This window comes from Rana temporaria, chromosome 4, assembly GCF_905171775.1.
Source record: "Rana temporaria chromosome 4, aRanTem1.1, whole genome shotgun sequence".
NCBI classification, from domain to species: domain Eukaryota; kingdom Metazoa; phylum Chordata; class Amphibia; order Anura; family Ranidae; genus Rana; species Rana temporaria.
The window spans coordinates 398,124,067-398,196,155 of record NC_053492.1 but is presented as its reverse complement, the minus strand read 5'-3'; the positions used below and the strand labels follow the sequence as shown (position 1 = coordinate 398,196,155).

General features: G+C 42.5%; 1 protein-coding gene across 1 annotated transcript; it reads left to right on the top strand.

Moving 5' to 3' along the window:
• The first annotated feature begins 15,694 nt into the window (after nucleotides 1-15,694).
• On the top strand, nucleotides 15,695-68,839 carry XRN2 (5'-3' exoribonuclease 2). The gene is made up of 30 exons (XM_040351174.1): nucleotides 15,695-15,844; nucleotides 23,111-23,238; nucleotides 23,324-23,435; nucleotides 24,819-24,930; nucleotides 25,478-25,536; nucleotides 26,282-26,371; nucleotides 28,495-28,567; nucleotides 28,649-28,699; nucleotides 29,608-29,765; nucleotides 30,248-30,322; nucleotides 30,419-30,552; nucleotides 30,630-30,687; nucleotides 32,442-32,549; nucleotides 36,282-36,326; nucleotides 36,414-36,545; nucleotides 41,382-41,467; nucleotides 44,230-44,365; nucleotides 45,684-45,791; nucleotides 47,886-47,975; nucleotides 48,085-48,157; nucleotides 49,947-50,030; nucleotides 50,574-50,671; nucleotides 52,634-52,713; nucleotides 53,959-54,015; nucleotides 55,301-55,369; nucleotides 55,458-55,592; nucleotides 56,949-57,085; nucleotides 65,711-65,771; nucleotides 67,789-67,885; nucleotides 68,290-68,839. Exons 1-30 carry the CDS (start codon nucleotides 15,770-15,772, stop codon nucleotides 68,353-68,355), a joined length of 2,787 nt encoding a protein of 928 aa, XP_040207108.1. The 5' UTR covers nucleotides 15,695-15,769; the 3' UTR covers nucleotides 68,356-68,839.
• The last annotated feature ends 3,250 nt before the right edge of the window (nucleotides 68,840-72,089 follow it).

The window sequence follows — 72,089 nt, the reverse complement described above, 5'->3', positions numbered from 1 at the left end:
CATGCACACAAGTTGACATAAAGGGATTTGAATGGCTATTAAAGGTAACCATCCTCACCTGTGATCTGTTTGCTTTTAATTAGTGTGTGTGTATAAAAGGTCAATGAGTTTCTGGACTCCTGACAGACCCTTGCATCTTTCATCTAGTGCTGCACTGATGTTTCTGGATTCTGAGTTATAGAGAAAGCAAAAGAATTGTCAAAGGATCTGTAGGAAAAGGTAGTTAAAACTGTATAAAACAGGAAAGGGATATAAAAAGATATCCAAGGCATTGAGAATGCCAATCAGCAGTGTTCAAACTCTAATCAAGAAGTGGAAAATTAGGGGTTCTGTTGAAACCAAACACCGGTCAGGTAGACCAACTAGAATTTCAGCCAGGAAAATTGTTTGGGATGCAAAGAAAAACCCACAAATAACTTCAGATGAAATACAGGACTCTGAAAACATGTGGTGTGGCTGTTTCAAGATGCATAGTAAGGAGGCACTTGAAGAAAGAAGGGATGCATGGTCGAGTCGCCAGAAGAAAGCCATTACTATGCAAATGCCGCAAAGTATCCCTCTTACAATACGTCAAACAGCACAGAGACAAGCCTCAAACCTGGCACAGAGTCATTTGGAGTAATGAGACCAAAATATAGCTTTTTTGGCCACAACCATAAACACTACATTAGAAGAGGAGTCAACAAGGCCTATGATGAAAGGTAAACCATTGCTACTGTGAAACATGGAGGTGGATCGCTGATGTTTTGGGGACGTGTGAGCTTCAAAGGCACAGGAAATTTGGTCAAAATTGATGGCAAGATGAATGCAGAATGTTATCAAAAAATACTGGAGGAACATTTGCATTCATCAGCCAGAAAGCTGCGCATGGGACGTACTTGGACATTCCAACATGACAATGATCCAAAACACCAGGCCAAGGTCATTGGCTACAGTAGAATAAAGTAAAGGTTCTGGAGTGGCCATCTCAGTCTTCTGAGATGCATTAAGGTGAAAGAACACAAAACTTTACAACCCCTTTAAAGAGGACAGAGGTCTAGGCATTCCTGATATTAATTTGGAAGGCAATTTTGCCATGGATTCAAAAGACCATTCTTAAAGCGGAGTTCCACCAATATAAAAGTCAGCAGCTACAAAATGTGTAGCTGTTGACTTTTATTAATTGGACACTCACCTGTTTTGGTTCCAGCGATGCAAGCGTACAAAAGCCCCGCTCGTCTCTCCCTCCTCTCTGCGGTGCCTGCATCTTGGCTGTGGGCGCCTGGCTGTGCCTTCACAGCCAGGCACACACTGCGCATGCGCAAGCCACGCTACACACCGAAATTGGCCAGGCACCATCACTTGAAGCGGAAGTTAAATTTTTAGGTGGAACTCCACTTTAACCACTTAACGACCGCCGCATGTACATATATGTTCACAGAATGGCACGTACAGGCAGATGGGAGTACATGTACGTCCCTGCCTTTCCACGGGTCAGGGGTCCGATCGGGCCCCCCCCCCTGGTAAATGCGGCGGTCGGAAATCGCGTGGGAGCGATCCGGGATGAGAGGGCGGCTATTTGTTTCTAGCCGCCCCCTCGCAATCGCTCCCCGGAGCTGAAGAACAGGGAGAGCCGTATGTAAACACGGCTTCCTCGTGCTTCACTGTGGCGGCTGTATCGATCGTGTGATCCCTTTTATAGAGAGACACAATCGATGACGTCAGACCTACAGCCACACCCCCCTACAGTTGTGAATACACACTAGGTGAAACAAAACTCCTTCAGCGCCCCTTGTGGTTAACTTCCAAACTGCAACTGTCATTTTCACAATAAACAATGCAATTTAAATGCATTTTTTGCTGTGAAAATGACAATGGTCCCAAAAATGTGTCAAAATTGTCCGAAGTGTCCGCCATAATGTCGCAGTCACAAAAAAAATTGCTGATCGCCGCCATTAGTAGTAAAAAAAAAATTTTTATAAAAATGCAATAAAACTATCCCCTATTTTGTAAACGCTATAAATTTTGCGCAAACCAATCGATAAACGCTTATTGCGATTTTTTTTACCAAAAATAGGTAGAAGAATACGTATAGGCCTAAACTGAGGAAATTTTTTTTTTATAAATGTTTTTGGGGGATATTTATTATAGCAAAAAGTAAAAAATATTGCATTTTTTTCAAAACTGTCGCTCTATTTTTGTTTATAGCGCAAAAACTAAAAACCGCAGAGGTGATCAAATACCACCAAAAGAAAGCTCTATTTGTGGGAAAAAAAGGACCCCAATTTTGTTTGGGAGCCACGTCGCACGATCGCGCAATTGTCTGTTAAAGCGACGCAGTGCCGAATCGCAAAACCTGGCCTGGGCCTTTAGCTGCATTTTGGTCCGGGGCTTAAGTGGTTAAACCTATCCAATACACCCCTCTACTCCCTTAAACCTGGGTACGCACTACAGTTTTTTTTTGGGAAACCTGCATTCAATTCGCAATAGTGTGAACCTGACCTCAGAGGAGTTTGGAGGCATTAGCGTTTAGGGGCAGTAAAAAATAAAAAAGACTGCCTGTACATCCAGCAGCAGAGGCTGTTGGCTGCAAAGATGCAAAACGTGTCTTAAAGGCACTAAACGCGCCTTAATGCTGTAACAAACTTTTAGCCGCATTTAGCCCCGTTCAGCATTTTTAGGCATTTTTACACTATAGGGAGTGTTTTTACGGTAAAAAGGGCGAAAACACTAAGGCCCCGTACACACGAGGATACATGTCCGATGAAAAAGGTCCGCGGACCGTTTTCATCGACATGTCTCCTGGGAGCTTTTGGTCTGATGTGTGTACACACCATCAGACCAAAATCCCCGCGGACAGAGAACGCGGTGATGTAGAAGACACCGATGTTCTCAAACACGGAAGTGCAATGCTTCCACGCATGCGTCGAATCAATTCGACGCATGCGCGGGATTTCGGGACGCTGGTTACACGTCATAACCAGCGGACATGTCCGATTAGGTGTACTAACCATCGGACATGTTTCCAGCGGACAAGTTTCTTAGCTTGCTAAGAAACTTTTGTCTGCTGGAAACCTGTCCGCTAGGCCGTACACACGGTCGGACATGTCCGCGGAAACTGGTCCGCGGACCAGTTTCAGCGGACATGTTCGACCGTGTGTACGCGGCCTAATGCCGTGTACACACGGTCGGAATTTACGACAACAAATGTTCGATGGGAGCTTTTTGTTGGAAATTCCGACCGTGTGTAGGCTTCATCTGACATTTGCTGTCGGAATTTCCGACAACAAAAATTTGAGAGCTTGTTCTCAAATATTCCGACAACAAAATCCGTTCTCATAAATTCCGATCGTGTGTGGACAATTTCGATGCACAAAATTTCACGCATGTTCTGAATCAAGTACGAGACGGAAACGCTCGGTCTGGAAAAACTAGCGTTTGTAATGGAGATAGCACATTCATGCCTTTTTTTCATTTGGAAATCATCAGTCCTTTCTTCAAAATAGTGGATCAGTGGGAGCCTTAAAAAGATGACTACAGTGTTGCACATGCTAATTGACAAGATTAATTTACACTTGGGGTAGACCTCTGAAAAGCAATCCAAGATTGACTTGTGTTGCCTACTCACCACCTGTTTTTATCCCTAAAAGCCCGCACCACCTCACCACAACCACATACACGACACACAGTTTTGGGGCGGTTGCAGCCCCAGTACCTTGAATAGTTTGCAGTACTGCCTGCAATGTGACACGTTGGGGGGAATTATATTTGTCACACAGGATGCAGGGGCACCCCTAATCCAGGCGTCCGGCCCCTAATCTACATGCCAGACGCATTGGATTCCAACGATTTTTTTTTTTAAAGCACATGATTAGAGCCTGAGGCTCTAATTGGCTTCAAAAAAGGGTAGGCTCGGGGAGCATAGCACTGTGCCCTGAGCCCACCAAGCTGTGTGACATTAGCAAATTAATATTCACTATTGTCTCCCTGATTCTCCCTTCCGGCCAATCAGGAAGTCGGTCCTGAGACCCGTCACCCCCGATTGACCGAGAGAAGAAGCTATTCTATTGGCTGCCAAGGTGGAGGAGAGAGAAGACTCAGGAGAAGCCGCCTTAAAGCCAAGGAGGAGACGCTTGGGTGAAGCTGCCACCCGCCACCCATAGGAAGCGCTGCCTGAAATCTAGATGGGTTAATGTGGAGCTGGTGACCACAAAAATATACCACCAGCCGCGACTGGTCACAACACATATATACTCCTGTACAGCCTTTGCAGCATAAGGTGGTAGTTGGGAGGTCCAAAAAATGCTGCTCAACCGCCCTTTTTTAACACCAATCCCCTCCCCCCCCCACCCCAACCTCACCTGGTATTTACACCTGACTAAACAGTGTAGCAAATGCAGAATTGCTTAACAGAGGTGTAGCACCATCTAGTGTTGCTGCTAAAATTTACAGTAGATAAAAGCCTATTTCTGGCCATGAATAAACCTAAGTCACTGAATCTGGGTCAGGGTTACTAGAGACCCTGACCCTGGTGCCTCCCCTGGTATCTGGAAGGGATGAGACCCTTCTAGAACTAGAGGGCGGGGTTAGAAGGGGCTGCCTTTAATATTCATGGGCTCGCAGCCAATCCCTAGCAGTGGGCTGGTAGGGAACTGGGACAACCCATAAATAGACCTGGGCCATGCCAGCAAGGGGAGTCTGGTGGAAGATGGAGAGGCAATACTGAGGAGAGGCTGTCAGTGGCTCTTGAGAGATGTCATGCGGTTCACTCTAATTATGCTACTTTTGTTAAGGGACTGAGAGTTCCTGCCTGTAATGGGCCTTTGCTGAACTAGCAATATCCTGCTAGTTCCAACAGGAGTGAGGTGATGTACATTGGAAACCAAGTTTGTGCAGGTGGAAGGAAGAAGAGGACTTTTGTAAATAGGGAGGACGTTGTCCCTGGTTCTAAGAAAAACAAGAAAACTGCGCTACAACACAATAAACACCAAGGCAGCAGCTATCGTGCGAAGTACACAAATAAACATAAAAAACAAAAAGCTGCGCCAAGATAAATAATTAGACGGGTCCCCTACTCAAGGTAGAAGTAATAACAATGGAAAACGTCTGTGAGCTCTTATACAGAGGCTAGGAATGCACTTTGTAGTACAAGGACACAAGTTCCATATAGTGTGGCACAGTATTGAAACGATGGATGTAAAATTCTCCAACACCCGGTGACATGCATGCAGTTTGTGAAGTTCCTCCACCTGGAAATTAAAGCCTCTTACCAGAAGGTAAGGAATCAAAGCGGATGGCTATAACCCAGCCTCGGCCTTTTGTTTCCCCAGGGATCTCAGATCCGGAGTCCACAGCATCACGATCAATAAACCTCAGTCGCTCCAATAGAGGGAGTGTATGAAAAAAGAGGACGCATATAGCGTAATAACGTACGGTAACAAAATTTATTAAAAAAATATTCTACTTACAGCAGAAACTATAAAAACAGCCAGTGTTTTTAAAATGTGAAATATGCCGGCCGGCATGCAGGAGCCCTTCCTCCCGAGCGTGGTGACGTCACTGGGAGGCTGCGTCAGTGATCAAAATGGTCAGAAGAGGGGAGGAGGAGTACTTTAAGTGGAACTTCCCCTTTTAGATGGAGCTCCGCTTTAATCAGAACACTTTTCAAGGATGGGGTGGCACACCAAACACAAATAGCGGGGCTAAGTACAGAGGGGCAGATTCACAAAAGACATACGACGGTGTATCTCCTGATACGCCGTCGTATCTCTGAGATACGAAGGTCGTATCTATGCGCCTGATTCATAGAATCAGGTTACGCATAGATCTCCCTAAGATCCGACAGGTGTAAGTGACTTACACCGTCGGATCTTAGGCTGCAATTCTAGGCCGGCCGCTAGGTGGCGATTCCATAGCGGTCGGCGTAGAATATGAAAATGACTAATTACGCCGATTTACGAACGTACGCTTTGCCCGTCGCTCTAAATTTACGTTGTTTCCTACGAGATACGCGGCGTAAAGATAGGCATGCCCCTTAGATGGTCTAGCCAATGTTAAGTATGGCCGTTGTTCCCGCGTCGAAATTTGAAATTTCGCGTCATTTGCGTAAGTCGTCCGTGAATGGCGCTGGACGCCATTTACGCTAACGTCAAAACCAATGACGTCCTTGCGACGTCATTTAGCGCAATGCACGTCGGGTAATTTTAGGGACGGAGCATGCGCAGTACGTTCGGCGCGGGAACGCGCCTAATTTAAATGGTGCCCGCCCCATTTGAATTAGGCGGGCTTGTGCTGGGCGGATTTACGCTACGCGCCGCAAGTTTACAGGCAAGTGCTTTGTGAATCAAGCACTTACGCTGTAAACTTGCGGCGGTGTAACGTAAATGGGATATGTTACGCCGCCGCAGCGTAGCCGGACTCTATGTGAATCTGGCCCAGAGTACCCTTTGACATATTTCATTATCTTACCAAATGTCATGACACAGAAAGGACTGTTCGTTATTGGATCAACTAGAACCTAAGGCCCAGATTTTCAAAGGAGATACGACGGCGTATCTCCAGATACGCCGTCGTATCTCTGAGTCTGAGCCGTCGTATCTATGCGCCTGATTCTTAGAATCAGTTACGCATTGATTTGTATTAGATCCGACCGGCGTAAGTCTCTTACGCCGTCAGATCTTAACTGCATATTTACGCTGGCCGCTAGGGGGGTGTACGCTGATTTACGCCTAGAAATATGTAAATCAGCTAGATACGCGAATTCACGAACATACGCCCGGACGACGCAGTACAGATACGCCGTTTATGTTAGGCTTTTCCCGGCGTAAAGTTACCCCTGCTATATGAGGCGTACATGCGGCGTACCAATGTTAAGTATGGACGTCGTTCCCGCGTCGAATTTTGAAAATTTTACGTTGTTTGCGTAAGTCGTCTGTGAATAGGGCTGGACGTGATTTACGTTCACGTCAAAACCAATACGTTCTTGCGGCGTATTTGGAGCAATGCACACTGGGATATGTCCACGGACGGCACATGCGCCGTTCGTTAAAAACTTCAATCACGTCAGGTCACATAACATTTACATAAAACACGCCCCCCTGTTCCACATTTGAATTAGGCGGGCTTACGCCGGCCTATTTACGCTACGCCGCCGCAACTTACGGAGCAAGTGCTTTGAGAATACTGCACTTGCCCGTCTAAGTTGCGGAGGCGTAACGTAAATAGGATACATTACGCCCGCTCAAAGATGCGCCGATCTACGTGAATCTGGGCCTAAATATGCACCTTCATTCAACATTTAGATTTGTTAAAAGAGAAGTTCAGGATTTATTTTATTTTCAAGAATGATACTTACCTAGGTGGATGCAGCATCGGTCCCCCGCCGGCTCTAATGTCGTGTACACACAACCGTTTTTAATGGTCTAGAAAAAACGATGTTTTTTTTTCAACGTGATTCTTGTCAAGCCTGCCTTGCCTACACACAATCGTGAAAAAAAATGCTCAAGCAAAGCGCGGTGACGTACAACACGTACGACGGCACTATAGATGGGAAGTTCCATTCGGATGGCGGCACCCTTGGGGCTGCTTTTGTGTTAGTAAAAGTTTGGTGAGAGACGATTCGCGCTTTTCAGTCTGTTACAGCGTGATGAATGTGCTATCTCCATTACAAACGCTAGTTTTACCAGAACGAGTGCTCCCGTCTCATAACTTGCTTCTGAGCATGCGCGTTTTTTTCACGTCGTTAAAGCCTACACACGTCATTAAAAATGCTCTGGAGTCTACACACGATCGTTTTTAATGACCATTTAAAAACGGTTGTGTGTACGCGGCATAAAACAGAGAACCAAGCGATCAAACATTGCTGATCGCTCACTTCTCAGAGCTCCATGAGCAGAGAGCTGGTGATGGTCAGCCACCGCTGTCTGCTCTGCCCCCCCAGCACTCACTGGAGCGCTGAGCTGTGGAGGGCGCAGGTGGGTCATGTAGGTCAGATTTTAGTGGTCAGCATTGATGGACACTTGTAAGCCAGGCAGCAACCAACAGGTAAGCTGCCCAGCCACACAACACATGTCGGGCTCGGACTTTGGGGCTGAAGCCCCGGGTCTTTTTCCCACCTAGCAATGCCCCTGGATTCAGTTATGATTAAACACAGTGAGTGGGTGTTTTTACTGTGTTTATTTAGAAAAGGAAGGGGCTGTAAAATGACATATTAATTAGCCCCTTCACCCGCTCTCCATCCTGAAACATTCCCCGCACCATCCAGGGGAGAGGAGGGAAGCCAGCAGCACTGCAGTGGGGGGCGAGCAATACGGGGGGGGGAGCCCAGGCACAAGGGGGAATCGGCACCTCACAGAGTGATTAGGGTGTGCCCAGGCACACTTGGCACACCCCCTGTGTACGCCTATGCTTGCCAGTGTCATTAGTACAGTGATAGTGCATATTTTTAGCACTGATCACTGGAATAATGTCACTGGTGCCCAAAAAAGTGTCAGTTAGATTTCCGATTTGTCTGCCGCAATATTGCAGTCCCGCTATAAGCCAATGATCACCACGATTACTAGTAAAATAAATAAATAAAGATATCCCATAGTTTGTAGACGTTAAAACGTTAGCGCAAACCAATCAATATATACTTATTTGGATTTTTTTACCAAAAATACATAGCAGAATACATATTGGCCTCAATTAATGAAAAAAAAATACTTTTTACAATTTTTTATTGGATGTGTTTTAGAGCGGAAAGTAAAAAATATTGTTTTTTTTTTTGTTTGTTTTTTTCAAAATTCTTGGTCGTACTTTGTTTATAGCACAAAAAAAAATGCAGAGGTGATCAAATTCCACCAAAAGAAATATCTATTTGTGGGGAAAAAGGACAAATATTTTATTTGGGTACAGCATTAAATAACGCATTGCGCATCGCAAAAAAAATGGCCTGGTCAGGAAGGGGGGGGGGGTAAATCTTCTGGAGGTGAAGTGGATAAGCAGCAATTTTCATCCCCAGTGTGCATGAGGCCTTAGAATACCGAACAAAAGAAGTAGGCATGTGCAAAAGGGAAAAATTTGTTTTGTTTCGTTTTAATTTGTTATTTAATTAATTTCGTTAAGTTCGATGTGTTACATGTGTTAAATTTGTTTTCGGAATTCGTTCGTTTTTGACCAGATTCGGAAAACCCGGTCGAATTCGACCGGATTCGATAATATTTCAATCGGATTCGAAAACAAATTCTATTCGAATCGAATTCGAAAACAATTCGATTCGAAAACAAATTCAAATGAAAATTGAAAGCAAATTTGAATCAAAATCTAGAAAATATAAATCGATTTCTCAAAAAGAATACAATAAAATAGAATATAAAATAATAAAACAATAGAATGAAAATCAAAGAATAGTAAAGAACAGAATGGAATTTAATAGAATGTAAACAAATACAATAGAATATGACCTGGCTTCTTCTATCTATCTTCCATTTTCTGAAATTCGAAATTCATATAGAATGAACTCAAATTCGAATAGAAAAATATTAGAAGAGTAGAATAATAAAAAAAAAATATATATATATATATATATATATATATATATATATATATATATATATATATATATATATATATATATATATATATATATATATATTTTTTATTATTCTACTCTTCTAATATTTTTCTATTCGAATTTGAGTTCATTCTATATGAATTTCGAATTTCAGAAAATGGAAGATAGATAGAAGAAGTCAGGTCATATTCTATTGTATTTGATTACATTCTATTCAATTCTATTCTGTTCTTTACTATTCTTTGATTTTCATTCTATTGTTGTATTATTTTATATTCTATTTTATTGTATTCTTTTTTAGAAATCGATTTATATTTTTTAGATTTTGATTCAAATTTGCTTTAAATTTTCATTTGAATTTGTTTTCGAATCGAATTGTTTTCGAATTCGATTCGAATAGAATTTGTTTTTGAATTCAATTGAATTTCGTCCGCGGGTTTTCGATACGAAAACGTTCGTTCGGATTCGGTTAAATTTGTTAATATTACAATTCGGGAATTCGTATGCCTCCGAATGTCCGAATAATGAAAAATTAGTTTGAATTTCGATTCGGAACGAAACGAAATGCACATGCCTAAAAAGAAAAGCTACTGAGCAGTGTCCTTACATAAAGAATACAAACAGATACTGAAACTAACCATCAGAATATTGAACAAAAGAAAAGCTACTAATAAGTGTCCTTACATACAGAATGTAAATGGAGATGGAATGACAATCAGAATACAGAACAGGAGAAGCACTACTTAGCAATGTCCTTACATACAGAATACAAAGAGATACTAAAAAATGAAAATTCCAATACAGAAGAAACGTATTATTGTATTGAGCAATGTCCTTACTCACAGAATATTAACAGATTCTAACAATGACAATTGGAATACAGAACAAGAGAAGTACTACCGGGCAATGTCTTTACTCACAGAATAAGAGCAAACACTCACTGAGAATTACATTCACTATACACATAGTGATTTTTAATTGACTTACAGTGGAACTTTGGTTTACGAGTAACGCGGTTAACAAGCTTTTTAAATAACAAGCAACTTTGCGAAAGGTTTGTGAATGGTGTTGCCTCGCAAAACAAGCAGAATTCAAGCTAATGAGGTGTGCAGTACCGTATTTGGCCAAAGGTGTGGGGGCGCCGGTGACACTTGGAACGGTTCAGAGCTGTTCGGAAATACTCTGAATCACTCGGAAATATTCAGTTCCCGAGTGTTTCCGAACCTTTCCGAGATCAGCCGAGCTGTCCCTGAGTATTTCCGAGGCTCTCCGGCGCCCCTCCAACTCTGGCCACACGCGGTATTGCATGCCATAGAAGTCAATACGGAACAAATTACTGAATCTTAATTTCCATTGACTTCTATGGGGAAACTCGCTTTGATATGCAAGTGCTTTGGATTACAAGCAATCTCCTGGAACGGATTATGCTCGCAATCTGTATGTCAAAGAAGCCAGTTCCTCTGACATTTCTCTGTCAATGCTGCTTAGCATTAATAGGGAATTGATGGATAGCTCAGGTATGATTAAAGTGCTCCTGGGAACTGGATACCCCCAGCTTGTTGGTAAGCATTGGACGCAAGTTTCACAACTCGCATTCGGCGCTCTATAAGCATTTATTCCAATCCAATCCAAAGTGGAAGTTTACTTAAAGAGGAGTTCCAGCCCCCCAAACCCCCCCCCCCACGAAAATGTTTAATTCAGCAGCTACAAATACTGCATCTGCTGACTTTTAATATATGGACACTTACCTGTCCAAGGAGGCCGCAATGTTGGTACCCCAGCTGATCTTCGGGCGCAGCCGCTGCCATTCCTGGGAAGGGTATCTGGCAGTAAAGCCTTTTCGGCTTCATAGCCAGTTCCCTACTGCGCATGCGTGAAGTACTGCGCTTTCTAATTGGCCCAGCGGCGGAGGAAGGTGGCGCTGCTGTGCCGTCTTCGAAAGTGGGGAACGGTACCTGTCAAAAACAGGTACCCGTTCCCCCCCTCCCCCCCTGAAAGGTGCCAAATGTGGCACTGGAGGGGGGAGGAGACAGATATGTGGATCTTCCACTTTTTGAGTGGAACTCTGCTTTAACCACTTGACCCCCGGAAGATTTTACCCCTTGCAGGACCGAGCCATTTCTTGGTATTTAGCACTGCACTACCTTAACTGGTAATTGCGTGGTCGTGCAATGCTGTACCCAAACAAAAATGTATAGCAATTTTTTTGGTGGTATTTGACCACCACTGGGTGATACATGAATAAATATATATATATATATTTTTTACATTCTACTACAAAACATATCCAATAAAGAAATGTTGGCCATGATGTATTCTGCTACATGTCTTGGTAAAAAAAAATCCCAACAAGTATATAGTGTATCCCGTGATCAAGTCTCTTTCAAACGAAACGTCGGGAGGCGACGTTCTGACGTCACCGCACGCTGAGGACGAATCCTCGTTCTGCTACGCCGACCGGCTGTATTTGTTTTATGCTGTATATTGTCTACATGAATGTAAGTGCATCCGTTCATCTTTTTATTAAATCTATTGCGGTTTTACACTATGTGAGTTTTTTCCTTGCTTTATGGACACTCTAAAGGAGAAAAAAAGAGAGCGGAGGGCGCACCGACCTAGTGTGATACTGATAAAATAAATTTATTCAAATATTAAAATCAATAGTTACAGTAGTTCAGAGCTTAGTGGCACTGCAGACCACTAAGCTCTGAAGAAAGGGGTACGCCCCTGAAACGCGTCAGCTGTAATATTGACTATTGGTTCAAACGATTATTCGTGTTCCACTGATGTTGCTGGACATCTGCTGCACTAATTTTAAAGCCTGATTTTAACTCCAATTTTGTGAGTATAACTATTGATTTTAATATTTGAATACATTTATTTTATCAGTATCACACTAGGTCGGTGCGCCCTCCGCTCTCTTTTTTTCTCCTTTATAGTTCTATGAATTCCCACGATTCTGAGGAGGGCTGCAAGACTCTAGAGCAGTGGTTCTCAACCTGGGGGTCGGGACCCCCTTGGGGGTCAAATGATGATTTGCCAGGGGTCACCATATCCTGGGCTGTTCCTGAAGCCCACACTGCTCTCCCAGCCTTTTTGCAGCCACCCAGAAGGGCTGTCCCTGGAGCCCACAGCCACCCACTCAGCCTCTTTGCAGCCGCCCATTCAGTTCACAGCATGGCTTGGGGGCAGAGACTAGAGGTCAGCTGACTGGTGAGGAATGTGAAGTGGGAGGGGCTGGAAGAGACCCTTTCTCTTGATTTCGGCATAGGTGTCACTTCTACGAAACACCACAAAGTCGGAGACACAGTGAGTAACACTACCTGTGATTATAGTTGCCATTAAAAGTCCCCACTACAGTTCTCAGATCAGCAGGTGACCTTGATCAAAAGATGCCCCCAACATTGCCACTAACCCCAACTCCCCGCCAGCACTGCCCCTCATCCCATTCCCCCCACCCTCCACCAAGGAGTAAGAGAAGGAATAATGTAAGGGAGAGGAAAAGAGGGGGAGCAACAAAGAAAAAGGGAGAGAAAGAACAAGAAATACGGTTAGAGAGAGGGGGAGAAAAAAATAATAATAATTAGCATAGACAGAGATAAAAGGGAAAGTAAGGAGAACAAAGAGAGAGTGGTACATCCTAAAATGTACAATAAGGGGTTTTAATACTGTACAAGTGGAAGGGACTCAGGGAGCACTAAATGTCTGTGGGTTGGGGGCGCAAATTCCTTTTCTTGCCTTGGGTGCTGACAAACCACGCTACGATAATTTTACTGTTAAGGGTCCCTGCAACTTGGAAAATGTTATCAAGGGGTCACGGCACTAGAAAGGTTGAGAACCACTGCTCTAGAGGATAACTTTTAATTGAACTGCACCACCTCATAGCACTTCCCGAAAATACCAGAGCGCAGGAGATTTGTTTTTGTATATCTGCTATTTATGGACACTCTGCCATTCCATTGGTGACCCTCGAGGACCATAAGATCAAAGACGCTCTGGTTTTCTGTGCTGGACTACATCATTCCCCGTACTGTCTGATCCCCATTTGGGATCATAGGCTCTGGTAAGGGTCAGTGTGTACGTTGGTGGTGGCTATCTTTCTATTTACCACGACTGTCCGTCAACCAATCACTGGGTGTTGCTCTTTATTTTATTTTTGGATTGTTTATCACGGATTTACACTATGTTAGTTTACTTTTTTTCTTTGGATGTTCCGTATTATTATCGGTGATTACTGAGGACACCGTTTACATCAGGAAGGACGCTCTGATATAGCCATTGGATTGTGATACTCTCTGCATTATCTGATCCTTATAGGGATCGCAGACTCTGGTAAGGGTCAGTATTTTTGTTTGGTGGTGGCTTCATCTTTATTCATCTATTGCAGTTGTGTGTCATCCCAAACATAGTAAAGACTGAATACGTTTACATCACATATTTTGGACTTTTTTTCACTTTATTTATCAAAGACTTTGTAAGAAAGTTTTTCTTTATTCATTTGGACATTATTGACATAATTCTTCCATCTTATTTTTCACAGATATTTAACTCTTGCTTTTATATATCTAATTTTTTCTCACATGTTTTATCACTAAGACTCATTCAATCCCCTTTTTTTTAACGCGACTCCATCTTTTTGTTTTGAAGTGTATATTAATTGGTTTGCATGAAAGTTAGCACCTACAAACTATGGTATCTATTCTCATTTTAGCGGCGCTTTACCGTAATTTTATCTGTGATTTTTGGCCACTAGCGGGCCGCTTTCAACCCACACTAGTGGGCAAAGAAGGGGTTAAAACTGCCCATGTTGTGGCTCTTTGGAAGCATTGCCCATGCATTCCAATGGGCAGGGGCGGTGTAGGAGCGCTGTATACACCGCCCCAAAGATGCTGCTTGCAGGACTTTTTTTCCTGTCCCTCAAGCGCACAGCGATTTTCAGGCACTTTACAGGCGCTATTTTTATCGCTCAAAAACATATGAAAAACACCTTTAGGCCCCGTACACACGAGGAGACATGTCCGATGAAAACGGTCCGCGGACCGTTTTCATCGGACATGTCTCCTGGGAGCTTTTGGTCTGATGTGTGTACACACCATCAGACCAAAATCCCAGCTGACAGAGAACGCGGTGACGTAGAAGACACCGACGTTCTCAAACACGGAAGTGCAATGCTTCCACGCATGCGTCTAATCAATTTGACGCATGCGCAGGATTTCGGGACGCTGGTTACACGTCATAACCAGCGGACATGTCCGATTAGGTGTACTAACCATCGGACATGTCCGACGGACATGTTTCCAGCGGACAAGTTTCTTAGCTTGCTAAGAAACTTTTGTCCGCTGGAAACCTGTCCGCTAGGCCGTACAAACGGTCGGACCAGTTTCAGCGGACATGTTTGACCGTGTGTACGCGGCCTTAGTGTGAAAGGGGTCTTACGATAAACATTTTCTAGCCAGCACCATCAGTTTTTGTCATCCGAAAAGTCAGAATCGGCTGTTGAAAGCACAATACTAATGATCAGATAATCGGCCGATTGTGCGTCGTACGAAATTTTACTGCTGATTTTCTTCCCCTTTAGGCTGGCTACACACTTGTAGATTTTTGTCTGACATTTTTTGTTTTAGGAACATTCGTCTGATTTTCTAATAATCATTAGTGGGGTCAAATCAACATTAATTTTCAACAACAGTAAAAAGCAGTGGGATTTTTTCTTCAACGAATGAATTTCTAACAGTGTTTGTGTTTTTTATTCAGCAAAGTCCAATTACTCCAAATGGGTTGTTAAAGTAAAAAAAAAATGTAACTGCTTTCCATGAAATTTGTCAAGTTATCGAAGAGAAGATTTTGTAGGAATGTTCATAGGAGTGTTTGGTGTAAAATACGGTATATATCCAGCTTATGGGAATTTTTCTCTACCACAGGTTGCCAGTTATATACTGCAGGTTAATCTTGTTTTTACACATTTCCATTAAAGCTGCTTTGTCTCTTGAACAAAATATGGAGAATAAAACTGACGAAGGCAGCTGTACATAGCACAGGTAGAATCTGTGTACACAAAGAACAGGCCGCATTAGAAATGCCATCTTCAAACATGGCGCCGCCAGCCTCAGTCTCCGCCCCCTGTGCTGACGTCAGGACGCCGGAGAACGAGTATTCTCGTGATATTGTGTAGGCGGTTTCCGGTTTCTAGTGCGTACACTCTGCGGCCTTCTTCTGTTCAGGCTGCAAGTGTAAGTCATGGGAGTCCCGGCCTTCTTTCGCTGGCTGAGCCGCAAGTATCCATCTATCGTCGTACACTCGGTGGAGGAAAAGGTGAGCGCCCCGCGGCCATGCCCGCTTTGTTACTGCCGTGTGCGTCCGGGGGGAAGGAAGGAAGAAAGGCCCGGCTGTTATCACTTGGGTCACATGGCTCCTGTGTGCGCAGCGGGCCTGGATTTCCTGTTTTGTATTGTAAATGGAATGAGGCGGAATTACTGTATAGAGGGGGAGCTCTGTTCATAGAGGAGAGAGAGCGGGCCGTCCTCTGTGGGGATCCTCCATAGAGGAGAGAGAGCGGGCCGTCCTCTGTGGGGATCTTCCATAGAGGAGAGAGAGAGAGAGAGAGAGCGGGCCGTCCTCTGTGGGGATCTTCCATAGAGGAGAGAGAGCGGGCCGTCCTCTGTGGGGATCTTCCATAGAGGAGAGAGAGAGCGGGCCGTCCTCTGTGGGGATCTTCCATAGAGGAGAGAGAGAGCGGGCCGTCCTCTGTGGGGATCCTCTATAGAGAGAGAGAGAGCGGGCCGTCCTCTGTGGGGATCCTCCCATAGAGAGAGAGAGCGGGCCGTCCTCTGTGGGGATCTTCCATAGAGGAGAGAGAGAGCGGGCCGTCCTCTGTGGGGATCTTCCATAGAGGAGAGAGAGAGAGAGCGGGCCGTCCTCTGTGGGGATCTTCCATAGAGGAGAGAGAGAGAGCGGGCCGTCCTCTGTGGGGATCTTCCATAGAGGAGAGAGAGCGGGCCGTCCTCTGTGGGGATCTTCCATAGAGGAGAGAGAGAGAGCGGGCCGTCCTCTGTGGGGATCTTCCATAGAGGAGAGAGCGGGCCGTCCTCTGTGGGGATCTTCCATAGAGGAGAGAGCGGGCCGTCCTCTGTGGGGATCTTCCATAGAGGAGAGAGCGGGCCGGCCTCTGTGGGGATCTTCCATAGAGGAGAGAGAGAGCGGGCCGGCCTCTGTGGGGATCTTCCATAGAGGAGAGAGAGAGCGGGCCGGCCTCTGTGGGGATCTTCCATAGAGGAGAGAGAGAGAGCGGGCCGGCCTCTGTGGGGATCTTCCATAGAGGAGAGAGAGAGAGCGGGCCGGCCTCTGTGGGGATCTTCCATAGAGGAGAGAGAGAGAGCGGGCCGTCCTCTGTGGGGATCTTCCATAGAGGAGAGAGAGAGAGCGGGCCGTCCTCTGTGCGGGATCCTCCATAGAGGGGGAGAGAAAGAGAGCGGGCCAGCCTCTGTGCGGCATCCTCCATAGGGGGGGGGGGAAGAGAGCCGTCCTCAGTGTGGGGATCCTCCATAGAGGGGGGAGAGAGAGCTGTCATCTGTGGGGGATCATCCATAGAGGGGGGGGGGGGGGAGAAAGCCGTCCTCTGCCTTGGATCCTCCATAGAGGGGAGAGAGCGGGTCGTCCTCTGTGCAGGATCCTCCATAGAGAGAGCGGGTCGTCCTCTGTGCGGGGTCCTCCATGGAGGGGAGAGAGAGCGGGCCGTCCTCTGTGCGGGGTCCTCCATGGGGGGGAGAGAGAGCGGGCCGTCCTCTGTGCGGGGTCCTCCATGGGGGGGAGAGAGAGCGGGTCGTCCTCTGTGCGGGGTCTTCCATGGGGGGGAGAGAGAGCGGGTCGTCCTCTGTGCGGGGTCCTCCATGGAGGGGAGAGAGAGCGGGTCGTCCTCTGTGCGGGGTCCTCCATGGAGGGGAGAGAGAGCGGGCCGTCCTCTGTGGGGGCGGGGGTCCTCCATAAAGGGGAGAGAGCGGGCCGCGGGGGGTGCACGGAGACACAGGATCCTGTGTCTTCCTTCGCCCCCGCCACGCCAGCCGGTAATTGAGGCTGCGGCTTTGCGTCCTAAGCTTCCTTCTGTGAAGGCCGCAAAGCCACGGCCTCAATTACTGGCGGGCGCCAGGTCACAATTTCTTGTCTCAATTGGGACCGGGCACCTGGATTTTGTCGAGCCCTGGCCTATGGAGATTTTAAAGGGTAAAAGTTTGTATCCATTCCACAAATGGACGCAATTTTGAAGCGTGACATGTTGCGTATCAATTTACTCAGCGTAACATTATCTTTCACAATATAAAAAAAAAAATTGGGCTAACTTTACTGTTGTCTTATTTTTTTATTAAAAAAGTGTATTTTTCCCCAAAAAAAGTGTTCTTGTAAGACCGCTGCGCAAATACGGTGTGACAGAAAGTATTGCAACGACCGCCATTTTATTCTCTAGGGTGTTAGAATAAAAAATGTAATGTTTGGGGGGTTCTAATTAGAGGGAAGGAGATGGCAGTGAAAAAACACATTAGAACTGCTGTTTTGCTACTTGTAATGTAACCTGTAATGCCAACGGCCACCACAAGATGGCGCCAGATCACAGAAGGAAGCTGAGGCTGCAGAAGGCCGCAAAGCCGCGGCCTCAATTACCGGCCAGTAATTGAGGCCGCGGCATTGCGGCCTTCTGCAGGCCTCAGCTTCCTTCTGTGAAGGCCACAAAGCTGCGGCCTCAATTACCTGCGGGCCCGCCGTGATCGTGCCCCGCGCCGGCGATAAATGAGGCAGCGGCTTTGCAGGCCTCAGCTTCTTTCTGTGAAAGCCGCTGCCTCAATTACTGGCGGGCCCTAAGCTTCCCCAGGCGCCAGGTCATAATTTCGTGTTGCAATTGCGACCCGGGCGCCCGGATTTTGTCGAGGCCTGCAGTATGGTATCAAAAAATACTGAAGGAACATTTCTATACATCAGCCAGAAAGTTGCGCATGGGACGTACTTGGACATTCCAACATGACAATGATTCAAAACACAAGGCCAAGTCGACCTGTCATTGGCTACAGCAGAATAAAGTGAAGGCCATCTCAGTCTCCTGATCTCAATATCATTGGGCCACTCTGGAGAGATCTCAAATGTGCAGTTCATGCAAGACAGCCCAAGAATTTACAGGAACTGGAGGCCTTTTGCCAAGAGGAATGGGCAGCTTTACCATCTGAGAAGAAAAAGAGCCTCGCCCACAAATACACAAAAGACTTCAAGCTGTCATTGATGTTAAAGGGGGCAATACACGGTATTAAGAACTGGCGCTGTAAACTTTTGAGTTAGGTCATTTGTGTCGTTTCTGTAATGATTTGAAGAGGAAAAAAAGAACAATTGATTGGCTGAAGCCATTTATTATCAAACGCTAACCATGAGAGAAAGAAGTTTGTGTTATCATTCATTGTCTTTGAAAAATGGCCAATAAATCATAAATTCTGCCAGGGTATGTAAACTTATGAGCACAACTGTATACTCATTCACAAAATTGAGTACACCTTTCACATTTTTTGCAAATATTTTATTTATATCTTTTCATGTGACAACACTGAACTGAAGAAATGACACTTTGCTACAATGTAAAGTAGTGAGTGTTAGGCCCCTTTCACACGTGCGGACCGTTTGTCCGCTTTTTCATCCATCCATTTGCGGATGAAAAAGGGACATACATTGGTCCCAATGAGATTACGGGTGTCAGCGGATGAACATCGCTGACACCCGTAATCACCCGCCTCCGCAAAGATCCGATTTTGTAGACGGAAGAAAACCCTATTTTTTTTCTTCCGTCTGCGGATCGGATGAACATGGACATACGGTCCGTGTTCATCCGATCCCCCGTAGGGGAGAGCGGAAGAAAAGACAGGGCGGTCCCTGCACAGTGTCGTGCGACGCTATACTAGAGCTGCACAATTCTGGCTAAAATGAGAATCACGATTTATTTTATTTTTTCTTAGTAGATAGATCACAATTCTCGTGGCGTAACATCTTTCACATTAAAACCCCAAAAAATTGGCCTAATTTTACTGTTTAGGTTTTTTTTTTATATTCATTTTTAAATGCATTTAAAAGACCGCTGGGCAAATACAGTGTAACAATATTGCAGCAATTGCCATTTTTTTCCCTACGGTCTCTGCTAAAATATATATAAATATAATATAGGTTTGGGGGCCTGTAAGTAATTTTCTAGCAAAAAATTTAGATTTTAACTTCAAGCGGAGGTCCACGCAAAAATGGAATCTCCTGCTTTTCAGAGCCCTACATACCCCCCCTCCCCCCTCCGTGTCACATTTGGCACCTTTCAAGGGGGTGAAATACCTTTTGCACCCACTTCAGGGCATAGGTTACGCCACTCCCCACCCCTGCGCTGTCTTCTGGTTGACAGCAGGGACCATTTTGATTGCCCAGCACGAGTCGCACATGCACAGTAGGGAACGAGGCTGTAATTGACACACACACAGCTTTCTCTTGTTGGTATTTTTTGCGACAATTTTAAAAAACACAATTTTTTTTTTTTTTTACTTGTTGCTATAATAAATATCCCCATGTATTCTACATATTTTTGGTAAAAAAAATCGCAATAAGCGTATATTGGTTTGTGCAAAAGTTATAGAGCCTACAAAATGAGGGATAGGTCTATGCTATTTTTATTATTTTTTTGTTACTAGTAATGGTGGCAATCTGCAATTTTTATTTTGGGATATATCCCAATATCGGGAATGCAACATTAGGGCAGACACATCGAACGCTATTGACACATTTTTGGGACCATTGGCATTTATACGGCTAAAAAATGCACTGATTACTGTGTAAATGTCACTGGCAGGGAAGGGGTTAACACTAGTGGGCGATCAAGGGGTTAATTGTGTTCCCTGACTGTGTTCTAACTGTAGGGGGAGGGGACTGACTATAGGAGATGAAAGATCGTGGTTCCTAGCTATTGGGATCTTCCCCCCCCCCCCACCCCTCAGAACAGGGATTTTTTTTGTTTACACGCACGTCTCTGTTCTGCCTCTCGTGGCTGGCGGTCATGAGCATCGGCACCCCTTCTAAGCGGTTAATGCCTAAACCGTTGGCAACAAAAGTGAGTACACCCCTAAGTGAACATTTCCAAATTGTGCTCAATTGGCAATTTTCTCTCCCCGGTGTCATGTGACTCATTAGTGTGTGTGTGTGTGTGTGTTACAAGATCTCAGTGTTAAATTTGATATCAATCTCTCTCTGCATTTTGCAAATCTGCGAAATGCAAAAAGCACCAAAACTGCATAGCTGTGAATCCAGTCTGAGAGAGATTGATTTCAAATTTAACACCATCTCTCTCTTAGGCTGGATTCACACTTATGCATTTCTGGTGCTTTTTGCAGATTTGCACTACAGTCAATTTAACATGGTTTTTCTATGGAACATGTTCTGTAGTACAAATCTGCAAACAAACACCAAAAATGCATAGGTGTAAATCCAGCCTTATACTGGTCACTAGAAGTTTAACATGGCAAACTATCTGAGATCTGAATAAAATAATTGCTGCTCTACATAAAGATGGCCTAGGCCAGTGATGGCGAACCTTGGCACCCCAGATGTTTTGGAACTACATTTCCCATGATGCTCATGCATGCTGCAGTGTAGTGGAGCATCATGGGAAATGTAGTTCCAAAACATCTGGGGTGCCAAGGTTCGCCATCACTGGCCTAGGCTATAAGATTGCCAAGACCCTGAAACTGAGCTGCAGCACAGTGAGCCAAGACCATACAGCGGTTTAACAGGACAGGTTCCACTCAGAACGGGCCTCGCCATGGTCGACCAAAGAATTTGCGTGCATGTGCTCAGCGCCAAATCCAAAGGGTGTCTTTGGGAAATAGATGTATCTGTGCTGCCAGTATTGCTGCAGAGGTTGGTGGGGGGGGGGGGGTCAGCCTGTCAGTGCTCAGACCATACACCACACACTGCATCAAATTGGTATGCATGGCTGTCATCCCAGAAGGAAGCCTCTTCTAAGGATGATGCACAAGAAAGTCTGCAAACAGTTTTGCTGAAGACAAGCAGACTAAGGACATGGATTACTGGAACCATGTCCTGTGGTCTGATGGGACCAAGATAAACATATTTGGTTCAGATGATGTCAAGCATGTGTGGCAGCAACCAGGTGAGGGGTACAAAGACAAGTGTCTCTTGCCTACAGTCAAGCATGGTGGTGGGAGTGTCATGTCTGGGGCTGCATGAGTTCTGCCGGCATTGGGGAGCTACAGTTCATTGAGGGAACCATGAATGCCAACATGTACTGTGACATACTGAAGAAGAGCATGATCCCCCTCCACCTACCTTCAGAGACTGGGCTACAGGGCAGTATTCCAACATAACGACCCCAAACTCCACCAAGACGACCACTGCCTTGCTGAAGAAGCTGAGGGTAAGGGTGATGGACTGGCCAAGCATGTCTCCAAACCTAAACCCTGTTGAGCATCTGTGGGGCATCCTGAAATGGAAGGTGGAAGAGTGCAAGTCTTCTAACATCCACCAGCCCTGTGATGTCATCATGGAGGAGTAGAAGAGGACTTCAGTGACAACTTGTAAAAAGATCTGGTGAACTCCATGCCCAAGAGGGTGAAGGCAATGCTTGGCAAAGATTGACACTTTTGGCCCAATTTGGACATTTTCACTTAGGGGTGACATTTAACAGCGGTTTAGACATTAATGGCTGTGTGTTGAGTTATTTTGCGGAGACAGCAAATTTACACTGTTATACAAGCTGTACACTCACTACTTTACATTGTAGCAAAGTGACATTTCTTCCGTGTTGTCACATAAAATGATGTAATAGAATATTTACAAATGTGAGGGGTGTACTCACTTTTGTGAGATGCTGTGTGCCTCTTACTAAATACCTTGGACTACCTACTTTCCAAAAAAGGGGGGGGGGGAGGTGTTTTTTTTTTGTTTGTTTGTCCTGCCATTTTAGGGTCCGCCAGAAATTAGACTGCTGGTACGTTAGGACTGACCAATTTTCAATGATTGGTACCAAAGCTTGTAGACTAACTTTCACACAGACAAGAAAACCGTGGATTTTTTTTTTTTTTCCGATGGAATGTTGGCTGAAACTTGTGTTGCATACACACAGTCACACAAATGTTGGAAATTCCGACTGTCAAGAATGCGGTGACGCTGTCAACGTGGTGACTTAACACTACGACGAGCCGTGAAAAATTAAGTTCAATGATTCCGAGCATGCGTAGGATTTTTGCGCGTCGGCATTGCATACAAACGATCGGAATTTCCGACCAAGAACTTTTGCCGTCGGAAATTCAGACAGAAAATGTCAGATGGGGAATGCACACGGTCAGAATTTCCGACCAAAAGCTCACATCAAACTTTTCTTGTCAAATTCCGATACAGGGGTTTTAAAGTTTTGCCTTTTGATTGACTCGGATGGCAAAACTACTAGGAAGAATCTGTAGTTTTTAACAACCACATATTGGATTGTGTTTTTTATTTTGTCAGATAAATATAAAATCTTATTACTGGTGAATAACAGAAAATCTTCTTTTTTTTTTCCAGGCTAAAGAATGCAATGGCATCAAGATCCCAGTGGATACAAGTAAACCCAATCCTAATGATGTGGAATTTGACAACTTGTACTTGGACATGAATGGCATCATTCATCCTTGTACCCATCCTGAAGATAAGTAAGTAATGCGTTTCCTTTTTCATACGGCTGGAAAAGAAAATGTACAGTAACCGTAGTTAAACATATATTCTGTAAAATTTCAGACCAGCCCCTAAAAATGAGGATGAGATGATGGTCGCCATTTTCGAGTATATTGACAGATTATTTAACATTGTGAGACCAAGAAGGTTGCTGTACATGGCCATTGATGGAGTGGTAAGTGCCTGATTTGTTTTATTTCAGGGTTTTTAATAATTGGTATTTGTTCGCAAAATCTTTTCACACTTGAGATGAAAGATCTGCCATATATATGGGGCATGTGTAACAATAGCCATGCACAGACCTGTGTACTGGCATACTGTTTGAGAGATTGACACTTCATACAGCTTTCAGAGTGCTCGGCGGCACTCACATTTTCAGCGCTACAAGCTGTCTGCTGTGGTGGTAGATGGGACTTCTAGCGCATTCATTCAGATTCCTCTGAATGATTGACTTGGCTGTGTGGGTGGAGCCCCACACAGCCTCTAATTTTATTTGTACCCCCTTGCCAACAATACGTATGCCAGGGTGGTGTTTTGGATCAAGTAAGAATCAAAGGTCAGGGTCAGTAAATTTTTGCACAAGTTTTTTTTTTTTTTTTTTTTTCCAACCACTTCCAGCCAAAGGACGTCATATGACGTCCTGGACTTTGGGTGGGATATCTGAATGAGCTACAGGCCTCATTCAGATATCCTCTTTTTCGGCCAGGGATTCTGTGCACTGTAAGAATAATCATGGCGGCATTTAAGCCACTTAAACGTTCTAACAGGCCTCGGGAGGGGACTTTTTTATGAAAAGAAAGAGGACCTGTCGTGCACTATTACAAGGGATGTTACAATTTCTTGTAATTGGAATAAAAGTGATAACATTTTTAAAGAGTGTAAGAAAGGTAAAATAAACAATAAAAATACATTTAAAGCGCCCTGCCTGCTCATGCACAGAAGGGAACGCATACGCAAGTCATGCCCACATATGTAAACGACGTTCAAATTACAAATGAGGTTTCGCCACGTGCATTAGAGCGAGGGCAATAATTCTAGCCCAAGACCTCTGTAGCTCAATTGGTAATCTGTAAAAAAAAATGTTAAGGTTCGCCTGTGGAGATTTTTAAGTACCAGTTTGGCGGCATTTCATGAGTGCGCACTATTTTAAAGCGTGACATGCTGGGTATCTTGTTTGGTGTAATATCTTTCACATACAAAAAAAGGGTTAACTTTTACTTGAATATATGTTTGGGGCTTCTGAGTAATTTTCCAGCAAAAATAATTATGATATTTACATGTAGGAGAGGAATGCCAAAATAGGCTCGGTATGGAAGTGGTTATGGTAGGACGAAAAACAAAATCATGCGCACTATTGTTTCTGGGCTGTACTACAGTTGCATACAACTAACGTACACATGTGGTATCGCTGGGAGCGGGAGTAATTTATTTTGGGTGTTTCTTTGGTGGTAGGTTCTTATATATTATACCTTTTTTTTTTTTTTTTTTTTTTTTTTTTTTTTTTTGGGTGTTTTGATTTAGTTTCATTTGGATATTAATCTTGCTTTTTATACTGTAGGCACCTAGGGCTAAAATGAATCAACAGCGTTCAAGACGTTTTAGGGCATCCAAGGAGGGGGTGGAACTGACGGAAGAAAAAGAGAAAATACGTGAGGAAATTCTGTCTAAAGGTACGCAAATGGACCATATAAATTATTTTCTTGTTGTCATTTTCAGGAGTTGCCTTTCACCTATCCTACTGATACAGAATAAGTACTTGGAAAAGGGACATTAAGCAAGGGTCATAACTTTATGTTCCTCACATATAAGCCTTGCCCTCTATTGCTGCACAGTAGTCTGTTTTCTGCTAAAACCATGGCAATGACACATTTGATCTGGTGTCTGAAGTTGTGCATGACCAGCATCTAGCATTGGCAATGACACTTTATAGACAGGAGTTGGCGACCTTTCTTCTAAAAATGTTAGCTGGGGTGGTCTGGTGCTTTCTGTATCACGCCCCCCCCCCCCCCCCCCTGCACAAACATGCAGATCTGGAGTTCTGACCTCACATGATCTATACTTGTTTTAGGTTGGCAAACCAAACAGTCAGGCCATTTTTACATTTTATGAAATGGGTTACTAATGCTTTTCAGTACAGGTTTCCTTTAAATAGGCACTGAATTTCTCAGCAATTTTCCAGAAATGCTTATTTTAACACATTTGGTTTTGTTTTCACAGGTGGTCATTTGCCTACTGAAGAGATAAAAGAGCGATTTGATAGCAACTGTATTACACCTGTAAGTAAGCTGCATAGTAGGTTTAAGATTGAGCAGCTTATTCTCAAAGCACTAAATTACCTTGCCACAAAAATGAGTGATCTACTAAAGTGATCCCTAAAACTTGACTGCTCAGCATCCTACCTGCAATATGGTGCATGGGCAGCTCCAACACTGTGGAGCTCACGCTCTGTGCTCCAGCCAATAGTTTGTTAGCCAATACCTTTTTTTTTTTTCCTCTCTGGTTTTGTTCTCCTTTTTAAAGGGTAAGTGTACTTTCAATCAAAGTACTTATTTTTGAGGACCTGCCCACCATGCCCCATGGCTCCATACTAAAGCTGGATCCGCACGGATTGACTTTTTTGGTTCAGTAGGGGCCAGCTGAATTTCAATCTTTGTATAGACCTCTGGCTTCTGACGTATGGACCTGCTGGAAAACTTTTGATTGGCGGCCAATGGACTGCAGTGCTGGTCAGTGTGTTTTAACAGCTGAGAGTCCCCACTGTCAAAATACAATGTCCTGGCGGGGGGTGGGGGCTTTGGGGTTTGCATCCCTCGCTGTTGGCTGAATGGGGGCAAAAGCAATGTGTACCCAGCTTTACTAAGTTTCTAAAGCCATTGACCACAGTAGTGTTTACATGTGCACAGTAGAAATATATAGACTTTTTATTTATTTTTATTTTTTTTAAGCATGTATTACATTTGCAATGTGTATTTCTAATCGTGAAACCTCAATGTTTTAGTAACACTGTTTTCACCTTGTTAGGGGACAGAGTTTATGGACAACCTGGCCAAATGCCTTCGCTATTATGTTGCAGATCGTCTTAACAATGACCCTGGTTGGAAAAACATTACAGTAAGTTTCTTTTTCTTTATTTATTTTTTGCATGACCAGCTCTTTCTGATCGAGCTGGTATTACATCCTTTGTGTTTTATTGGAGCAAAGATCTGTGTACAAATGGCTCAAGTGTCTTTGTATTGTATCCCCAGGGAAAGTTCTGGAGGATATTTTAAGTCTTGTGGTCAATCACTTGGAAGGGGGGATTCCCTTTGTCAGCTTTGGTTTAGTAGAAGCGTAATCCTGTAACTTTAGAGTAAGACACAGGTTGGATATTCATAGACTGGACACGGGCAAAGCTTGCAACCAGTTCATCATTTTTCACCAGTTTCTGTAGAACATCATACCAAAAGAGATCTGAGATGTTAAGAAAACTTGTATCTCTTAGGTGACAGCTTTCCTGTAAAGCCAACTTCACATATGTGCATTTACGGTAACGCATGCCTTATGGAAACTTGCCTACAGTTCTTTGCAGTGCTGTTGATTTTGCACATCACACCAAGGCCTGTTGCAGTACAGTAGCATTGTATTGGCAAATACAGTGCAGGTATGTGTTTTAGGGCTGTTGTGCATTTTAGAGCCTATTCAAATGAATGGATTTCCGTAATAAAACACCCATTTAACGTGGGACATAAGGTTTTAAGGGGCTTGTTTTGTTAAGGCAGTTTTTTATCTTGATGCAATGGTGAGGGGCTGGGTTGGGGCTCCGTATCTGAATGGACAAACCAAGCTGTGACTCAGCTTGGGTGCCCCCCATGGCACCCTGCTTTCTGTGGGGGCACTGAACAGGAGGGAGTGGCCAGGATCACAGAGGAGGCACCCGAGAAGAGGAGGGTCTGGGCTGCTCTGTGCAAATTCACTGCAACAGAGCAGGTAAGTATAGCATGTTTGTTGTTTTTTATAAGTAAAAAAAAATGCGCTTTTACAATCACCTTAACTCCTCATCAGAGCACATTCACACTTGTGTAGTTTGAATACACAAGGGATGATGTAGTATGCCTGCCCTCTCCTGCTTTTTCTCCCATACACCAAGCCCCCCCCCCCCCCACACACACACACAATTCAAGCATTTTAACCCCTTCCTGCCATCACCGAACTTCTAGAAGCAGGCATTTGGGTTACATGACCTCCAATTGGCTCCCACATGTTTGAGATGCTCCCGATCGTAAGTATGAATCGGGGGCTTTCTGATCCCCGCCAGTGATTGTGCTGGGAGCAGGCAAGGCATGTGCTATTGGCACAGTTTTGTGTTTTACATAGGGCAACATATATGTGTTCGGCAGCTGGGAAGAGGTTGGTTATTATTGGGTCACCCTGGTCTACCAAATCATGTGCTTGCAGATAAACCTGGTATTCTACATGCCAAGAGTTGTAAATGCACTCTTCAGATTTCCAGTAAAAATACAAAAGTAACCCATCGTTAAGCACACTTGGGCCTCATGCACACTGGACATTTTGGCAAACTTTCGGGGAATGCCTTTTCTCCTGACAAAAGAAAAGCGGGATAAAAAAAATGTGCCTAAAGCCGGGTTTTGCAAATCCGTTTTTGCACGTCAAGTGTTTGGCCGTTCATTCATACAATTAGCCGAAAAAAAAAAAAATTATAGCCGTTTAAAATAGACGCTCAAATGGTAAACATGCCTAGTGTTTAGGTGCAGCAGGCGGCTTTTTTTCCCCTTCTGATACACTCCTCTACCCAACGTGCAAGTGTGTGTTTTTTTTTTTTTCTGCCTCCTAAATGTCTGTAAAAGCCTCCAGGTTAGCCTATGTGTGCATATAGGCTAACGTGGAGGTGCGTTTTGAGACAAAAGTCAAGTGCCCTTTAAAAGTGGCATTTTTGATGCCCGGCATGCATGAGGCCTTGTGTTTCCCAGAATCCATGTGTTCAATTAGACACAACCGTAATTAGTTATACACATTGCTGTCTCCTGGATACTTTATTAAAAGTAATTGTAAATGTGAGGCAAGAGGCTGCTATCCTGCACAGAGACACTTTGAAAACCCAATTCAGTTTGTCTGAAAAAGATTCACGGTGATGTTCTTAAGTTTAGCACGGTTTGCTGGATAGCATTACCATTGCTCTGTAAATGTGCTGCTACCTTCACTTCTCTAAACTGATTTTTAATTGTATTTTTTTGTAGGTCATTTTATCAGATGCTAGCGCGCCAGGCGAAGGGGAGCACAAAATTATGGATTACATCAGAAGACAGAGAGGTATGAAACGCTGCATGTTAGAGTGATTATTCCCCATGGTGTTTTCCATGATAACGGTTTCTCTTTCTCTTCTGCGAACAGCACAGCCTCATCATGACCCAAACACTCATCACTGCTTATGCGGAGCTGACGGTAAGCACAAAATTGTGACTTTATGCATAATGTGGAGATTAAACTAATTCCATTGTGCGGTTTATGCTTGTTTCTATTAATTACAGCATTCTGTGCAGTTATAAGGTCAGCTTCAGAAAATGACATGATCAAGCTATTCCTAAATCTCAGCCCAACACAACACCAGCCTTGAATTAAATGGTGGTGGTTTGGACTAAATTTTTTCACCAGCTGCAAACTTCTTAATTTTCATCTTGTAGCTGTTTTGTATGCTATGAGGTTAAAGGGGTTGTAAAGGAATTTTTTTTTTATTTATTTTTTTTTTTTTCCCCCATCATAAGCATCCTTTACCTGCAGACATTCCTCTTTTCACTTCCTCATTCGTTTTTGCTCAGAAGTCGCTCTATTTCTGTTCTGTTCACTTCCTGCTTGTCTGATTTTACTCACCACCGTGATGGGAGGCTTTACTGCGGTCGTGAGTAACGTGCTCACCCTCTCCTGGGAACTACATCTGTGTGACAGGACGCTCTCTACGTGTTAGACTTCAAGGAGGTGTGAATTACTGGGCGTGCCGCAATTCATACTGGGAAATGTAGTTCTTGCATGAACGAGCGCCGCAAACCAGGAAGTGAGAAAACAGAAACTAGAATGCCGGAGGTGATATAGATGAAGGAATTTAATAGGCATTTACTCGTTTTTTAACAGAATCATTACACTATTCTGTCTGTCTACCTTGCAGACATTAATTTTAGGCAAAACATTTTTTTTCCTTTAGTGACCCTTTAAGCCTTTAGAAATGTCTAAAACTTAGACTGCAAGAGATTGTCTCCCAACAAACTATTCCGAAGTGGTTTGTGTGTGATTTTGTAGTAATCGTATGACTAGTTTCCCTTTCTGTGTAAAGATTTGCTTTTTTTATTTATTTTTAGCTGATCTCATAATGCTTGGACTAGCTACTCATGAACTGCAATTCACGATCATAAGGGAAGAGTTTAAGCCTAATCAACCAAGGCCCTGTCCATTGTGCTCACAAGTGGGACATGAACTGAAAAACTGTGAGGGATTGCCTCGTGAGAAGAAAGGAGAGGTAATACTTTTAAATCTACCCTCAACTTTTGGAACAAAATGCTGGTTGGAGAATGCAAACTTGCAATTTTTTTTTTTTTTTTTTGTGTACATGGCCCCATCATATACAGTCAGGAGGATCCCCCCCTCCCCCCGACTCACACTTGCAGTAAAGAGAATACAGTGGTGTCTTCACTCCAGTCTTCTGACTGGAGAGTGCAAGAGCAGCACCAGACTGATTAGGTGATCTCTCTGCTCGCTCTATCAGAATGTTCCTTGTCAACACACTTGTATATAAAATTGTACTATGTAGTGTTTTTTAACATCCTGATGCCAAATCATATTGAGATATTTAGGCTAGTTGCGTTTTTTTTTTTTTTTTTTTTTTTTTTTTTTTTTTTATGCATGTAGTCCAACTTGTGAGTTTCCACAATTGTTACAGTATATAGTTAGTAATGACAAAATATGTTTTTTTAATTTACGGATGTCTTTATATTTTCCCAGCATGATGAATTTGCAGGCGCGGTACATGGCTCTGAGCAGGAGTTTATTTTCATCCGTCTTAATGTATTGCGTGAGGTATGTGCTGTTTAAATGTTTTTATTTTCTTTTTTTTTTGTGCATACATACAGTAGTTTTATAGTACTTTCATCTGGAAATCTGTTTCTTTATCAGTACCTAGAGAGAGAGTTGACAATGTCAAGCTTGCCTTTCCCGTTCGATTTTGAAAGAAGTATTGACGACTGGGTTTTCATGTGTTTCTTTGTTGGAAATGACTTTCTGCCTCACTTGCCCTCTCTTGAAATCAGGTACATCTTTCAGTTTTTCCTAATTTTTAGATGGTTTTCAGTTTTTAACAAGTGGCTAACCTGCTATTCTGTTTTAGGGAGGGCGCCATCGACCGTCTTGTAACCATCTACAAGAATGTGGTCCACAAGACTGGGGTGAGTTTGTTTGTTTTTTTATTTATTTTTCCCCACTTCAAACATTACAAAGTATTTCAGTGTGCAGTACCTTGACAACTATTGGTCTCTGAGTATCTTTGTTCTTAAGACCCCTTTCACAATGAGCCGCTTTTCAGGCACCTGAAAAGAGCCTCTCATGCCTCCGTGTGAAAGCCAGAGTGTTTTTATATTGGGTCGATGCGCTTGCGGGACAGGAAAAGTCATGAAAGCAGTGTCTTTCGGGGCGGTATTGCAGCGATGTATACTGCTCTCCTACACCGCCCCTGCCAATTGAAATGGGCACGGCTATCGGAATGCCTGAAAAGCGCTTCGGAAGCGCGGCAACACAGGTGCTTTTAACCCTTTGGCTTCTAGCGGGGAGTTAAAATGCAGCCCCGACCCAGCATAAGAGTAGCCTTTTGAATAGCTTAAATATGCATGCAGCCATCTGGAGCTTTGGTTTAAATATACTTCCCCCTCGGTAGACATTGTGACAATGGTTTCATCAGACAGGGAGTGAAAAACCTTTAACAGGTGGCATTAAAAAGGTGACGGGGGTTCCAACTTTTTCCTACTCTAGTGAGAACACAAAATTATCAAATTTCTGTCCACATTGCCATTTGTCTAGTTGCCCCACTGGGTGGGTGCTATAAATGAGCAGAGGGCTTGACTTGTCACAGCACAGCACATTCCTTCCTCTAACTATGTGGAGGGGGAGGGTGCATTTTCTCCAATCAGCTTTCAGTGTATGCGAAGTATTCACTCCCATTGCTCAACAGATCAATGAATACAGGGCTTATTTTGCTTGGCCAAATTGGTGATTGTGACAGCACCCCCCCCCCCACATCTCTATTATTGGAAAGTCTTGTATTCCATGATAGAAAGGCAGTAGAGGGTACATCAGACTGCTACAAGAACACATCGCTGCTTTCTGTATGTAGTACAAGCTACTACAATCTAAAGCCTCGCACACACACACGGTTCGATTGTTGGAAGGGGATTGTCTGACACTGTCCTAAATTCGAGGGCCCCTTTCACACTGGGGCGGTTTGCAGGCACTATTGCGCTAAAAATAGCGCCTGCAAACCGACCCTAAACAGCGACTGCTGTGTCTCCAATGTGAAAGCCCAAAGGCTTTTACACTGGTGCGGTGCACTAGCAGGACCGCTCCAAAAGTCCTGCTAGCCGCATCTTTGGAGCGGTGTGTTTACTGCGCCTTCCCATTGAAATCAATGGGAAACCGCGGCTATACCGCCGGCAATGCGCCTCTGCAGAGGCGCATTCCTGGCGGCATTAACCCTTTTTCGGCTGCTAGCAGGGGAGTTAAAACCGCTAGCGGCCAAATACCGCCACAATTCCGATGGTATAGCGCCGCTAAAAAGAGCAGCGCTATACCGCCATCGCACCTCCCGCCCCAGTGTGAAAGGGGCCTTACCGTTGGGACGTTCCTTTTGACAATTGTCAAATTTTCGACCAACATGTATCATGACAGGCTAGTAAATTTTTTGGCGGACAACGGCTCCACGTCATATTTTCTGATGGGTCAGTACATGTATCTGTCGCACAAGTAGTAAGTACAAACGCATGCTTGGAATCAATGCTTGCCAAACATGAAATTGGCAGAAGGGGTCCAAAGGGTGGCGCTCAAGAGCTAAAAATTGCTCCCACAACAGTCTGGGCAGTATATAAATGTAAAAACAAAAGTATTTTGAAAATGACTGACTAAATTTTTTCCCCTCCTTTTTAAATTGCAGGGTTACCTTACAGAGAATGGATTTGTGAACCTGGAGAGGGTGCAGATGATCATGCTGGCAGTGGGAGAGGTTGAAGACAGCATTTTCAAGAAGAGGAAGGACGATGATGTATGGCTGAGGTTTTGCTATCATTTCAAACCCCCCCCCCCCACGCTTAAAAGGTCCTGAACCTAACCCCCCCCCCCCTGCTTAAAAAGACCTTATCATAAGAGTTTAGTGGAGGCTATCATTTGTGAGCAGGTTTAAAATGTTTGTTTTTTTTTTTTTTTTTTTGGCAGTCATTCGGATGCTCTGACTTCATCACTGAGATTGGAAGTTCTAACGGTTTCCTTTTTTTTTTTTTTTTTTTTTAAATACTCATTTACAGGCAGTCCTTGGGTTACAAACAGGATGACTGTGGCATTAAAGGTTCCTTTAAAAAAAAAAAAGTTGTACTTTCCTGCTATTCGGTGGTTTTGCAGAGTAGCCCCGATCTGCCTCTTGTCGGGTCCCCTGTCGGCGTGCCTGGCTCCTCATTTTTATCCAGTGCCTCAATGTCAAGCCGCTTGTTCTGTGGGCACTGGTGCATGCTCGCTCCCAAGCCCACTCTGCTTCTAAGACGCACAGGCTGGCGCCCTGCCTGCTGCTCTCTCATTGGCTTACTGGCTGTGATTGACAGTAGCAGGAGCCAATGGCTTCTGCTGCTGTCTCAGCCAATGAGTAATGAGACCTGGGAGAAGCTCATGAACATCGATTGCTGGATCGAAGTGGGACTCGGGTAACTATTGGGGGGCGGGCACTGCACACAGGTTTTCTTTATCTTCATGCATAAACCACTGTAGGCTGAATTTGTATGCAAGTTGCAACAGGTAAATTTTTAAGTGAAACTCAAGTCCAAATTTTTTTTTTTTTTTTTAGGTTTTGGATAGCATAGGGAAGGGTTAACTTTTTTTGCGCGCGGCCTGTACCCCAGTTCAGAAGATTTCACCTCCCTTTGACCCCTTTCACACTGGGGCGTGCTTTCACACTAAAGCGCCTGAAAAACGCCCCTGTGTGAAAGGGGTCTTGGCATTAAAAAAAGCACCTGAAAGATGCTGCATCTGCAACCCCAATGTGAAAGCCCGAGTGTTTTCACACTTAGGTGCTGCGCTGTCAGGGCATCAAAAGTCCTGCAAGCAGCTTCTTTGCAGCGCTTTAGGAGGGGTGAATACACCGCTCCTAAAGCCCAGTCCCATTGAGGGAGCTTTTTTAACGCCAAAGCTCCTGAAAAACGTCCCAGTGTGAAAGGGGTCTTGGCGGCGCTTTACCAGCGTTTTTGGGCGCTGGTAGTGTGAAAGGGCTCTAACATTGGGATTGCAGAAGAGGCTTCTTTCAGGTGCTTTACAGACTTTTTCTAACGCCGAAGCACCCGAAAAATGCCCCAGTGTGAAAGGGGTCTTTCTGTCCCTGTGCCAATTGGATTTTGAACATTTTGGGTTGTCGTGGAAACGAGGATTGGTGATACAGCGTCGGTGGAGACAACATTTTCCCATGATAATTCTTACAGGAGTTAACTTAATTTCCTAGGGGTAGATTTCCTCACTTCCTGTTACCTTCCATTTTGAAAGTGAGTCGTAAATGATGTATGTAGTTCAGGGACTGCCTGTACAACATGCTGGTTTGGGAATGTGACTGAAACATTCTGAAATCAGATATTTTGGGCATCTAGTATTTTCAGGACTGACTACCCCTGAGGGTCTCTTGTGACGGAGTCCCTGCAAAAACACCTTATACACCTTTTTGACATACTTTTTTTTTTTTTTTTTTTTTTTTTACTTTTACATGCTGTGAACACAGAAAGATGTTCTAACCGCTAGTTCATTTTGGGCTAAATGCACTGTGCAACAACCCGTAGTAGCCATCCACTATACGGTCGTTTGGATCTTGGGCAAACCTCCTAAACACATATTTGAAATGCATATACCTGCTGAAAGATGTATAGTGGTTTTTATCCAGTGTACCATACGGCTATAGCTAGGTGGGGTTACTCCCTTTTCCAACTTCAACTAAAGGACACCTTCACCATTGGGGGACTTTTTCTGTCAAAATGGAGGTCCAATGTACTTTAACTCTGGTCTAATTTATAGACCGTTAATAAATTGTTGATATTAACCACTTCAATACCGGGCTTTAAAACCCACCTCCTTCCCGGGCCTATTCTGGCCCTTCTTTCCTACATGTACAAATCCTCATTCTTTTGCTAGAAAATTACTCAGAACCCCCAAACATTATATATGTTTTTTTAGCAGACACCCTAGGGAATAAAATGGCGGTCATTGCAACTTTTTATCTTGCACCGTATTTGCGCAATAATTTTTTAAACGGCTTTTTTTTGTAAAAAAAATGGTTTCATAAATTAAAAAATAACAAAACAGTAACGTTAACCCAATTTTTTGGTAAAATATGAAAGATGATGTTACGCCGAGTAACTAGATACCTAACATGTCACGCTTTAAAATTGCGTACACTCATGGAATGGCGCCAAACTTCGTTACTTTAAAATCTCCATAGGCGACACTTTAAAATTTTTACAGGTTGCCAGTTTAGAGTTAGAGTAGGTCTAGTGCTAGAATTGTTGCACACGCTCTAACGCACGCGGCGACACCTCACATGTGTGGTTTGAACGACGTTTACATACGTGGGCGGGACTTACGTGTGCGTACGCTTTTGAGCGCGAGCTACCGGGGACAGGGGCATTTTAATTTTTTTATTATTTTTTCTTTTTTATTTTACTTATTTCTTTATTTTTTAAATTTTTTTTTTTTTTTTACACTTTTTTTTCAATCGCTTTTATTCCTATTACAAGGAATGTAAACATCCCTTGTAATAGGAATGTGTGTGACAGGTCCTCTTTAAGGAGAGATGCGGGGTCAATAAGACCCCACATCTCTCCTGCAGGCTGGAAAGAATGAGATCGTGAAAAAAATTCACAGATCTCATTCAAACTAGCCGCAATTGCAGTTTGTTTACTTACGGGGACCCGGGCGTGACGTCATCACATCGCGCCCGGGCCTCCGACGGTCATAGAGATGACTGGTGACCAGATCGTCACCAGTCTTCTCTATGGCAAACATCCGGCGGACGGCGATCATCTCTCCGGGCCCCCGGTGGGACGGGAGAGCCCGGAGAAGCACCGGATGGCGGCGGGAGGGGGGGGGGGGATGTCCCCTCCCACCGCCTGTAAGAACGATCTAGCGGCGGAACCGCCGCTATGATCGTTCTTACGGTGCGCAGGATCGCCGCCGCTAAACAATGATATCTCAATGATGCCTCCGGGTGCAGGCATCATTGAGATATCCCCCCGCAAAGCCCATCACGTCATATGACGTCCACCCAGGATAACAGGTCCCCGTTTTGGACGTCATATGACGGCGTGCGGGTGTCAAGTGGTTAAAGTGACACTAAACCTTTGTTTTTAAAATGACAAACGTCTCATACTTGCCTCCACTGCTTGTTTTGCACAGTGGCTCCCATCCTCTTCTGGGGTTACTGTGTGGCTCCAAAATATGCCCTTTAGTGGTGCCTGCGTTGGTGAAGGAAGTTGCCATCTTGGCCTCTGTTTAGTTACCATGACACTGCATGTGTGATAAGCTATGACGCCAGCCATTTAATGGCTTTACAGTTTGGTTGAGCTAACAAGCAATTGCTGTTTGTTTATGACATGCCTTAAAATGTAACCGCTTTGAGAAGTGGTTGTCGATGGGTTTATCTTTGCCTCCAGTTAATTTTGTGCCCATTCTACGGTTTTATTAAAAAAAATTGCTTTTAACCTTCTTTTTTTTTTTTTTTCTTCTTCTTCTTTTTTTTGCTCATCTGTTTTAGGAGAACTTTAAGAGGCGTAACAAGGAGAAAAAGAAGAGAATGAAGGTCAGTGGATCATGAGGCTAGCCATGAAATATTGCTGCAAATGTTTTTGAATGTATAGAGTAATATGGAATATATGATCCGTTCTAGGCGGAGAAGAACCCGACTTACATTCCATCTGGCCAGTTTTCTCCATATGCCCTAGGTCGGGGTAACTCGTCCGTTCCTCAAGCCATAAATAACCCGAGAGCAGCAGCATATGATATGCGCAAGCAAAATCTGGTATGCTATCTTTCTTCTTTATGGACATTTATATAGTTTATAACAGTCTTTACCTTTCCCTTTGTAAATGTTCACTTTTACTACCCTTCCCCCCCAACTTTTTTATAATAGAATTTTACATGCCTAAAAATGTGTCATCTTCTCAGCACTGTACAGCAATTATTAAAGTGATGTGGTAAACAGGCTGTGAACTTTCATCTATTCACATACTTTAGCAATAAGCAATTTTAAAACTAGTTTTTTAAACTATAATAAACCGTACATTTAAAATAAATTGGAAAAACTGTATTTTTAAACTTTTTCTGCTGGTCCTATAGATGCTGCCCTCGCATCTATTCTCTGGTATCTTCTTTGCCTTGCTGAATCCTGCCGTTGCCACATATTTGTGCTCTTCTGTGAGAACTACAGCCCCATGTTATGCTACCTGTGCTGACACACACAAGGCATCTCTGCTCCTTTTCTAAGAGAAGTGATTGATAGCAGCTTCCTAAGAACCTGCTTAAACCCTTATATCCAGTGAAGTGACTGGTCTTGGGTGATACACAAATGAAGTGTCCCAACACAAGTTGTACCTGTGTATCTGCAGTATTCTCCTCTACATCTGTTCAAAGTGCTGAATTTCTTAAGCTTGTAGAGCTGTCAAAAAGGGGGCAGAGACCTGAAGTTACACTCTAAAGCAGGGATCCTCAAACTACGGCCCTCCAGCTGTTGTAGAACTACACATCCCATGAGGCATTGTAACACACTGACATTCACAGACATGACTAGGCATGATGGGAATTGTAGTTCCCGAACAACTGGAGGGCCGTAGTTTGAAGACCCATGCTCTAAAGAGCTCAGTGAGGAGAGCTGATTGGAGAGAAGACATACCCCTTCAATACACCTCACAGCTGAGCCAGTCAATCACAGGCTATGTGCTGGAGCTCCCTCCCCTGTCACCAAGTATTATGAATGGCACGAAGAATGATGAGACATGCACTCCTGAGGATTGTGATTAGTTATGATGATTGGAGTGTGCGCTGTGTAAAAGGATAGTTATGATTCTGGACTTTTTTTAAATTTAATAAATTGTCCTATTGCATTATGTCTATACTAATCTTTCTGGGGGGAAAGCTGCCGAGACCTTGGTACTACTTGAACACAAGTCCTCACTGACCCCTGTTACTGCAGGCACTGTGGAGCAGTTCTTCACAACAGAAGCCCCAACCTTCTCAAAGTTGTCCTCTGAGCAGCTCAGCAGCCTGCCACCTATCATTAATCTTTATTGTGAGCACAGGGCAGGATCTCTGGCAGGGAAAGCAAGGTGAGCTGGTTTGCTTAAAGAGGCTTGAACAACTTCAATGCTGTTCTGTGAACTTTAGGGTTTCATTCACATTTGTGCGACTTGTCATGCAACTTTGGACATCAAAGTCTCCTGACACGTTGAACCCCATGTATTCCAATGAGTACCGTTCCGATCTATGCGACTTGGTGGCAGCTACGTTTAAGTAGTTCATGCACTACTTTGGCCTGACGTTAATGCGACTTGAGAGCCATAGTCTTCAATGTTAACATTCAAAAGCCGCACCTGAATGTTTTACATATGGTAGTTGTGCAACAGTTGTCTATTATCCCTGGCCAAAGTCGAATCCAAATCTCACCCATCCAAAGATGCAAGACTACGGAGCCTAAGGAACCATGCTCCAAAGTGCCTGCTGCTACCAAGGTTGGTAAGGGATTGTTTTAACGCTCCTTTACTACTTTTTAATAACTTGCCGACCAGACTTTTTCTTGAACTTTTTTTAGTTTACAAATCTAAATTGGCATTTTTTTCTAGAAAATTACTTGAGCCCCCAAACCTTATACAGAGACCCTAGGGAATAAAATGATGGTTGCAATTTTTGGTCAGTATTTGTGCAGCGGTTTTGAAAAATGCAATTTTTTGGGGGGGGGGAAATACTTTAACCACTTGCTTACTGGGCACTTGAACAACCTTCATGCCCAGGCCAGTTTTCAGCTTTCAACGCTGTCACTTTTTTACTTTTGTGTTGGAAAAAAAAATGGCTTTCTTTTGGTGGTATTTAATCACTAAACTAAAATTTTCATAGTTTTTGTTATAAAATGTATCACATATATTTATTTATTTTCCTCCATTGATGTGCGCTGGTGAGGCGTCAAGTGCTGATATGCAGTGGTAGGTGGCACTAAAGTGTGCAGGACCAATGTCTCGTTTAGCGCCAGTGCATCAGTTTAGTCCTTGTAATGTTCTTTAAAGGGCCTATCAAACTATTGGGATCACGCACATATACACAATGTGTGTCCATGGCATGTCAACGCTCTACAATACACATGCACGGGGTGTGAATGAAGACTGCATAACAATGTGTAATTTGATTTGTTCATTGTAGCACAGACTAGCACTATTATTCACTTGCCGACTGCCCACAGTAAATATAAGTCATTACTTTGACATTGAATACCAGTGTTATGGCAGCAGCTAGCCATAACCCCGGTATGGTTATTTACTGTGAGCGATTCTCTACAAGATGTCCCGCAGGCTCCCCATGCGTACGCAAAAGTGAACACATACGTAAACTCTGTTCAAACCACACGTGAGTAATCAATGCAATCGTTGGAGTGAGAGCTATAATTTTTGCGCAAGACCTCGAACTCTAAACGGGTAACCTGTAATTAAGAAATTAAAGCGTCGCCTATGGAGATTTTTTAGCACTGTAGTTTTTCACCATTCCATGAGCGTGCACAATTTTAGAGTGACATGTTGTGTATCTACTCGGTGTCACAAAAATTGGGCTAACTATTTGTGTGGGTTTTTTTTTTTTTTTTCATTTAAGGGCTGGTTCACACTGCAGTGGTGAGGGAACCCTGCGAATCCCGTGCGGATTTCCGCATCGCATGCGACTAGCAGGCAGTTCAGTTGCCATATGTGAACTGCTAGGAGTGTCAATAGAAAGCTAATGACGCCCCCAAATCAGTTTGAATATTCAGTTCGCTCTGCGATATGCAGACAGGAATTGATCGCATGGGTGTGAACACCCATGCAATTCTGCTGCGGACCAATAAAAGGGTGCTGTGCGAGTTTGGTCTGAATGCAATGCAAATTAAAGCGGGAGTTCACCCATTTATAAAACATTTTTTTTTCTCCCCTTAGCTTCCTGCTCGTTCGGTCTAGGGGAATCGGCTATTTGTATTAAAATATGAGCAGTACTTACCCGTTTTCGAGCTGCATCTTCTTCCGGGTATGGGTCTTCGGGAGCGGGCGTTCCTTCTTGATTGACAGCCTTCCGAGAGGCTTCCGACGGTCGCATCCATCGCGTCACTCGTAGCCGAAAGAAGCCGAAGGTCGGTGCGGCTCTATACTGCGCCTGCGCACCGACGTTCGGCTTCTTTCGGAAAATCATGACGCGATGGATGCGACCGTCGGAAGCCTCTCGGAAGACTGTCAATCAAGAAGGAACGCCCATTCCCGCAGCCCATACCCGGAAGCGACGGAGAGGATGCATCTCGTAAACGGGTAAGTACTGCACATATTTTAAAACAAATAGCCGATTCCCCTAGTAAAAACGAGCAGGAATCTAAGGGGGAAAAGTGCCCTCTAAGGGTGAACCACCGCTTTAAGCCATACACTCTGTATGGCTGAGTTCACATCGCATGTGATTTGCACTTGCAATGCGAATCGCATCCAATTTCAGACAGCACAGCAGTGTGAACTGGCCCCTGAGTGCTGTGCAAATACAGTGTGATATAAAATATTGCAACAATCGCCATTTTATTCTCTAGGGTCTCTGCAAAAATTGTATATATAGTTAAAAAAAAAAGTTATTTTAAATTTGTAAACAAAGTTCCAGAAAAGGCCTGGTCAGCAAGTTTGTTATCTTGCAGCACTGGTGATTTTTGAAGAATGTTTGAAGTGCTATAGTCTGGCTAAAGCAAGTTTGAACCTACCTGCTTGGCCTTATTTCCCTATGGACACATCGAGACTTAACACAGGGACCGGCTGACATTCAAGCCATGTATGGGTAGGCTGAATGTACTAAAGTTGATCGATCGGATTTTACATGCGATTTATTGCTAGTGGCAATTATAGCCACTAGCAGTAATCGCTATTCTCCTGGTGGGTATGGCTTCCCCCCCACCAAGAGAACTCGATAGCTCTGCAGGATAATGGTTCAGGTCAACACCAACAGTCATTTTCAACGGCGGCCATAGACTGACCGATTTTTGTCTCTTTTGCAACTACGGGTCGCATGAAAGGAAAACCGCTGGACTCCCCACATCAGCACAGTCCGTGTTGATGGGGAGGGGTCTAGCTTTTTTTTTTTTTTTTTTTTTTTTCCTTCAACCCATAGTTGCACAGCAAAAATTTGATCTGTCCTATGGCCAGTGTAAGCAGTCTGAAAATTACTGTTTGGCGCACATGTAATGGTTCAGGTCCACACCAAACGTATATGCAGGCTGATAAATACATGGGGGGAAGGGTTGTAATCTCATGAAATCCTTGATGCAGGCCACTCCATCTCTGCACAGAATAGTGGAGGTCTCCGTGATTTTATTAGTGGACTATTTAGCACACAATCTTGCCCTATGTTAATGTATAGCATAAAATGTCCCTATTTTGTCTTCATACACATCCTCGCCTGTCTAACCTTTGTGTCAAAACCGCTCTCTAGGAAACCAGTATTCTAAAAGGTTACTTTGTTTTCAGTTAATCACCCCTCCTCTTTTTAGCAATTTACAAAACATATTTTAGGCTTTGTTAACCTCTGCATTACATTTTATGTTTTCCCCCCTCTCCTTAACTCGTATGTTTTGATATCACTGAATCTTCCTCTTCCTTAGAACTCCAATGACAAAGAAACCCAATCAGGAACAAAAAGGAAAGCAAATGACAGTGACAGTGAGCCCGAGCCAGAAGATAATATCAGGTGAAGCCATTTTGTATGTAGTACTTTGTTAGCAAATTGCTGAATTGGGTAGAATTGCTAATGAATGCCATTTAGCTTATGGCAGCAGCGCCTTTGGATAATTTTCTGTGATCTTTTTATCCGGCAGTAATTAATATGGAGGGTAACAATATTCAGTAAATTCCAGCGAGATGAGTAAGCTAAAGCTGTTAAATCCAAGTATCGAGATTAGTATGCATGCTGGCTCTGTTTCTTCAAGCCACTCTTCCCTTTGAGACCAGACACTGCATTGGCTAGACATTCACTGATTTTGATTTGATTATGTGATCTGAATACCAGTGTTTTCTGCAGGAATATTTAACCCTTCAACTTTTTAGTGGCTTTAAGAGTGTCACATTAACAGATTTGAATGGGGCATCTGTTTAGCATTCCAATTGCACTACTTTGATCTGTAGCGTGTAAAATTGTACTTCAGAAATATAATTTGTGCAGGTGTCCCATTACTACCCAGCACATGGCTTCTGTGGACATTTTGCTTATATTTGCATGGTCATTTGTGACCATTTCTTTTTTTCCTCTCCTTTGATGGAAATTGAGAGAAAAGTAAATACATGAATTCATTAGCACTCTGATGCTTTCTAAATGCTTAATGTTTTAGATATGTACCATTTAATGTAATTAATGGAGCGGAGGCAAAGAGTGATTGTTACTGTGCGCTGTTATGGGGTTTATGTTTTGGGATTAGTTCCCGATTGGTTGCGCACAATTTTTTTATGCATTTAAAGCGGGAGTTCACCCATTTAAAAAAAAAAAAAAAATCTCCCCTTAGCTTCCTGCTCGTTCGGTCTAGGGGAATCGGCTATTTATATTAAAATAGGTGCAGTACTTACCCGTTTTCGAGCTGTATCTTCTTCCGTCGCTTCCGGGTATGGGTCTTCGGGAGCGGGCGTTCCTTCTTGATTGACATTCTTCCGAGAGGCTTCCGACGGTCGCATCCATCGCGTCACTCGTAGCCGAAAGAAGCCGAACGTCGGTGCGGCTCTATACTGCGCCTGCGCACCGACGTTCGGCTTCTTTCGGAAAATCGTGACGCGATGGATGCGACCGTCGGAAGCCTCTCGGAAACCTGTCAATCAAGAAGGACCGCCCATTCCCGAAGCCCATACCCGGAAGCGACGGAGAGGATGCGTCTCGTAAACGGGTAAGTACTGCACATATTTTAAAATAAATTGCCGATTCCCCTAGTAATAACGAGCAGGAAGCGAAGGGGGAAAAGTGCCCTCTAAGGGTGAACCCCCGCTTTAATTTGTGTCCAAGGTAAAGTTAAAAAAAAAATTGCCTACTTTTGTATCTGTTACATCTTCTCGTTCACATAGCGTATCTTTAGAAAATTATTTTAAAATTGCGTCTTTTTGCCATTAACATAATGTTCTATGGTACTAGCTCACATCTATGAGTTTTGCAGCTGCTGCGTTTTTGGAAAGGGTTGGACTTTTTTCACGTGATTTGCGACTAATGGACTTCAATGAACCTGCACCATAAATGCAAGTGGTGCATTTTTTATCTGTTTTTGCGGTTCTTTTACCACTGTATATAGCTGGTTGCTAAGCAGGGGGCCGTCCTTGGCAACTGCTGAATGTAAAAAAAAAAAATGCAGACAAAAAAAACGGCGTGGGGGTTCCCCTGCCAGTTTCATACCAGGCGCTTATACGAGCATGCCACCCAGCAGGTCAGGAATGGGGGGGAATGAGCGAGCGCCTCCACCTGAACCATACCAGGTTGTATGCCTTCAACATGGGTGGGGGGATGGGTGCTTTGGGGGGCCAACCCCAAAGCACCTTGCCCCCATGTTGAGGACAAAGGCCTCTTCCTGGTCCTATGCGGTGGTTGTCAGGGGGTCTGCAGGCGGGGCGCTTATCTGAATCTGGAAGCCCCCTTTAACAAGGGGACCTTCAGATCCCAGCCTAGGTGAATGGGTATCTGGTTCATTGTACCCTACCCATTCACCCAAAAAGCATTTTTGACAATTCCTTTATTAGTAAAATGGCGCTGAGCCGCCGTCTCTCCCAGAGCTGTCATCTTCTGGTGTCTTCCTCCTCGCGTGGCCATCCAATGGCGTCGCCCTGGAGAGAGCCCGCCCCCTGTGATGTCACATGGGCTCTCTGGGCGCTTCATTGGATCGCCACTCCCCATGCTCTATATAAGAGGCGGGGAACATAAGAGAAAGCCAGCTTGGCGACAAGACCAGCTTTTTGTTTTTTTCCCGGGTAACCGGCGGAGAAGACTACACTGGAAGATGACCGCTCGGGAGAAATCGGTGGCAGAAGAAAAGGACATCGGCTTGGCTATCTTACTAATAAAGGCATGTGGCCTGGTATGGTTTAGGGGGGGGGTTGGTTGGCTAAATGCTCGGATAAGTGTTTTGTTTGGATTTTGGGGGGCACCCCACGCTGACAGCTGATGACTAATCGGTTGTTAGGGACACGTCGGTTGGCTTCACTGCCTCCTCCTTGGCAACCAGCTTGGCTGCATAGGTGTGAGCCTAGACTTAAAGTCCTATTAAACACACGGTTTAGTTTGTGGTCCTTATTTCTGTATGTGGAGGATGGCACTAATTTTAATGAAGGCGGTAGGTTTCTTTTTTTTTATTTTTTATTATTATTATATGTGATATACAGCTGTCAAATGACCTAGATCTCTCCCAACCTGTCAGCAGGAGGAGCTTTACGTCCTCACGTTGCATAATTTTTTTTTATATTTAATGTTCATTTTTCCTTTTGCAGACTGTGGGAATCTGGTTGGAAGAAGCGCTATTATAAAAACAAATTTGATGTTGATTCCACTGATGAGCAATTTCGACGTAAAGTTGTACAGTCCTATGTGGAAGGACTCTGCTGGGTTTTACGTTATTACTACCAGGTATGCAATATTTTTCCTATGGTTATCTCTGGTGTGCCCAGCTGCAGGTGTACCCTTGCAGTGAGAAAAGTGATTCAGTTGGACCAGTGTGCTCATTTAAAGTAGTGTGTGTGTGTGTGTGTGTGTGTGTGTGTGTAATGGTCTAAATGGGTCCCAAATTGTGATGGGCAGAGAAAGGGGATTGACGCAGCTCTCCGCTCAGAGCGGATTGAGAACTGAGCGACCAAGTGTCATGTGATTGCTTACTTCTCTGGCTTAACAGCTGCAACACCACAGAGATGCTGTAGCATAGAGGTGTGTGTGTTTGTGTGTGTGTGTGTGTGTTTTATTTTTTTATTATAAACGCAAACATCTCCTATTGGCAGTAAATGTGTTTTTTAAACACGCGCACTCTGTAGCTTCAGGTACTATGGAGCAGTTCATCTTCACATCACAGGCAGTGATCACAGCTTCTCTTCTCTTGATTACTCTTGGCAGCTGGCCACTCTTCTAGTATAACCAAACTGCAGGTGCTGTAAGCTGTTCACAAACTCACCAACTGTACTCCATTGCTTTCAATTTAAAGCCAATTGACAGCTTGTTGGTAGGTAAATATTTTGAGGATGTGTCACCTGGTTTTGTCACAGGTTCACTACAAGCCTTCTTTAATGCCTGCTTGATTTACTAATGTATTTTTGGTACTCTTTAAACCACGTTTTGCCTTTAGTTATGCAAAGCATTGGGCAGTAGTGATGTGGAAAGCACAGTAACACTTGGCAAGCAATCGGATGTCATCTTCCATCAGTTAGTCAACCATATGCTACACAATAGGACTGTATAGTCTGTTGTCGTCCTATGAACTGTAACAGTTTCCCTTTGGGATTAAAGGGGTTGTAAAGGTTCGTCTTTTATTTTCTAAATTGGTTCCTTTTAAGCTAGTGCATTGTTTGTTCACTTACTTTTTCCTTATTTCCCTTCTAAATGTTTTTTTTTTTAATTTCTCACTTCCTGTTCCTCCTCAGTAAGCTTTCCACCATCATCCGAGCGGTGGAAAGTCATTTAGAACAGCCTACTGAGGAGGAACAGGAAGTGAGAAATTCAGACAAAGAAAACAAAAAATACATTTAGAAGGGAAATCGAAGGAAAAGGTAAGTGAACCAACAATGCACTAGCTTAAAGTAACCTATTTGGAACACGGCTATACGTTTTCTTATCCAATATCAGATTGAATTGTGTGTGTGTGTGGCTGGCTTTAACGGTCATACATATTTTCAAAATGGGGGGGGCGCGAGTGCTGCTGTATATTTATGTGAAATTTGTTTTCTTCAATTTCTACCAGGGCTGTGCCTCTTGGAAGTGGTTTTTCCCATTCCACTATGCTCCTTTTGCTTCGGATTTTGAAAATATCACTGATCTTTTTAAGGACTTTGAAACAGACACAAAACCAGTAAGTGCTAGGTTATACTGTTATAGAGTTTTTCTCAATTTGCTTGTGGTTCTTCTTTAAGGTGGTTGTAAACCTCAGACATGAAAAAGCACATCCTTTACTGTATACAGGCATACTCCGCTTTAAGTATTCCTTTTACATACTCGCGAGTAAGAACATACCCACAAGTGTATGTAAAGTGCCTTACAAGTACTGTACAGACATTTTGTAGGAGCTGAAGCTCTGAAAGCATAGCCTGTCCTGTTCCAGTGTGCCCCTGACCCCTCCCCCCCCCCCCCACACTACACCCTAGAAGTGGGGGGAAAAAGGTATTGTTTCACTTTAAGTACATTTTCGTTTTACATGCATGCTCTGGTCCCACTGTGTTGCCTGTACTTTATCTCCAAAGCTCAGTGTCATTTCTCTCTGCCTGGTTCCTCTATCGGCATGATGCTGTTCTGGCTCCTTTCCCGACATCAAGAGTAAAAATGGGGATGGTTTATTCTCTGAACTGTGTGAAAGGGGGGGGGGGCCCTCCCCTCCAATCAGGGCTCAGAGCTGTCAGTTGTGTGAAGACTTCAGATCCCCACCTCCTGCTGCTAGAACCTAAAGAGAAATCCTGCCTTTGTGTTTTCAGAACGCTCTACAGAAGAAATGGATGTCTTTCTCGATGACCTCCTGATAATGGTGCATGCCATCCTTTTAGCTTATGTTGGCCATACACAGCTAAATATTTGGCTGGCTCCTGCTGGATAGTGTGAAATTTGAGCTGTGGGTGGATAATTCTTGATCAGTGACTGCAGCTGATCAAATGCAGCCACTGTTTGGGTATTCTTGAAAGCCACAGGGGTGGTCAGAATACAATAGCCAGTAGTGGAGGTTCCTCCATTCTCCGTTTAGCATGGATGGGGTAACATGTTTGTTTCTTCTCAGTCAGGCCACAGATCTAAATTCTAGAAATCTTAATGCCTTTGGCTAGCCTAAGATTAATTTGCAGAGCAATGCGATATGTCCAGGGGAACAAAGGGCCAATGATTCTAGGTACAGCAAATGGCAGTGTAATACAGCAAGAATGGGATCTGGGCATACGGGGCAGTGGTTCAGCAAGGGGTAAGCTAAGGGGTAAATTGGAGCAAGGAGGGCACAGGAAGGGGAAACTCGGCAGAAATGTCTTGTGTGTCCTGGCCTCAAATTGTGGTCCATGTAGGCACATCAGGAGGGCAACACAGCAGAAAGGCGCAAAAGGTCACAGGGTGCTTGTGCAGCCTGGTCTCAACAGGGGGTCCACCAGGTAGCACCTCTCTGGAGGGTCTTGGTTGTCCAGTCCTCAACTGTGGGGTCGATGCAGGTAGCACATCATGGGATGGGATCGCAGCTGAAAGAAGGTACTTGCAGAGTCCAGATGTTTAAATACTTGAGCTGGAATTAAGCAATGTCGCCTGGCCCAGGAACTTGACATCAGGTTGTCCTGGCGTCAGATGTGCTCAAGCTGAAAATGGTCAGATCCAGAGGGGGCATCTCCAGGCACTAACTACAGAGGGGAGTGAGACTGCACTGTTCCCTCCAGTAGAGGTGGGTAACCTGTACCCTGTGTGTGACAACTTTTCTGCGGCAGACTGCCTGGTGCATTGCATATAGGGTGGTGTGACTGAATCTACATACAGGTGCTAGCGAATTAGGTGGTGGCTGGCCAGGCAGGCACCTTCTCTCCCCACACGTAACTAGTCAGGTAGTGGGAGATGTGCAGGGAGGACAGGGGCATGTATATTTTCATGCAATATCTTCCTGGGTTTTGGAGCTTCTCTGGAAGATGAGTATATGTGCAACCATCACCATGTGCCTGCACTACTATGCTGATGCCACTATACATAAGTATAGAGCAGTGATGGCGAACCTTGGCACCCCAGATGTTTTGGAACTACATTTCCCATGATGCTCAACTACACTGCAGAGTGCATGAGCATCATGGGAAATGTAGTTCCAAAACATCTGGGGTGCCAAGGTTCGCCATCACTGCTATAGAGCATCTCTAGGTCCACTAACCTTGTGCTGAGTTTATTGCATGCAGTCTATTATTAATAATAAAATCTACATTTCTCTGTTCTTTTGTTTTAGTTCAAGCCACTGGAGCAATTGATGAGTGTTTTTCCAGCTGCTAGTGGCAACTTCTTGCCTGATACCTGGAGACGTCTTATGAGTGATCCTGTGAGTGATTTTTTTTTTTTAGTTGTCATTTATATTTACACTAAAAATATTGTAGGTGCATAATGGTATCGTTATAATGTAATTTTTTCCCCCTTCCCATCTATAATAGGAATCTAGTATAATTGACTTCTACCCTGATGACTTTGCACTTGATTTGAATGGCAAAAAATATGCCTGGCAAGGTGAGAGAAATGAGACATTGACTTTATTAAAATATTTTAACCGTTTTCACATATTTATACATTTTTGTAAGCTTTGCGTCATTTACTTTAAGATGCTTGAGCTACATTGTTTTATTAAAAATCAAATCTGACTTTCAGTGCTGTTAAGTCTAAGCAATGTTTGTCTCTGAGAAGATCACATAATGTAAGCCCTCCCCATGCATACAAACGTTTTCACTACAATTCAGTATTTTTTTTCTGTGAAATTTCAGTTTTAATAAACTGCTGTGCAAATATCGCGTGGCATAATTTTTTTTCCCCAGCAACCACTATTTTATTCTCCATTGCCTCTGCTTTTGGGGGAAAAAAGTGTGTGTGTGTGTGTGTGTGTGTGTGTGTGTGTGTGTGTGTGTGTGTGTATATATATATATATATATATATATATATATATATATATATATATATATATATATATATATATATATATATATATATATATATATATATATATATATATATATATATGTGTGTGTGTGTGTGTGTGTGTGTGTGTGTGTGTGTGTGTGTGTGTGTGTGTGTGTGTGTGTGTGTGTATATGTATATATATATATATATATATATATATATATATATATATATATATATATATATATATATATATATATAATTTTGTGTGTGTGTATATTTTTTTTAAGGGTTTTAGACATAAGCAAAAAGTTCCCTGTGTGTTAATGGCTGCTGTGTTGGGTTGATATCTCCACAGCTGTGAACTTCTGGCACTGTGGGGGTTAATTTACCAGCTGTGAGAGGCACTCATCACAAGTGCTGACTATGCCCCATTCATAAAAGCCGTACTATCAGGCTGATGAATAAAATCTACCTCCTCCATTCATGGAGCACGTTTTATTGTGGGAACCAATAGTGGTGCTTTTTTGAACGGAACAAAAAGTGCGGGCATTGGCGGTAGTTGTGATTGGTGTTCTTCATGGCTACAGCCGCTTATATTAACCCCTGCAGCACCACAAGATGACAGCTGTGAAGTTTCCTGGGGCAGAGGGCTGAAGATTTCAGTCTAAGTACCATGCCTGGTTCGGTTCAAAATAAGTGTCAAACTTCATCTTGGGGGGGGGGGGGGGGATGCTAGATCTGACTGAATTGGTGAGAGGGAGGGAATTCTGCTCCAGTAGATCTCCTATTCTGTGAGCCATGTTGTATGTCGGCATGATGTACAGAAATTGTGCACAGTGCTGTGTACTAGAGTCCTTTCTTTCTTTCTTTCTTTCTTTCTTTCTTTCTTTCTTTCTTTCTTTCTTTCTTTCTTTCTTTCTTCTCCTTCCTTTTCCTCCCAAGTGGATGCATTTTCCAGGTGATTAAGCGACATGGTCATTGTTTCAGGGCCATGATTCTTCTTGCCCCTACAAGCCCACAAATGCCTTCAAAACCAAGTCAAAAAGGGCAGCTTCCATAAATCTTATTGGTTCCTTGTAAATACTGTACGCTGCAAAACCTTTTAGTGTGGTTCACCTGTTTGTACACTGCATTTACTGGGGAGAACTTCACTTGTAGATCAGGGAGAATACAACTCCTCGAGTTATGAATGGGAAGCACAATATCTACTGCAAAAAATGAACTTGCACCATGCCTTTGAATTTTGGGAATCCGACTGCTTTTTCCTTTTGTCATTATAGACAAATGATTTAAATGCTTTGTAAAAAAAGCTTCAATGGTCTCCTTTGTGTCGGACTCATCTGTCTCCTTATGTTGGTCTTCGCCTCCTCCAGTTAATTGATTGCTTCCTCTACCTTTTCAGGTGTTGCTCTGTTGCCATTTGTTGATGAGCGGCGGCTAAGAGCTGCTTTGGAAGAGGTTTACCCTGACCTCACTCCTGATGAAAGTAAGATTATGATATTCACCTGTGTTGTCTGTGTAATCACCAAAGTTTTAGCATTAACATACTTACCGTTTATGCTCTGCTAGGCTGCAAATGAACACGATGTAATGGATGGCTGCTATTGATTGCCTTTAAACAAATCTGTAACCTTTTGCTTCATAGATGATTTAATTGCAGTAAATTGAATGATCCTTGATGCAAAAATGGAGCCTTGGTGGGTACAAAGTAGAATAAAACCACTTTGCATTAAAACTTGTTAAACTCTCATTTGCAGGTTTTTGTATATGACTCAAATGATCTGCCTTCACAGGAAAGCCTTTTTATGAGTGTCTGTTAAAACCGTGACTGCCAAACCATTAGAAAAAGTGGGAGTTTTAGCAGTGTAATTAAGTTTTTAAATTGCTTTATAAAAGCTGAAATCATACGCAGGAATGAATTAACTTGTATTTGGATTATACGCTAATGAACTTAATGGCAGCTGTTGAAGAAACATTCTGTACAGGGACTCATCTGTGCTAAGAGGTGTTCTTTTATTCCTTGTGTTAGTGCGAAGAAACAGCCTTGGAGGAGACCATCTCTTCGTTGGGAAACACCATCCCCTTCATGAATTTATACATGAGCTCTACAGGAGCGGCTGTAAAGAGGTACACCCCACCTGTCATCCATGTTTGTTTTGATGTCAAATTTTGATTTAGTCGGTCTTTTGACTAAAAAATATGTTGTATTTTAGTCATCTGAATTGCTTTGGTTGTATTTTAGTCGACTAATATCTCCAGTACGTTTTATGCATCTAAAATCAAATGGGTTTAATTGTAAGTGTTACTAAACCCAGGACCCTGCATTCACTATATTTGGTCTCCCACAGAACATGGAAATGCAATTATTTTAGTAAATATACACTGCTAAATAGCTTTTCTCATAGCAGTCTTGTGACTTCTATCAGTTCTTGGTGAAGCTTTTAGGTGGAGTTTTCATACTGCCCTGAGCTGTCCTATGAGGCTGCAGGGCTCCCGACCCTCGGGACAGTGCTGATTGGCCCTCTGCTGATTTACCTACACCCTCCCAAGAAAGAAACCCTCTAGCAATGCACACAGCATGTGCAGCCTGACTCCAAAGGCTCTGTCTTATACGGACTTGTCCAGGGGCATAGTGCAGGGAGGAGAGGATCTCTGCTTACAAGGTCAAGCAGCCTTTTTGCACAATGCAGAGAATTAACCACTTAGTTTCCACAGCGATTTGGTTTTTGGTGTGCTTTGAGTTGCATGTCCATGTTTCGCAAGTACATGATTGGACTTGGGCAACCAGAAAATGCAAGCAAAACTGCCTATGCATTTTTTCTCAACAGTAGCATGAAAGGGCCCTAAACATCTTAAAACTTAAATGCTGCAATCTAGAAAATGCAATGCATCAAAACTAGTGTTTTGCATATGCTACATGGACCAATGTGATCAGTTGTATGTAAATTCACTGACCCTGCCTGATCTTATACAAGATACTCACGTTTCAACCCTAAATGTTGATCCCCAGGCAGATGTTAAAGGAGTTCTAAAGGCTGAAGCTTTTTTTTTTTTTTTTTTTTTTTTTCCCCTTGTATTTTATACATTAAGATGCCATACCTTCTGTGTCACAGCCTCCCCAGCACCCCCTAATTGCTTACCTGAGCCCCATCTCTCTCCAGCGATGTCCACTAGTGTGTTGGCCATCCGGCACCATTGACTTCCGCAGCTGTGTAATTCAGCTTTAAAGTGGGAGTTAACTCCCATCTCTAACTTGTATATAATACCTATAATAATGCTTACCTATGGGTACAGTAAATATATTTTTTAACGTGCACCGTTTGGGAAATATTTACGGTATATGCAGCCAATGACATATCTGGCACATGCGCTTTAAAGGAACAGCCGTCTGGGACTATCGGAGTCCTTTGCCGTAAATGGCGGCTCCCCCGAGCATGTGTAGGAGTGACGTCACGGCTGCGGCCAGTCACACAGCTAGAGTCCGTGGCCCCAGGGAAAGACCTGTGAAGATCGAAGTGGAGACCGCGCTTTGCTGGAATGCTTAATTTTTAAGGCAAGTTTCACATAATGTGCTGGTATGCAATGCATAATACCACATCGTGCCTTTTTTACCTTTCGGGTAAAAAAAAAAATCGCCCAGCACTTTAAGGACTTGATCAATAGTGTTTGAAAGCCATCTCTAGAGCTCTGTTCTTGCTTTGGGGCCCTGCCATTCATCTCTAATCCTTGCTGTGACTTTACTTTGCCAGATTATGTCTGACTGGTTAAAATGCCTTTAAGAGATCAGACTACTGCAGCGCTTGATGGCACACTTATAAAGCATCTGTAGCAGATGGCTGTAGCATTAAATTTTAGCTGTGATGCTTTGCCAAATACTTCCCATCTCATTTCTTGCATATGTCTCATGTCGGTGCATATACATAGGGCACTTTGGCTAAAGTGTTAGGCCATGGAACCATTTGATCCACATGGCCTAGATTGTTGGTGTGTGTGTTCGGAATATTTTTTCCAGTAGTTGGTCACTTTGTGCTCTAAACTGCAAAAACTTCATAAAAATGTCTCTTGATTTACATTTCTGTCTTATCTTAGCCAACAGACATTCCACCTGAACTGTGCCATGGCATTCAGGGAAAAATGGATACTGATGAAGGAGCCGTTCTTCCAGACGTGTAAGGAAACTGCATTTCAATATTGTAATTTCTAATTTTCTGTTCCGTTCACATATGGGAAAATTCAGACGGATGGAGAGATGCACTAAATTGTATTTTTCCTAAAAATACCCTTAATATTTGGTTACAATACGTACACTCACACCCTGGGTGGGATATGCACTTCTCGTCATTAAAATAGTGTAGCAAAGAATGTTTGTACAAAGTAAGGGTTCTACATATCCTGCCTTCCCAGGGTTTCAAAAACAGGAATTGTATTCATAATTCAGGCATAATGGGGTTCTTTTTGCATATGCTGAGGCTGTGTTCAGAAACTGCTCTTCTAAACACAGCCTCATCTTTGCCAGTTACATGTTCCAGGAATGTGCTCAGGAATCGCTCTTCCAAACACCACAGCGCTGGCAGTTTACATTCACAGAGGAAAATGTGACCAACTTGGACACTCCTGAATGTATCAGATCCCCCCCCCCGATGCTCAGAGTGGGGCAAAATTACAAATTAATAACCAATTGCATTTCTCTTTACTAGTCATCCTGGGTCTCCTAAATGGCTAGCATATATTTTTTTTTTTTTTTTTTTTTTTTTTTAGGCCTTATGTTTGAGGGGATAAATATTCTTTAATTGGGTGGGGGGAGTTTGCTGTAACTGCTAATGTGTCATCGAGAGGCATGTTTCAACTCCAGTCCTCAAATACCCCCAACAGGTCAGGTTTTCCGGCTTTCCATTATTTTGCACAGTTGACTTGATCAGTTTCACTGCAGTAGTAATTACCACAGCTGAGGGATATCCTGAAAATGTGACCTGTTGGGGGTACTTGAGGACGAGAGTTGAGAAACATTAATCTAGAGTTCAGCTGTCTTTGGGCCTCTTATTGGCTGGCAGGGGGTGATGCACCGCACAGACAGGACTTTGCCATTCTGACACACGAGGACCATGCCGGCAGGATAAGCTGCACATGTGCAGCTCGGTTTACATGCTGGAAACATGCGACGGTGGAACTTCTGCTTAAAGGTAGCCAATTCAATGTGAATGAGCTGGCAGTGCACCATAATGCATGAAATTTGGACAAACAGTTTTTTTGTTTTTACACTGCACACTACAATGCACAGATTCCCATCTGTATGTTTTGGTGCCCTAAATGTCGTGAAATGGATCAGAATGCCCTCTGTGTACAGACGTTATAGTTCAGTTATCTACAATAAAACTAACAAGTTTTTAAGTACTTTTTGTTCAATTCTATTTCAGGACAGTGGAATCTCCCGTTCCCATGTTACGGAATTTGAGTCAGAATACTTCTATTAGGTTTGTATTAAAATTAATATAACTTGTCTTTCTTTGAGGCCTGGTTTACTCTAGTGCATTTTTAGATGAGACTTGAGTCGCACAGAATCGCATGACCATTGAAATCGCTTTATTCTCTATTGTGCCGTTCACATCAGTGCAGCACATTATGGCACATTGTTTTGAAAAGGGTCTTGTGCTATTTTGGCCATTTAGACTTCAATGGAAACTCGTGTACATGCATTTTTACTGCCCTTTTCAGGTTAAGGAGCTGGCACGTGCTGGTGTCCAAACAATGGTTCATCCCCTCTGTCGGGGATTCCCAGCTGTCGAATGTAAACAAAGAGGCAGGACAGAAAAATTGTGGTGGGCGCCCCCCCAAATTCCATACCAGACCCTTTATTCGAGCGTGCAGCTCCCATCCACCACTAAGACATTGACTAACCAATGACTCCCACCACTGGGATGAGTCATTGGTTATCCCTACCAAAAAAACTTGGTATCAAAAACATGTCAAAATGCAACCAAGTCGCACTACATAATCTCATGAAAGATCGAATCATAGCTGCACTAGTGTGAACGTAACCTTAACCCATTGACCAGTCGTTGCAGTTATACTACAGCACTTTAGCTATGCTGCACAAATCGACGTAGCTCAACGTTTGTCCCTTAATAGCTATAGCAGGCACGTGTGGCTGCTATGTCTGCCGTTCTGATGGGAATAGAGATTGTCTGTTCCTTGTGATCAGGAACAGTGATCTCTCTGTACTCCGCTTTGTCCACCGCAATGTCGTAGTCCCATTAAAAATATTCCCCATTTTGTAGGCGCAATAACTTTTGCGGAAACCAATCAATATGCGGTTATTGTGTTTTTGTTATATACTTGCCTGCTTTGTGCAATGGTTTTGCACCGAGTAGATCCTCCTGGGGTCCCTTACAAGCTCTCCTGGCTCCTCTTGGCGTTCCAGCATAGTGCCTCAGCCCCACTTACTCGTCACAGGATTTGATTGACAGGAGCCTATGGCTCCCATGGTTTCCTTGCTATCCTGTTAGGAGGGAGTGAGTGGATGCTTTCCACAAAGCATGGATCAAGAATGGGCTCAGGGAAGTATAAGGGGGAGCTGCACAGACTCCCCCCCCCCCCCCTTCATGTATAGAATGCATGAAGGTAAAAACTACCTTTACACCCACTTCAATGATGGCATTTCTTTGGTGCAAAATGTATAAGATGACTGTACATAACCCAGTTTTTGTGTGAACGCTACATATACAGTGCATGCAATTTTATGAATTCTGTTTATTTTAGTATCAAATTTCAAGACCCACAATATACCGATGGCTATGTCTTCAAAGCAGTGGTTCTGCAAGGCGCAAAGTGAGTACTTGTTTCTTGAAGCAAAGAAAGTATATAAAATATTTTCTTCTCTTTAATGTTTTTTTTAACGTTGCTGTAATTTATATAGGAAACCAGCAATAACCTTAAAACCTGGAGACTTTGAGCGAACTAACAACAATGGCAGGCCCTGGAGACCACGCCTTGGCTTCAATTCTGACCGCAAGCCAGTTCACTTGGAGCAGTCTGCTTTCAGGACTTTGGGGTAAATAGCCTTGTTCTTGAACTATCGATTTTCCTGAAAATTGTATGTTATTGCAAAGGTGCCTGAACATAATTTGACGGAATTAGGACTATTTGATCAGATCTTGAATATAACCATGGAAAATGTGATGCGCGTTTTACTCAGAGTTGACCAATAATTTATCTTTCAAAACTCAGAAGATATTGGGCATTATTAGTCACTTCCAACCTTTTTTGCATTTTAAAGTGACTCACATAATCGAATACACTCAACCCAACACATCTAAAGAGATTTTATTCCCCCTGTCCATGCTGCTTCGATCACTAGAAATGGTCCACTAGTAAACGCACTTCCACGGTCCCCTGCAGCTTTCACTTGTTTCTCCTGTTAACCTCCACATCGCTGCTGTCTCCTGCGGTGATGTAGAGATCAGCAGGGGGAGCTGGCAAGAACTATGGGGCACTACTTAAATTAACACTACCAGAAGTGTCAGTTTCTCAGCAGAATTCAGTGGGCCATATCTAGTGATCAGCATTTAGTGGCATGGGCTGCAAAAAAGAATGTATTCAGTCTTTTCTTTACAGGTATGTTCTTCAGTGTATGTGATCATGTGACGGGGTTCTTTAAAAAACAAAAACCCATATAATGCATATAGCATGGTAAGCAAACTTGTCCTATAGAATGCCGTCATTAATCGTTCTACGGGGCACTGCCTTCTTGACCCCTGATGGCAGCAGCCTCAACAGCCTTGGGCCCTTGGCTGTCATTCAGGGACACTTTCTTGTAATCTCGCACAAGCATGATGAATAGTTCTTGTAGCAGCTCATGGAAAAGGACACAAAAATTGAGACTGGTAAATTTGGGCCTCAAGTAGAAGTCTGATGCAGTGCTGACCTGCTGGCAATATGCAGCACCAGGGCACTCCACAGTGAAGGAGATGTAGCTGCGAGTGTGCCAATTCAGTGAGGGAGACTGCAGTGGGTGGGGCTAGGTGTTGGTGGGCAGTACAGCTGGAGGCGTCATGATTTTAATAATCCTGCCCAAAGCTTCATTCATACTGAGGCCTAGAGATCTCTCTCTCATGCAAAAATAACCCCTGGACAGGAAACACTTCATGGAATGCCACTGAAGGATGACTTTTCTGGAAGAACTGATGAATATGCAAGTACAAGAAGGTAAAGGGAGGCAACATTATTACATGGCATACATGTGCCAATCTGATTATAGGTTTTGTCTGGAGTGGAGTTTGGAAAGAGTTGGATTTTTTTTTTTTTTTTGCTGCATTTAGTTTGGTTTGCATTGTAAGCTCTTAAGAGCAGGTTTCTGTTTTTAATGGTATTTCAAATATTAATGGTTTACTTAAATTTGAATGTTTAGGCATGTGTTGCCACAATCCCGTGGGCATCATAGAGATGGACTGTACAGCAATGCCCCACCACCTGGAGCTTTTAACCCTGTAAATGCATACCGGATGCCCAGCCACCACCAGCCACCATTGTTCAGTACTCCACCAAGTAAGTTTAATTTTTGTTTCTAGCTCGTCTTTTCCTCACTAAAATTGTATTTCTTTTTTATTCTTTTACTAAGCAAATGGAAAGCATAACAACTTTGTGACCACTAAATACCCCTTTGTAGCCCCCCGTCATACAATGGCCCATGCTGTTAGAACATCAGTGCTGCAGAAGAAAATTAAGTGTGTACCCCTGTGCGCATTCTCAGACCCTGGTGTTAAGCTGACATGCTTTGCAAAGTTTGCCATTGACATCCACATTCTTGACCTTCTAGTCATGACAGATCGCCGTTATCGGTGGCGGGAGAGGGGCCCCTCCTGCCGCTTTTCCGCACCCTCCGCCGCTTACCGGAGCCGTCGGTAGCGGCGGAGGAGATCCGATGCTGCCGACTGGAGAGTGAGGACTTGAGTGAGGGCAAGATGGCCCCCACCCGTCCTCATAGCTCTGCTGGGCGGAAGTGACGTCACAACGTCAGTCCCGCCCAGCGTCTTAAAGAGACAAATTTTTTTTTTGTCATTTTTTTAAATGACAAATTTTTTATTTATTTTTTTTTTTTCTTGCATTTAAGCCTAAATCTGAGGTCTTTTTGACCCCAGATCTCATATTTAAGAGGACCTGTCATGCTTTTTTCTATTACAAGGGATGTTTACATTCCTTGTAATAGGAATAAAAGTGATTTTTTTTTTTTAGTGTAAAAAATAATAAAATTAAATAAGAAAACAACGCTGTCCCGACGAGCTCGCGCACAGAAGCGAACGCATACGCGAGTATCGCCCGCATATGAAAACGGTGTTCAAATCACACAAGTGAGGTATCGCCGTGATCGTTAGAGCGAGAGCAATAATTATAGCCCTAGAGCTACTCTGTAGCTCAAAAAATGCAACTTATAGAATTTTTTAAACGTCGCCTATCTAGATTTTTAAGGGTAAAAGTTTGACGCCATGCCACGAGCGGGCGCAATTTTAAAGCGTGACATGTTGGGTATCATTTTACTCGGCGTAACATTATCTTTCACAATATATAAAAAAATTGGGCCAAATTTATTTTATTTTTTAATTCAAAAAAGTGAATTTTTTCCAAAAAAAGTGCGCCTGTAAGACCGCTGCGCAAATACGGTGTGACAAAAAGTATTGCGATGGCCGCCATTTTATTCTCTAGGGTGTTAGAAAAAAATATATATAATGTTTGGGGGTTTTAAGTAATTTTCTAGCAGAAAAAACAGTTTTAGTCTTGCAAACACCAAATCTGAAAAACACCTAAGGTCTTTAAGTGGTTAAACTCTAGGCAGATATAAAATACGCAATAATGCAACTCCTGTAATCAATGTATTCTCTTTAGGCTCAGAGCAGCCGAACGGGTTATATTTCCCTCCTGTTCATGCACACCTTTTCTTGCGGTCAATATGGGAATTTTCCCCCTTCACTACGTCATTATTTTGGTGCTGGATTATCTCAATCCTTAAGAAAACCAGTGGATTCCTCAGACTTGATGCCATAGGCCACATGAACCTGTGTGGTTTTTTTTTTGTTTTTTTTTTGCTATCAGTTGCCAGACAGCTACTGCTCTCCGCACTCCCTTAAGGATGTGCCTTCAATCTTCTTCTTTTTTTTTTTTTTTATTATTTAATTATTATATAAAAATTTCCCCCTGTCCTTTCATTGTCCAGGTGACAAGGTCCATCCTGAAACGCACCTTCAGCCTTTTTTGTCTGAGGGATCAATGCTACAAAAAGTAAATTGTGGCCTTCCTGTCGGCACTATTTAAAGTGGTTCTAAAGGCTCAAGTGTGTGTGTGTGTGTGTGTGTGTGTGTGTGTGTGTGTGTTTGTTTGTTTTTTTGTTTTTTTTTCCTTCCTTTCACCTTCTCTGTACAGGGCCCCCTCCCCTAATACTTAAGCCCCATCTCAATCCAGCAATGTGCATGATTGCCTTGGCTCTCCAGGGGACTCTGCCTCTTCTCAATCACAGCCAGTGAGCCATTCGGGAGATGGGGCAGAGGCCGAGCTGCAGGTGAATGGACATGCAATGCTTGGGTGCCCAATTGCAAGCTGCTTGCTCTGGGGGAGTCACTTGGAAGTAGGGAGGGGCCAGTACGTGGAGGAGGAGATCTATAAAACGCTGTCTTGTACTCAATGCTTGCACTAAAAATAGGGATTTTGATGTACCTGCAAATGAGTGCAAGTGCCTGATATTTGACCTGGTATTGGCCTCTTGCAGTCTCTGTACAGCAGAGCCAGGCTGTCAGAGGGAGCAGTCCATGTGCTGACCAATAGCATTGGCCCAAAAATATTGTTTCGCTAAATTAGTGGTGATAGGGGTTACAACTATAAAACGTTGACAAAAAAGTTGAATAGGGTGAGAGGAGGCCAAAAAACACAAATTACTCTTTTGGGTGAAGATGCTTCAACTGCTTGACTACAATGATTTTTTTTATTTATGCCTTTTCTATTTTTTTTCACCCAGAGGATTAACAAAGCAGATTTTAGGAAGTTAACATTGTGCTACTAAGCTGTTAAAGTACGCATGCTAGTAAGATGTGGTTGCGGTAGTGTCGATCGGGCCTACTTTGTGTGTGTGTGTGTGTGTGTGTGTTTTATTATATATATATATATATATATATATATATATATATATATATATACACACACACACTATATAGTTACGCATGTACATTGCAATGTGAAAAAATATTGCAAGCTGCGTTTTTTTCTCCATTCTCAGATATGGGTTTTTGTGTTTCAGACCCTGTAAAGTGCTGCAGTCTAATGAATACAGTTGCATGGTGTAGTTTTCTTGGCCTTGTAAGCATGAGGCATATAACACGACGGCTGTATCTGCAGCAAGTAGTGCAATTTACCAGCAATAAGATGTAGTTGGTTAACCTCTTAAGAAGGCACAAAGTTTTGAGCTAAGGTGTCAGCATATTCCTGTAAATAAAAGGAGATATTAATGGAAATTGACTTACTCCGGCGGAGGCTGTGAATGACAACTAGATTAGAGAAAAACTGTGCCATGAAGGAAAGGAGCATAAAATGGATTCGGTATATTTACCGGAGCGGTGTCTAGTACACGCACAAAGTGACAAAACCAGGAAGAAGGGCAACGCGGTCAATCAAACATCCACCTCTTTCAAGTGTCTGCAGTGGGTGTTCCTTTATGCATTTCCTTGATTTGACATTGATGTACCAATTTTCAGCTGATAAATAATTGGCTATATGCTGATAACTTGCGGAAGTCAAGTACAGTCTGCCAGCACTCTAAGTGAATGGCAGATTCAGTTTATGCAAACCAGAGTGTCTGATTTCTGACTGTTTCATCGTAGTCGGTAAACTTGTCAGTTAGCTGAGTTGGAAAGTGATTTTGATTAGTGCAATCAGTAAACATGAGGTCTCCTCTTTGATTGCTGGGCTGATTAGGTAAATACTCTCTTAAGTAGCTGTTTGGAGCCTTTAGTTTATAGTTTTTCTATCTAGGCTTTAGAATCAATATGGTTCCGTTTTTTTTTTTTCTCTCCTCCCCCTGAAATGTACTTTTTATTTTTGAAGTACCATTTAGTTTAATCAGATGCATTCAGGCTTCAAGATTGGCATGAGAAATAAAATGCATCTCTATAAGATATTGCTGGATTAATATGAATAAGTAGTTGTACTTGTGGATGTTTAGTCAACTAGAATTTACAGAATTTTCTTCTAGGCTTTACCTGTCACAAAATGTTTTTATTTTGACATTGTTGCCTTTTCATAATTTTGTATGTGTACTCGTTTAGTGTATATCTGCTTAAAGAAACTCCAGCACCTCTGGCTCTTTGCTAAAGCAAAACAAATTAAAAAGATACTTTTTAGAATTTTATGTATGGTCTCAAATATCCAAAGGCATATATGCTTTGGCCTTCTGAGCAAAGCAACAGGTTTGTTTTAGAGCAGACTTGATTTAAAAAAGGGATTTTTTTTTTCTCTCATCAAGAACATCTAGAAATGTTAATGGTGCTCAAGAGTAGGCTGTGTTGTTTTTTTTTTTTCTTCTTTTTTCTGAAAAATCTGTTCACTTCCTGTGCATAGCCATAAGGATCATTAAAAAAAAAAAAGCCCTGAGCCTTTATCTGTTTTTATATGCCAGTTTATCTGCAATGGCAAATACTCTAAACTGCTGCTACCTAAAGAGAAGTTTGGGAATCTTGAGTATGTATATAAAATATAAATACTTTTGTTTTTGAGAATCTTACAGTATTTCCCATTGCACTTTTGCCTAGATGGCTGCATCTGTCCCCGCCTCCTCTAAGACTGAGAACCATGTGATCAAACGGCACTGCTCAGCTCTTTGTCCTCAGCCTGCAGAGAGCTGGTGACTGTTCTCTGCCCCTCCAGCATTCACTGGAGCACTGGGCTGTGGAGGGGTGGGAGCGGCTGGCTCAGGCTCTCGGTTAGGCTAAGCCAGCTGCTGGTCCTTGCATCTGAGGGGATCCCATCTGTAAAGTCGTTTTTTTTTTTTTTTTTTTTTTTTGTTTTTTTGATTTTCTTTCTCGAGCCTGGACCGGCTCTGACTTCAGCCAACAGCGGACTTTAGGGCCACTTCACAACAAATGCAGTTCTGTTTTTTTCTGCACCAATACAGTCAGTTTTCGCACCGGAAACTGACCTAGAACTAGAGCCATTGGAATACATGGAAAACACTGTGCATGCATTTGGGTCACAGGAGTGCAGAATTGTCTGCACTCCTGTGACCCACAGGAGAAGTATAGCCAAAAAAAGCTTCGACCATACTTCTCCAACTGCTAAGCTCAGAAGATTAGCAGAAAGATGCTGCTATTGTCATGCTAAGGCTGCATTCACACCTGAGCCTTTTGTCGCCTGAAGCGCGACGCTCAAAAACGCTAGAGGGGGAAAAATACATTATTCCCTATTGAGATGGTTCACATCTCCACTCCAAGACGCCGAACGCCTGAAGCTCAAACAAGTTCCGGACCCTTTTTTGTCGCACGAATTGGGCATTTTTGAGCGTTTCTATTTCCAATGGAAAGTAATGGAAACGCTTGATTCAAGCGACTAGCGTGACAACAAGCGTTTGCTACGGGTGTTTTTGTCGCTTTAATCAATAGAACATTTCACCCAGGCAGAAGATAAAAAAAATCTACCAACATAGCAAGAAGTGATGAAAAGATGATCATTTTTCCTATTGGCTAAAATAAAAAACGAAGTACAAAAACGTTGGACGACGCTGTATGCAAACGCGCAAATAAGCATGAATGCAGCCTTACCGTTTTCCTTGCTGGAAAGGTAGCAGGACCTGCAGCCACTCTGCTGTTCATTTATTGTGGCTGTCCCACTTCTCCGTTCTGCTTTTCTCACGATTTACATTTTTGACCTCCATTTAGTTCTCAGTCTTATGAAATAATACGGCAGCACATAACTTAAGGGATTTAGAAAGCCAAAAATTGGGTGTTGCCTGCCTACAGGGTGTATTTTGTTAATAAGTTTGGCTGAATTGCTTTAAAACGTTTGTATTCAAAGTCTTCCCTAAAGCGGTATTGAACCCAAAAGCAAACCTTTATTATATTGCAGCTTGCCAATTCCTAGATGCGGTGGCTGTATTTGTGTTTGGGGGGGCGGGGTACCCCCATCTGGTGATCTGGCCAGCAAGTCTGCTTTTTTTATTTGTATATCTATTTCCCAACAGAACAAGCTTTCCTGCAAATATATGTTAAGAGTAAATGCAGAAGTTTATTCCTTTGATACGTTTAGATTAAACTTTCCACTGATAAAGAATGTTTTCAAAACTTGGCAGGCTGCCCAGACTTTGACTTTTGGCCGAGAGCAGAGGAAATTCTTTGCATACCAAAGTGCAGGAGACAAATTGCTGTAATTGCAGTTTGAGCTGGCATTTTGGCTTCAGTTTGTTAGTATATCAAAATCTGCTAGTACATTTAATACATGGAAAATGTGTCAATCCCGTTGTAGCCAGACGGCTGCAGCACTGATTAGTGTATCATCCTTTGCCAGAATACCGTAGCACAGCAAGGGAAGTTTCCTCCATCCACCTCCCTTGTTCAGATAGGGAAATTCGTACATTTGTATTTTTTCCCCCTCGATCAGCCTCCATAGACTCCAGCCTTGCATTCAGCATGTGAGGAAATTGGTTGAAACATTGTAAGATATGACAGCCTTTTTAGACCAGGGTGTCTTTAGGGGTACTTTGGCAAAATGCCTATGGGTGGAGCAAGCCTGCCTATTACATAAAGCCACAAGTTTTCATTGTGCACCATTACAACCTTCCAGCCGCCAGTGTCCTGTCAACCAATAACATCAGTTGATAAGGAGGATGTTGTGCACTTTTACATCATCTTTGTTTGCCCCTCCCCTGCCTTTTTTAAGCACTGGGGTCACATTAGCTTAAGGAGAATAGAAACGAAATTCTAATCGGTACCCGTGTGCAAAGATGTTTGCGTTTTTTAGGAAGAATAATCTCCTCTAACATTGGGGGTTCTACATGTGTGCTTGTTGCTGCGTTATGTAAAACTATTTAGTTAAACTTTAGAATGGGGTGTCGCAAGATTGTACGGAATTTTTAAATGGTGCCTTGACTGGAAAAAGGTTGAGAAACACTGGTTCGAATGACTACATTTTGTAGTCTGTTTTAAAAGGGGAGGGGGGGGTTGCATAAAAAATGTGCACACAGTATATGTACGTTATTTCCATTTTTTTCTGTCCTATCTACTGTATTGTACAGTTCAAAGATGGTTCCACCTTTATCCTTGGCAGCTCTTTTCTAGTGTATGGCAGCAAGTGTTACTGATTGGCTTCCTAAGCAGCCAACTAGCTGCCCACACATCTCCCAGCCCCTTAGTCATGGCTGAGCGCTGCATATTAAACCAGAATCTCACCTGAGGGAGCCTAGAACGGCAGTCATTTGGGTGTTGCACCTTTTAGATTAGATGGGAAACCAGGGGTAAAAATAGGTTAGTCATTAATGGTACATTTGTGTGATTTTATTATCTAAGGTCTCACTTGAATTTACATGTCTGCTTGCTTCTGTTCTACGTTGTATTCCCTAAAGCATTTAAAAAATTTGGTGTACTCGGTAATGATTTAGTATTGCTGTTTTTTATTTTGAGGTCGGACATTTTTGTTTTTTGTAACACACCATTGAAATTACTGTATCGATTAGAAAAAACAAAGCTATTTACAGGAGCTTTTATAATTTGGTTTTGCCCAAACAATGATCATCTCACAGCAGCCTAAAGATTTGCAAGCTACACAATTTGTAGTGTTGTGTACTGAATGAGCATCTATTGATTAGAAGCCTTTCATGCTGTGCAGTGGCCAATCTTGTTTAGACGGAGAGCATCCATCTAATTGCCTGTTTTGTTGTGGCGCTGTTACTAATGTAGTATTGTGGGAAACAAAGGAAAGGGTGGGTGGTCCTTCAGCACGCACACTTTCTCTTCAAAGAGGGTCTGCATCTGAAACAGATATTGCTATTTGCTCTGAGCCAGTTAAACCGAATTAGAAGTGGATGTCTGCAGTGCAAGCTATACCAAAGCTAACCTCCATTGCAGGCATGTTTCTGAAATTATTTGCAAGACACATCGTGACCCAAAGTAGCCAAAAGTTATTTGCCCTTTCCATGTAGACAGTGTTTTGTCATTTGCTTATACTATGTTGTACTGGTTTATGTGACTGCAGTCTGTTTTAAGAGGGGTAAGATGTGATTTGTGTTGCCAGTGCAATGATGTTTAGTAACCTTTTAGCAACTAGCCACCTATTTGGACACTCATGTGGTAATGTGCGTTATGACTCAAATGAGTTGTTGGTACACATTAATACACCAGAAATGTACTATATTCTTGCACTACAAGGCGCAGATTGTGTTGTGGTGCGATTCAGTGCAGGTGCTTTGCCTGCGTTGGGATGGCACTGCAGTGTGTGTGTGTGTGTGTGTGTGTGTGTGTGTGTGTGTGTGTGTGTATTACCTTGTGTTGTGGTACCCTGCAATGCAGGAGCGAAAATGGGTTTTCGTTTTATACCAGCCAATTATTATTTCTGATTGGGTATAAATGTTGTCACGCAAATATTTTTGTTACAATTGTGCAGCAATTTTCTCAAATGATTATCGGGTCATCACAAAATGTTTCTTCAATTTTCACATTTCTGCTAATAAAAAACAAAACAAACAACCTGTTGCTTCCAATTACCGCATCATAGGACATAATGGGCGTTACTTTATAGAAGGCCAGTTTGAAGGTTGGAAAGCAAAAAAAAATGCGTTCAGGATGTATATTCAGAGGCATTTCAAATGCCTGCAACGGCGTGTAAACGCGGTAACTCGTGTTTAGCTATATTCCGTTTATAGGCGTTTTGAATATAAATTTCTGATCATTTGCAACGCTTCTAAGCGCAAATGCAGCACAATGGACATTTTAACCATCAATTACTAGCTGTCAAGTTCCATCATCCAGGAGAGGTTTTTAAACGACCCATGTACATGAAGCCTGAGAATCATGGATGTAAAAAAAATAAAGATATTAAAGATTTTTGATATATATTTAGATTAACATGTAATGTTGCATTTTTTTTTTTTTTTTTTTTTTTTTAGGATTGTGTTGTACTGTTTTAACAAGATTTTGTATTTTGTAGTTCCCAGAGCGCAGAATGCGTGGGGTGGTCATCAACAGCATTACAACCAGCCACCACAGAGGTAGGTTTATAGAGACTTTCAAATAAAACCTTGCCTTATAAACCTGAACAGATACCTGGATCTTGCACATTAACATGACTCGCTGCTATCGCATACTGCTATTTCACTTTTACCTCCCAGCTAAGAACCTGATACTTCTAAAAACCGAACAGAGACTGGGATTTAAGGACAGGCTAAACAAATTTCTTTTTAGACTTGCTGAGGAAATTAATGAGGCATAACTAATGGTGTTCCACTTTATAAGCTCTATGCTGTGACTGGCATGTTAGCACAGACCAGCTATTGATTCTTGCTACAAACCTCTTGAAGTCCTAATCAACTTCTCTGGTAGAACTTTTTCAAGCCTGACAAGCCCATTGTAGGACCGTGTCACTGTAGGTCAGTAGTTATTAGTTGCCACTGAAAACAGTTTCTTTAACTACTTAAGTCTCAACTGAATTAAAAGCAGAAGGGTCTTGGTGGAGGATTATGGAATCCACAGACTAATAAGCGGCAAGCAGTAGAAGGAATGTGACATGGTTTTGTAATGACATGTTCACTGACAAAACACGTAGATTTGTGAAGTCCCATACTTGCCTTTTACGTTGAAGTTATATTGAACTTTTTTTTTTTTTTAAGTCCGTTGCACGTATCTAGTATATTTGTTTCTAGTGTCCCCTTAAAGGTCATGTAATTGTCATATTGGGGTTTATTTACTAAAGCTAGAGAGTTTAAAATTAGTCACAGCGCTGCAGAGAAACCAATCTGCTTTCATGTTTTATTGAACAGGCTGAAGTTAGAAGCTGATTGGTTTCTATGCTGAAATGTGACTAATTTTTGCACTTTTTAGCTTTGGTAAATAAACCCCATTGTATTAACCACGCTTTACATCCAGAGAGCAGAGAAAAGAACTTGAGTATCAAATCCATATTTTAGACTAGTTGGGGAAAATTGGATACCTAGTTGTTTTGTTCATCTTGGTTTTAATAAATAAATGTAGCATTCCCATAGATACAAAAAAAGTTTATGTGCCTCTTAAAATTTTACCTATTTGTCTTTTCCTTTGATATTTTATAATCTTTGGGCTTTTTATAAAAAAGAGGGAGAGGGTTTATTTTTATGTATACGTGACTTCTTATTGGCGCTTTTTTTTTTTCACTTTGAATATCGGCATATAAAATGAGGCAAGACTTTATTAGGGCATAGTACAATATCCTACAGTAGACAGTCATTGGCTGTCTGGAGTGTCCATAAACATCTGGTTGCTTGCTATGAGTTACCACACTTTGCTCTTCCTTGCTGCTGGTATTATATAGGTCTGAGATTTCTTTTGCCATTACTGAGATTTGAGTAGTTGGGCATTAGACAGGTGAAGTTATATATGGGACCGTACCTGTATGGTAGGGCTTGTGAGAGGTAGGCTTATGTTTATGGGTAGTTTGTAAATTGGTTTGATGCCCCAAGGCAATTAAAACATTTTGCTGCAACAAGTATTATGGGGCGCTAATCTAGATCATAATAGATGTTGAGTTTGTGTTCCCATATACACTGTATACCAAACGTCAGTCTATGCCAATTAGTCCTGATGTTGCTAGGTCACGGCGGTCAATTGAAAACCACATCAATAGAACTTGAAAAGGTTTTTCCCCCGATCAGACCTTCTGACATATTGCACAGAATAATGGATGGGAAAAAAAAAACTGACAAGGCCCCCTACCCTAGATTCAGAATTCTTTGCTGTAAGAATTCATTTGCAATCTGCAATTAACTCGAAAGAATAGTGAGCCTTAGAGGGTCTGGACTTTGAGAAAATAAAGCATTCTCCTGAGCTGCTTATGTTTACCCTTTGGATAAGGTACTCTGGCTTGGAAACCTAGTGCATGTTGTGTGTTTCCTTCTAAACACAATGTCTTGTTGCGGTTTCTGGTTGCATCCTTTTTTTTCTATTGCCAAAGTGCAGAGAATATCTATAAAATGGCAATACAGAAATGTAAAAATATTTGATGTACAGTGACTAACTTTGATGCCTGTTTTGTAGACATTATGGGCACAACCCAGTCCAGCATTATCCAAACCCTGGACATGGTGGTGGAGCAAGTAACTACTATCAGCGCAGTAGTGATTGGAATAGACAAGTAAGTACAAACCTAATATGATTTAAAAAAAAAAAAAAGTATTGAATTGCATTTTTTCCCCCATCTGTTATAGGCTTCATTTATGGGTGAGCAATTGCATACTAGAGGACTGTGCTTAAAATCTACAAAAAGCCACACACAACAATAGAGAACCTGTTTGCGTGTTTTTTTTTTTTTTTTTTTGTGCAATTGTGTTTTTATGGGAGCACAATGATGGACGCGTCGGACAAATCTCCTTTCTATTCAGCATATTTAGAGATGTTTTGAGTCTACTTAAACTTCTGCTTAGTTTTATATTGTTGCTTTTGTCACAAAGCATTGTTGGCTTACGAGACTGAATTAAACTATTTGCATTTGCACATCCTAATCCAGTAAACAAACTCTTAATTTTGTGTGTTTTGCAGCCCTACAACCAGGGACGGAATTACCAAATGCCACCCCAGTCGGGAAGATACAACAGCCGGAAGTAAATTTCTTCAGCAATGTTTTTAAGCAGCCTGTGTTAGGAGCCTTCTGTAATGGCATTCAGACCGTTTCATTTTTAACAATAAAGCTCCCAACATTTGTACGTGTAAAATCTGTTTTGTTTTTTTCGGTGTAGTTGTTTTTTTTTTTTTTTTTTTTGTTTTTATTTTGCTTTCTTGAATCAGAACTGTATGTAAAATTGTTTGTAACCAAAAATTTGATGTCTGGGGAAAAATGGTGTTAAAAATATTGGCACCTGCAATCTGTGAATTCATCTGATAAAATGTTAGATACTTTGGTAAATCTAGCAAGATTAAGGCCATGCCACCTTTTTTTTGTACAGGAAGATTTTTTTTTTTCTCTGTATTTTACAGTCGGTATTGTCTGGAGTATTTTTTAAAATATTTCCCTCCTTTATTATGAATTGTTTGTATGTAGTATTTTAATTTCTGCTGAAACTTTTATAAAGAGATCTTCACAAATTGCAAATTAAGGTTTCCTGTGTGCTTTTTTTTTTTTTTTTTTTTTTTTTTTCCCAAAGATCATGCGTCTTTTTTAATAAAGCTTATGAATTTTTGTTTGAGATGTGCAGGTTTAGTACTATATTTAAGAGTCTTGTGTGTTTTGTGTATTAAGAATTCTGCTCCACAACAGAGGTATCCATTTTAGGTAGGTTAAGGCATTTCAATATTGACTGTAGTGCTTTAGAAGTTGGTTTCAGTTGCTGACAGCACATGCAAAATCTATTTAATTTTAACTATTTAAAAAAAAAAAAAAAAATCAGGTTTCACAGGAAACATTAGTATTAAAAGAAGAAAAGTCGACAATGACTTAACAAAAATCACTGCTACATGACCGTGCAGCACATGCAATTTTAAGCCGTTTGCTACGTACAAATGTGTTCATGTCTGAGAGATCCATTCTAAGAGCCATGTGATTCAATTCTTCTTTTTTTTTTATATATATGCATTTGGGGTGCGGTAATCTACAGTCTTTCAGCCAAGTGATTTTAATATGAGACCTTTAAATACCCATCGCAGCACATTTGAAAACTTGTGACTGTGTTCAGGAGGGCACATTACTGCTCGAGTGAACGATCAGATGAGCACTGTTGCGCAGACTAAGATTTGTGAGAGACGCAAGTGAGCCTTGCTCAAAAACGTACACACAACTGTGCAAAGTATTAATACCTGCTAGAGAAAATTTGTATTCTGAACTTACAAAAAAAAAAAAAAACCCAGCTTTCTCTTTTTTGTCTTAAACTGCAGCATGAAATTTCTTAGTATAATTTATTTTGCGTTGAACATATTACATTGCAATTGCATGGATTTATGAATCTTCTTTTTTTTTTTTTTTAGAATATTTATCCAAAACATTTATTCTAAAAATTGTCTCGTCATTGTGTTCTGCCCATTCTCTAGATTAATGACTGCATGGTATTTTATTGATTTCATATTTATTACTTCTGTTTTTAGAAGAGCACACACGGACCTTCTTGCATATTTTCACTTGTAGTTAAGTGCCCCTTCCTTAACTATTTTTAAAAAGATGGAGGGCTTTATGGGTGGTTTTTGGTCTTGTGCTTGGCAATTTAACCTCCTTGTTGGCAATCACCTCATTTGTGGCACACATTGCAAATGAGGTAAATGATAAGTGGTTAAATGACTGTGTAGCATGAGATTCAACTAGCCCACGTAGCTTCTATTTTTTCCAAAGGAAAACGTGGTTTTGCAGGTATAGTAGAAGCGTGTATTTTTTTTTTTTTATTTTTTTTTTTTTCATGTAGTGATTGGATGGAAACAAACAACTCATGTATGCAAAAATAAATGGGCGTTTATGTATTTGCCAATTTAATAGCCTTTGAATGAAATGCAATGGTTTTTATCTGCCGTGTGGGGTAAATTGAACAGTGAAGATTTTGTTCATTATAGAATAGGCTTCTGCTGCGTTGAATCTCTGTAATGAAAGGTCTTTGCATAGTTGATGCACAGGACCAAGAAAGCAAGCATTGCTCTCTGCTAGAACAGTTCCGATGCTTCCCCCTTTAGTTAATCTGAATAGGAAATATGTTTTACATAAAGAGGGGTAGTGATTGGTGTTTTAGGTCTACTTTTTTTTTTTTTTTCTCTCTCTCATGATAAACCTAATGAACAACAAAACAGAGTATTAATGTAGGATAATACAATGGGACCAAATTTGTTATGCAGGTTGCAGGTGAAAAAAACTAAACTGGTTTGTTTGTACATTAGAAAATCTCACAACCTGGTCTGAAAGTACTTGGTGCATTTAAACCAATAATAAAGTTATAGCTTCATTGTTGTGGTTGAATTGGTTTTCTAAAACTGAGGTTTACTAGCTTGACATTGATCCAAAAGGCAGAGTTCAGTTCAAACAAATTATCACTTTGAAGCATTGACCCAATAAAACTTTCCAGATTAGTAATTCTTAGTAAATTGGCTGCCTTGCACTGGGTCAGTTACTCAGGATTGGCCGACGAACTAGCTGTTCGGCAATGGTAGAAACCATAAATATTCCAGGTATGGTAAACAATTTGACATGGTTATTGGGCCAAGCTGAACCAATGTAACCATGTTTTATACCATACCTGGTTGATGCCTCTGGAAGCTGGAAATTACTTAAGACGCTGCTACTCCAGTTATTTTCACTTGTTTCCACGTGCCTTGCTGAGCAGCTGGTAATGCTGCATTTTGATCATAGGAGGTTGGGCACTGTTCAGAGTGCTTTCAATTCTCTGAATAAATGCAAAGCATTTTCTGATGTGGATGAGGTGGAGAGTGTGACGTCATATGAAAGTGCTTTGTGCGTTTTGACTAGATGAGTGTCTGGACTTTAAAATGTGATTTTTGCTTTTAACCTTTTGTTTTAGGAATGAATGTCATTTTCTGACCCCAAAAAATGCATTCGCTGTTAACTTGTTTAAAGAGGTTGTAAACTCTTGTTTTTTTTTTTTTTAGTTTTTTCACCTTAATGCATCCTATGCAATGATGCAGGGCCTGGGCTGAGTCTGGCATTTTGTCTATGGATGCAAATCCTGGACTCAGGAGCGCGCCTGCAAGGTTACCCCCCCCTGGGAGAGCACTTCTTGGGGGATTTACAGATGCCAGGAGGACCTGCTAGTGCTGCCGTGGGACCCCATAAGACAAGGTTCGGGGCCACTCTGTGCAAAACAAGAGGGTTTAGTAATCCTTTAATTCAACAAAAATTTGGGGGGGAGTGGGTTGATCCTGCTGTCGATCATAAGCAACATTTTGCGGTTTTTATTGTTACTCCTTGCAAAGTTTCTGCAGATAAGAAAAAAAAAATACACTCCCAAAGGCTCTGTTAATCGTTCAGGCTCAAACCTGCAACCAGCTCTCTCTGCAAGTTCAGTATGTCAAACTGTAGCTAACTGGACTAGGACAATGAACAACCGACATGACCCTGTATTTCGGGATTGTGCCTTTACAGAGTAAATTTGAGGCATTGCATGACGACTCCTCCTTTTGCAGCTATCAGAAAATGTGCACAAGAAAATTCAAATGCTTTGGGCCTTTGGCTGGTTAACAATTTCAAATCTGCGCTTCAGCCTTTCCTGTGCCTGGAAGATCTGGGTTTTGCGCCGGACCCAGCCCTATTAAAACAATTTTTCTAAGAGCATGTGCTTAGAAATCCAAGAGCCAACCAACTCTGGATGACAGGTGTGTCTCCTTGTACCTTGCAGAAACACGCCTTTGAACCT

What these genes read in the sequence shown, in the direction of transcription:
- XRN2 (XM_040351174.1), top strand. Translation starts at nt 15,770, where the DNA reads ATGGGAGTCCCGGCCTTCTTTCGCTGGCTGAGCCGCAAGTATCCATCT. An exon ending in CTCGTGAGAAGAAAGGAGAG is followed by an intron (nt 29,766 to 30,247) that starts GTAATACTTTTA and finishes ATATTTTCCCAG; the next exon opens with CATGATGAATTTGCAGGCGC. An exon ending in ATATGCGCAAGCAAAATCTG is followed by an intron (nt 36,546 to 41,381) that starts GTATGCTATCTT and finishes CCTCTTCCTTAG; the next exon opens with AACTCCAATGACAAAGAAAC.